Source organism: Ovis canadensis, chromosome 7 (genome assembly GCF_042477335.2).
Source record: "Ovis canadensis isolate MfBH-ARS-UI-01 breed Bighorn chromosome 7, ARS-UI_OviCan_v2, whole genome shotgun sequence".
NCBI lineage: Eukaryota > Metazoa > Chordata > Mammalia > Artiodactyla > Bovidae > Ovis > Ovis canadensis.
The window spans coordinates 52,547,130-52,619,218 of NC_091251.1; positions in this window are offsets into that span (position 1 = coordinate 52,547,130).

Consider the following 72,089-nt stretch of genomic DNA (forward strand, 5'->3'; position numbering starts at 1 on the left):
CATTAGGATGTGTGTATGTGCTCAGTCATGTCCGGCTCTTTGTGACCCCAGGGACTATAGCCTGCCAGGCTCCTCTGTCCATTGAATTTTCCAGGCAAGAACACTGGAGTGGATTGCCATGCCCCCCTCCAGGGAATCTTCCCAACCCAGGGATCAAATCCATGTCTCTTGCATCTCCTGCATTGGCAGGTGGATTCTTTACCACTGCACCACCTGGGAAGCCCTCATTAGGATGCCACTATCGTAAAAGCAGAAAATAAGTACTGGTGAGGATGTGGAGAAATTGGAACCCTTGTGTACTGTTGGTGAGAATGTAAAATGGTGTAGCAACCATGAAAACCAGGATGGAGGGTCCTCAAAAAATTAAAAACAGAATTACCATATGATCTAGCAATCTCACTTTTGGGTATCTATGTCAAAGAACTATAAACAGAATCCCAGTGAGATATTTGCACAGTTACATTCATTGAAGCATTATTCACAATAGCCAACAAGTGAAAAACCTAAATGTTAACTGATGTATGTGTGGGTAAACAAAATGTGGTACATATGTGCAATAGAATATTATTTAGCCTTAAAAAAGGAAGGAAAATTGCTAAATGAAGTCAGTCACCAAAAAAGACAAATATTGCATGATTCATCTCACATGAGGTATCTAAAGTAGTCAAACTCTTAGAAACAGAAAAAAGAATGATGGTTACTAAGTCCTGGGGGGAAGAGAGTAGGCGAACTGTTATTCAATGGGTAGAGAGTTTCTCAAGATGAAAAGTTCTAGAGATCTTTTACACAAAAGGGTGCAATATAGTTAGCACTAAATTAGACTTAGAAATTATTAAGCTAGTATTTTTATGTTTTTGTGCATTTTGCCTCAATTCATTAATAAAAAAATGAAGGCAACTCACTACACTATATTCAAAACAGCGATTTCTTACTGATATGAACATCAGAGGAGCTTAAAGAACATTTAGGTTATTTTTTGCACATGGAAGTGGAAAAGAGCAAGAGAAAGACTACATCCATCACACAGAGCAGCAGTCCCCAACCTTTTTGGCACCGGAAATTGGTTTCACGGAAAACAATTTTTCCATGGACCAGGGTGGGGAAGGATGGTTTGGGGATGATTCAAGCATATAATAATTGTTGTGCACTTTATTTCTGTTATATCAGCTCCACCTTAATTCATCAGGCATTAGATCCTAGAGGTTGGGGACCCCTGACATAAAGTGTTAGAGACTCAAAACTCCAGAATTAGAGGTCCAAACCCAGAAGAACAATTTGCAAAAAGGAGGGAGGGAAGGAAGACAAATAATCCTTCGGTAAAACAACTTAAATCAACCATCATTTTATTTGGAATTTTTAGTAGGGAGGTTTCTTTTTTGTGTAACAAAAAACACTAAGTCTTATACTAATGCAGATTTCAACACTTTACCCCATTGATATAATCAGCATAATGAACAAAATTCATTCACATCCTGACACTCTATCACTTCCTTCTTGAAATCAACCCCTGTTTTCTGAACAAAGCGTCTCTCCTTTAATAAGAGAACTTCTTATCTCCAAATAGTTGCTCAGAATTCTCTAGCTTCTCCCCTCCGGCGGATCTCATATACTACACACCTTCAGCTACAACTTCAATGCAGACAACACAAATCTATGGCTGGGGCATTGCAGGTGATACTCCCCCGAGCCACAAAATCTACCTGTAAGACATGCTCTCTGTGCTGCCCCCGCAACTTAAATTCCATGTATAGGAAATAAACGCATTTCCTACTCTCTTTGATAACTACTTCCTCCCCCAGTTTCCTTGGTCTGTAAGTGACAACATCCATCCAAACATCCTTGCATAAAAACTCAAAATCACATCTTTTACTGTCTTCATATTCTGTAAATTCTCAAGCTTTATAGATTCTTCCTCTGCAATTTTTTCACTTTTCTTACCTTTTTCTTTCTCACCAATGTAATTAATTCAAGAGCTTATCATTTTTGTCTCCTTTTACCAATCTTCCCCATTAGAATTCCACACAATATATAAGATTAACCATTCCAATCCCAAAGCCACATGTTTCTCTATTTGTAGAATTTCATGAAATGTTAAGTTATTTAATTTGTTCCTTTTCATCTTAAAATAACTCTTCACTGAATTTTGCAGTTTCAGACAAGAGAATCTATGTCACTAAAAATAAATTAATTAAAAAAAGAGAGAGAATCTGTGTCTTCTCTCCTATAGAGAAAACTCTAGCAGATCTTTGTCTATGTCATGCTCTACTATGCTAAATCCCTTTAGTCATGCCCAACTCTTCATGACCCTATGGACTATAACCCATCAGGCTCCTCTGTCCGTGGGATTTCCCAGGCAAGAATGCTGAAGTGGGTTGCCGTACCCTCCTCCCAGGGATCTTCCTGACACAGGGATTGAACCCTAGTCTCTTAGATCTCCTGCACTGGCAGACAGGTTCGTTACCACTAGCGCCATTTAGGAAGCCCTATCTAAACCAATGCCCCATGGGAAAGGGATATTAAGGACAGCTGTGGCTGAGTCTCTTTGGGTACAGAATGACATGCCTGGGTTAGACCAAGCAGGGAGGAATTCTGCTGGTGTTTTGAACTGCATGCTTAGACAAATCGTTAAATATTGCTTTTTGGACTTAGTGTCTTTCTCAACCTGGTCCTCACTTTGCTTGTGATGTTCCGTCATGGTCACTGAGGAGCTGCAGTTATTCATCATGGATTATGTGTACACATTTGAGCAAGGCAGTATCCGTCTCTGTCCTCCCTATCAGACATCACAAGGTTAATGTGGAAAACGCTATCTGGATGTTAATCACATATAAAAACTGCTGCTGAGCAGAGGAGGACTGGGAGGACTAGGACTATCTAAAAAATGCATTTCCTTGCTATAATATGCACATGGAGAGATAATGCATAGGCTGTATATATGATCTAGATGCATCTACAGATGGAAACAGGTGACAACACACCTCCTTTCTTGAACACAAACAGCATTCTTAGTATTGGCACCATATACATTATGGTGCTTCACGTGCATTTAACCACTTGTGGCCTGCAAGCTTTTCTGTTCTCAAAAAAACAGCATCTCCCAGGGCAATGTACTTTGGACTTTACCACAAAAAATAAGGGTGAACCGCTGTTAAAAATACTTTTACTATATTATATGTGGAGGATTTGTTTGTTTGGCTTTTTTTTTTTTTTTTTTTTTGAGAGAGAGAGACACTGTGAGGAGATGAGATACTATAAAGGTGAAATGCCAGAACCCTTTTTCTTTTCCATCTTAACCATTTTAAGTGAAGATCGTTTTAAATCTTTTAGAATACATTCTGGATGTACACAAATTTATAACATCCTTTGCTTCTCAATAACTAAATTTACCTTATTCCTTATGAGTCTCTGTTTTCTCATCTTTGCCAGTTAAAGGTAACTCAGTCTTTCCAGTATGAAATTCAGTCTCTTCTGAGCAACTCCTCAGTTCTCCATAACTCTCCCCTCACATCCCTCCCTTCCTTCTCACTGGGTATCTGTTGGGCTTAAGTCAAAGAGGAGGGGGCTGGGGAGAGGTGGGCACCACCACCTTTACTGACTGCCCTTTCCTGAGCCAGCCTCATCTCTCTAGCCTCTCCCTTCAGCAGCCAGGTTTACACACATGACCTCCTGACACAGTGACGTGCACCAGGGGCACAGGCTCATCTCTCTGCCCTCAGGGGATCTCGGGAGGGGACTGGGCCATGAGCTTTTTTGATGGATCCTCACACTGCACTACAGAATTCTGGAAGACTTTGTCCTAAAAAATCCACTGACATACAGCTACTTTATCATACTGGACACATGGTTTAATTTACCTAAATCTCACAGAGTTCCTACTCTACACCCTAAAGCAAAAGACACTGCTCTCAGACCTCCTGCATCTATATGAGATTTTAATCACTACCGCCTTCCCCAAGACTCACCAAAGCAGAACGGGGGCACTGGGCCCTTCTCAGGCACCCAAAGTGTATCTAAGCTGAAGTCACATATTCCGTCCAATTCTCTTATCCTTTCTGGCCAGGAAAATGGTGTTTACCTCATCAAACATGCTTCCCCTTCTAGCAGTTATAGTTCAAATTCTATGCACTGAATCTTCCAAGATTCTGGCCTTACTATTTAAAGCCAAGTTTTCGGAATTCATAAAATTTATTATTCTGACCTGAGTCCATGGCTCTTTCAAGCAAAAGCTGTGACTTTTAAGACTTTTTATCTCTGTTATAGATATATAAAAGTATGCACAAGAGCTCAAAAGCCAGGAATTTGACTCTTCTCTTTCTGCACCATCTCTTGCCTGCACAGCATAGCAACACAGATAACTTTCATGCTATTTCAATGATAAGAATAAGGAAAGAAGTAGAAGGAATTGAAAAATACAATTTCCTATCAAAGTGTTACACAGCTACACATGACTTCTTTACTTCTTAAACAGGGGGTGCTGAACATCATTATGTATTTTCTGGATAATGTACGGTCCTTATTGGTCAGGGTGGCTAATCTCAGCTGTTTCTGCCTTTTAGCTTCAGTCTCTGCCTTTCCTGCCAGACTATGAGTCACCAGGGGCTATTTTGATGGCCACCTCCAATACTTTCTTCTCTACCTCTTTTCTAGTTTGTCATTTCTTGTCTTCTGTGAGCTAGGAAGCCAGATAACCAAGCTTGTTAAAAAACTGTGTGTTAAAGGGAGGCCAATAAGGCCCTGCCCCTAGGAGTGAAGTGTATGCCTTTGTAACCACTATGTCAGCCTTCAAGGCTGATTTTTCTTCCGTCTAAGTTTGGGCTGAGTTCCCAAGGGTAGAGGTTGTCATAAATTCAACCTCTGAATAAGCGGGTCATTACTATAATTTAAAGCATAGTATGTATCATTCTCCTTCATAAAAATGACACAATAAAAGCTTTGTAATTTATACCACGGGCATCATGTTTGAACTTCAAATGGGAGTCAAAGCCCAGCAGGTTGTTTTCAGACATCTCTACAAAAGGCGCACACACACCATTAGGAAGAAATGGGTTTTTTCTCTCTCTCTGTTTTCATGGACTAAAGTGCATTTCTATTTCCCATGAGAGCAACGACTTCAGATATTCAGAGTTCAGACTTTTGACCCTGCTGCCACTGAGGAGGTTTCAGCCTAATGTTTTAGTTGTGAAAGATCAGTACACAAATTGGGCTGTAAACCAAGACATTTCCTTATAATTTCTTGAAAATGTCTCATACTAGAAACAAAGTCAAAGATAACAGTATATAAGGCACTTAGGTTAATCCTCAGGAAATTCTTAATCATCTAAACAAATATATTACATAGCAATTACTTTCATCCAGCCTCTGACCTTTTGAGAGGAGCAAAACTTCCTAACCTCAAAGCTCAGATCTTTCAACTCTGAGGGTGCTCAATTTTTCTCAAGGATCAATAACAAAGATGCTCCTTGTGAATAGATGAACATGGTGCCAAGGATCAATCATATAAGAGCTATTCCACAACTCTCATGAAACCCCAGGAATATGTAAGTTTCAGTTTCTGCAACTAAAGACATCCAAGGGCTTCCCTGGTGGCTCAGAGGTTAAAGCATCTGCCTACAATGCGGGAGACCCGGGTTTGATCCCTGGGTCGGGAAGATCCCCTGGAGAAGGAAATGACAACCCATGCCAGTACTCTCGCCTGGAGAATCCCATGGAGGGAGGAGCCTGGTAGGCTACAGTCCATGGGGTCACAAAGAGTCGGACACTATCCAGTGCCAGATCACTGGAAATAGAGCCCTCTGTCTAGTTGTGTTTCTGTTACTCTGCATCTCACTTGGTAATAAAAACGTGTTACACTATCAAGTGAAACATCCAAACTTACTCCCACTTTACAACAAGCACCTAATTAACTCCAATATTTATACCTGCCTGCTCTACATTTCCCTGTATTCTCATAGCAGCAGCTTCATTGTTGATCTCCTGCACTTATTGGTATACAAGGAGTTTTGTCTTGTTGGACAAAAGGAGTTTTGTTTGTGTTGGACATTCTTAAAGTATTTCTTGATACTTGGTGGTGCATAATAAACATTTGATGAATTCATTTCTGTAGGAAATGTTTATTTGCACACTAAATGCTAGATGAACAAATTAACATAGCCTCTCCCCTCATTCATTATCCAGTGCTGCATTAAAATATTACCACAAATTTAGCAGCTTAAAATAACACACATTTATTATCTCACATTTTCTGTGGGTCATGGATCTGAGCATTGGCCTCATAGGCTTTATAGTCCAGTGAGGCATCCAGTCAAATTTTGTTACACTGTGTTCTGATAGGCAGTACCTACACCTTTAGATGCAAGAAGAGGAAGTTGTTATGAACAGGCTTAGGTGTGTGGACTACACCATTTCACACACACGCCTGGGCAGCCCCCAGGGGGAGAGATGAGGTGAGGGGATGGTGAAAGAAGTGGGGCAGGATAAAAGATAGCTCTCCCCCTGTGCTACCATGTTCCAGTTGGAAACTCTGGAGACATTTGAGAATTGTACATTTGAATCAGCCTTTTCCAGTTATCATGAGCATGCATTTGTCAGCCACCAGTATGATAAGTAGGACACCATCTGTATCTTATAACAGGTTCCTCAAATTTTAGGGGTGGAACACGTGATAGTGCTATGATAAATAGATGTTTTGTTGCCTGATTCAGGTCAGAAAGGAAGAAGACTGGTTCTTATAGCCTTTGGCGTGAATGTGTAAGCAGCAGCAGCAGAGGCAATGTGGGAGGGTCTCCGGAGTCCATGCAGTAGATAAAAGGAATGGGAGAACATGACCAAAACCTAATCTAGAATGGGAAAGACAGAGTCAGGGACCTATGAGTTTATCAGTAAAAAGTGTCAAGTGCCCAGTCACCTGATCTTGGTGCCCCTCAGTACGGAAGAGGAAGAAGGAAAGAATACACACTTTTAGGCAAGGACTGTATTTCAAGCATAAAAAATACCTCTCTCTCTTGGAGGGACTGGCAACAGGACTGGGATTCCCATAATATTTATTCAGGGGGTCAGAGATAGACTGTGACTTGTTACAGTAGTTTTGTCCCTAGGCAAGGCTGGGCTAGGGCTTCCCAGATGCAGTGGTAAAGAACCCACCCGTAATGCAGGATACAGGGATTCAATCCCTGGTCTGGAAAGATCCCCTGGGGAAGGAAATAGTAACCCACTCCAACATTCTTGCCTGGAGAATCCCCATGGACAGAGGAGCCTGGGGGACTACAGTCAATGGGGTTGCAAAGAGTCAGATATGACTGAGTATGCTCACAAAGTTGGGCTGGAGAAACACAGGAGCTTAATCTCACAAATGTCTACATTCTATTTCTACCTGGCCCAAAGTTTTCCTTATGGTCTGAAACACATTTTTGAGAAATGTGCAAAATCATCGTCTGTTTGCTTTCAGGTATGTTCCCAGCCTTTCTCTTACTAATTTCATTGTCAGGCTCTCTTCTCACTTGGGCTAGACTGGAGAGAGAGAAGAAGGGGGAAACAGATAATTTTCTCATTCTTTCTGCCTTAGAAGCATCGCCTGGAATGGCCACATCTCTACAACTCCAAATCCTGCAGAAACAGCTCTGACAACCTTTGTTTTAGCTCCCTCCAAACAACCCATTGTCTGTCCAGCCTTATGAGTTTTAGCATCTTCCTGCTATTGCTAGCCTTTGAGTTATTCCACTGTTCTCTATCAGGTCCAAGCAAATCATTGGGTATCACACATCCCAGTACTAAATCCCCTCTGGCTGAAATGTCCTAAAGTGGTTTCTACTTTCCTAAATCAACCCAGACTGAGAAGCTTGTCTCATCAAGTCTATCAGTACAAGGAAATCTCAGCAACTGACTGCTAGGACTTCCTGCGATATCCTTATATTTATAGGGTTTTACATGGCACACGAATGATGACCAGCCCTTTTAAGGCAATTAACTGTGTGTTTTTCAGCAGCTAATAAAAAGAAACAGGAACACCTCAAGCTTGACCAATCACAAGATTATTCTTTCTTCAGCTTACTATAGGAGCTAGCAGTACTAATAGTAGGAATAACACTACAGTTATATCATTTGAAGCCAGCCAAAGTCTCATCACTGAATCTGTTTCAATTCAGTTTGATGTGCAAAGTGATCTCAAACTTGTAAAGAAAGTTTCAGCAGGTCTGTCACCTTAAATAAATGCATGCCCTCTCTTTCTGTCCTTTATTCTTATGTCTCCAGATGAAATTTTCCCTCTTCTGTGCTTAGCAGAATCTGTTTATTGCCAAGGTAGACATTTCACTTTGGACTGTATCCTCAAGTATTTTCTAAGTTCCTGCTATCTTATGGTTCAGCTTCCTTTTCTTGATCTCTCCTTTCTTCCTCCTACATCCTCCTATCAAATTTGATACAAGATTCTACCTAATCACATGGCAAAATAAGCTGTGGCATGTCTAGTTTGGAGCAACCCCTCACATCACACGTAACCAAGATCTCAACAACACATCACAGAGCAGAGTCCAAAAAGAAGAGAACTAGTAGCCTACAATGGGAGCTGGTGCCACCCAGGGACACGGCAGGAGTTCACATGCTGATATCTCACACACCAGTGAGCTGTCGACCACTGGGAAAATATTCAGCCTTCATACCTAAATTTTCCCAATGCAAAATGCAGGTAACTGTATCTACCTTATAAGGTTGTAGAGAAGATTAAGTGAGCTCATTCCTGTAAACATTTAAGACTAGTGCAAAGCTCCATAGGAAGTATTCAATAAGCACACAACATTCAGAGAATGGAAGGTGGATCTCTAAGTTACATAAATCCTCTTAACAATCTTGAAATTCTGGGCACCTAAGACAAAGCTACATTCCCCTCTAATTTGGTATGGAGAAGTTTTACAGAAATGTGAACAAATGACTACAGGTATTTTATATAAATATTTACATTTTACAATAAAATTTATTTTTAAACTGTACATTTCAGAGAGACCACAATTCTATGGTTACATGTGAAGATTATAAAAATATTGCCACCTGGAAGGTTATAATCATCTTATCTTTTAGGGTTTGTGTGTTTGTGTGTGGTTTTTTGTTGTTTTTTTTTTTGTTGTTGGGTTTTTTTTTTTTTTTGGCAGAAGAACTGTCCTTGAGACAAAGGCATCAGCAGATTCCTTGTTAAATGTCAAAAATTTATAGAAATCATATTATTATAAGGTAGAATGGATGGTGTCAGATACACTGGCTTCCTTAAGCACTTGTTTAATCTACTTCAATAATCTTTTTAAGGATTAAGATGAAAATTGGTATTTTAGTGTAAATCTTAAGTGTCAAGACATTTAGACAGTTTAGAGCTGGCATGTCATTCTGTTAAAGGTTAAATCCCACCAAACATTAGGAAAATTATCATTACAGCCTAATAAATTTTAGTGTCTAAAATCAGACCTAATTTTTCCTCCTGCAACGTTGCCATTCAGAACTGTGCTGTTTCTGAAATGTATCGTCTGATGAAAAAAGTACTGCAGGACCCAGTGAAATGCATCCTTGTGCACAGTCACCCCTGCGACAGGAAAATCTCACTTAGAAGTCTGCTTTAGGTGAGCATCCCAAATTTAACCACTTTCAAAGTTGTCAGTGCCTCTTGCACTTATCAGCAAGTCGCATGCCTTTGATTTCACCTTTATATTAACTAGTAGTTTGATTAGAGAATGATCAGTATAAACAGAAACTGATTTGCTGATGTGATGATCTATGTTAGTCAACTTATAAAGCATCTATTTTACAGCTATCTATGTACACTTACACTCATATTTACATGTTAAATATGTGGTTAATTTGTATTATTTTTAACCATAAACTTGAAAGAATTTTTTTTTAAATGAGCCAGAACCACACAGAACACAGACATTCTTTAAACAATTCTACCCATTTTTTGTTAGACATTATCTGTTACAACCACTTGTGTTTATGATTATTACTTACAATAATTATTTATGGATACGTGTTGTATCTTTCAAATTGCCAGAGGAGAGTCATTATCAAAAGTAAACTATTATTTATCTTTATACAATTTTTAAACATTACACTCCACTTAGAGTTATTACAAAATATTGGCTATTCCCCATGTTGTACAATACATCCTTCTAGCCTATCTTATACTCGACAGACATGTGCCTTCCACTCCTCCACTCCTATTTTGCTCCTTCCCCCTTCCATCTCCCCACGGGTAACCACTAGTTTGTTCTCTTTATCTGTGAGTCTGCTAACTTTTTGTTATGTTCACTAATCTGTAGCATTTTTTGGATTCCACTCTTAAGTGAGATCATACAGTATGGAGGTTTCTCCAAAAACTAAAACTAGAACTATCACAGAACCCAGCAATTCCACTCCTGGGTACATGTCCAAAATAAAAACAAAAACACTAATTACAAAAGATGCATTACCCCAATGTTGGTAGCAGCATTATTTACAAAATCCAAGGTATGGAAGCAACCTAAATGCCCATCAACAGATGAACGGATAAAGAAGACATGGTGTATATACACAATAGAATACTACTCAGCCATAAAAAGGAATAAAATTTTGTCATTTGCACAACATGTGTTGATTCCCTGGTGGCTCAGACGGTAAAGTGTCTGCCTACAATGCAGGAGACCCGGGTTCAATCCCTGGGTTGGGAAGATCTCCTGGAGAAGGAAATGGCAACCCACTCCAGTATTCTTGCCTGGAAAATTCCATGGACAGAGAAGCCTGGTAGTCTACAGTCCATGGGGTCGCAAAGAGTCAGACACAACTGAGCAACTTCACTTCACTCACATTAAGTAAAATCATACAGAGAAAGACAAAAGTAAAATAGTATTTTTAAATGTGCTGTTATTTTTATTGAAAGATAATGTGATATAGGGTTTTGAAATCTAAGAGTCCTGGTTTCAAAACATAGGCCACCCCTTACTAGCTATGTGGCTGTGAATAAATTACTTTATATCTCTGAGCCTTGACTTCCTCATCTGCCAAAGGACAGTGTTGTCAAAATTATGTGAAACATAATATAGAAATCTTTTGGAAGAATGTCTGACTCACAGAGACATTCATCAGATATTAGTTCCCTTCTATTTACCTTCATAAAAAACAAACTTGAAATGGGAAGATTTGTGACTGAGCGATGTGTTTCAGTCAATCCTAAAGAAAATAAACCCTGAATACTCACTGGAATTACTGATGCTAAAACTGAAGCTCTAGTACTTTGACCACCTTATGTGAAGAGCTGAGTCATTGGAAAAATCCCTGATGCTGGCAAAGATTAGCAGGAGGGGAAGAGAGCAACAGAAAATGAATGGTTGGATGGTATCATCAACTCAGTGGACATAAGTTTGAGCAAAGTCAGGGAGATAGTGAAGGACAGGGAAGCCTGACACGCTGCAGTCCATGGAATCACAAAGAATTGGACATGACTGAGCAACTGAACAACAACGTGTTTCATCCACATACAGTAACAAATGAACATTATCCAGTCTTAAAAGCACATATTAGTGGCTTTATAGTTCCTTCATAGACATTCATTTTACTCCCCAATGACTGCAACCCAAGAAAAACACTCCTGAGATAATAATAAACAATTTAATAAAATTTTATCTGCTATAATTATCTTCTGGCATGATCAAACTATAAGTTAATCTACTGAGAATAGTCGCAGGTGTTAGTACCTACACAAAGTTGGAAATATTCTGTTTTGCATGTGTGTGGGGGCCCAGAGAAGAGATCGATGTGGAAAGCAATATACTAAGTAGACATTTTTTACAAGGAAGAGCAGTTTTAAGTTTCTAATAATCTTATCTTGAGAAGTCTTCATTACCCTGCTACTAAACTGACAGTTTAACTCTAGTCCAGGTTGATTGCAAAGTTGGATTTCTACCAAAATTTACATTTTGGTTTTTTTTACACAGACTTCTGAGTGCCTCCCAAATGCTTATCTCCCTCATCCCTATTCTCAGGGCGACCTCTCTGTATTGCCAAACAATTTGGAATCTGTCTCACCTTTCTAACACAAGACCCTTGAGCTTTCTAGAAAAACCCATTGAGATTGGAGTTGAACTAAAAATTGACCAAGTCTTAGTCCTCAGAAGCTCAAGAAGCTACTTGAAGAGGTTCACAGATATTGTAATACTTCTTGCTTGGTTTTGAGAAGCTTCTTGACAATTAGACCACAATGAATAGAAGCATGTTTTTGATAACTCCACTCACATAGACTGGAGATCTAATCACTAGGCTAATTTTTACAACAAAGTTACTTTAAAGTGCTATAGGAGCATAAAAGTAAGTGTGACAAACTCCGGGGGTTGAGGATGGGCAAAAAGAAGCTTCTCAGATGACATTTCAAATAGCCACTGCAAAATACAAGTATGGCCACCAAGATCACCAAGTTAAAGGGATTCTTAGAAGGTGTATTCCAGATAAAGAAAACACCTTGGGGAAAAGCATGAAGATATGAAAGAAAAAAAAAGCATTTGAAGGAGTATCAAGCATAGAGATATCCTATTCAGTGATGGTTCCACAAGTACTGGTTTTTTATAAAGTTATTTGTCCCTTAGTCCCTTAGTATTCTCTATTAAAAGAGGGAAAAATCAAACACACACTCGTGTGTGCAGGTGCTTAATCACTCACTCATGTCCGACTTTTTGCGACCCCATGGATTGTAGCACACCAGGCTCCTTTGTCATGGGGATTCTCCAGGAAAGAATACTGGAGTGGGTTGCCACACCCTCCTCCAGGGGAACTTCCCAACTCAGGGACTGAACCCAGGTCTCCCACATTGCAGGTGGATTCTTTACCATCTGAGCCACCAGGGAAGCCCAAACACATATTTATACACCTGTATGTATTGCTATCTGTATTTTTCACATTTTCAGAGCACTACGACATTCTCTCCCAATGAAAGCGCTTGTAGTTTATACTTTCAATGAGGGTGAACAACCATCATGCAACAACCCTCAGACAATGAGCTCTCTATTGAATAATACTGGGCTGAGTGCATCTGTAACATAAATTATCCACTTTCTGGGCCTCTCTCTTTCTGCAATCAATATTGTATCCTGACCAACAGCATCGACACATCACGTATCAAGAGATAATATGGCTGGACCCTCAGCTAAAAAATAAAGGGAGAACTGGCACAAATATGGAAATGCCAAAGACTGAACCTATGAAGGGAATGGTCAAGGAAATGGGATAAAATTATGAGGGAATATGAAAGAGTATAAGTATCACTCTGAACTGAAACAACTGACCAACAACTATAATAATGGTAAGTGAAAGAAATGACAGAGCTATGGCAAGGAGGTAAAGGGATCTGAATTAAATGGAAGAATGAAGAGCTGCTGCCCGGGTGAAAAGGAACTAGAAAGGAACTCTGGCTCTGACTTAGCACAAAACTTGACTCTTAATCAAGTGTGCTTATGGATCATTGTGGCTGGAGCACAGAGTATGCTGGGAGAAGTAACAGGAAGAAGTTAAGAAGGTAAGTTAGGCCTGATCAGAAGAAAAAAATTAAATAAATCTCATGTTAGAGACCTAAAGAGCTTGAATTTATTCCCTCAGATAGATACTGCTGCTGCTGCTGCTGCTAAGTCGCTTCAGTCATGTCCGACTCTGTGCGACCCCATAGACGGCAGCCCACCAGGCTCCCCCATCCCCAGGATTCTCCAGGTTGCCTTCTCCGCAGATAGATAGTAGGAAGTAGTAAATGGCTTTAACCAAAAAGATAACAGAAAAATGAAGATCTGTGTTTCAGAAATAAAAGTGGTGATGGAGAACCACCATTTTTTAGTACCATAGAATGACATTATCAGGAAAATAAACTAGGAGACTTACACTGCCACAGAATAATAGATTTTTAAAAACCAATGTAATTAATCAGCACAAACACCAAACTCTCCACCCAGTTTTGTCAAATCCGGGGAAAATATTGTAGCAGGTAAGAAAAAGAAAGTCTCCCTGGTCTGTCTCCAGTTGCCACTTGACCCATCTCCTCTTACCTCTTCTTTCCATCCATGTCTAGTCTCCTTTTTTTTTTTTTTCTATCAGATTCTACCTCTACTCTGAAAATAAGGATAGTAACAAAGATTCTACACGTCTGGAGAGAGGATGGAACAAGAAATGCTTAAAATGTCAGGTCATAGGTAAAGGTCACTCAGCAGGGACATATCTTACTCCAGTATGCCCCCCCTAGCTTGATAGAGGAATTGAAAAGGTTGTCAATGCCTGCTAGACAATCTTACTGGAAAGAAAAGGTCCTTTTATTTCTTTTAACCAAAGGATCACAGGAAACTGAAGGTCAGGCCTTTCAATAGAAGATGAAGGTCTACTTCATCTTGAGTTTCAAACACGGATGATCATAGCCCCACAACAGGAACAAGAGAACTGCGGAACAAAGGAAACCATCACATTTCCTGCAGGGAGTTTTTCAAGCATAATTGTTAGTTTCACAGTCCTCGAGGCTTTGAGATGCTCACTCATATATTCATGGGGGCATTTTTTGTTGAAAATGTAACTCCTAGTCCTTTATCATTTAAGGAGAGAAGTGCTGAACACATTTATGTAGCCAAAACAGAGGCATTCAGGAATATCCTGTTAGTGATATGGATAAAATTGGTTGAACTTTCTGCAGTAATAGAGATCAGCCATCATGATTATGGCATTGCGCTGGAAAGATGACACAACTTATGAGATTTTGTTACAGTGAATGCCCTCAAAAAGGGCTCCATGTCATTCATTTTCAACATCCTTGTGGGAAGAGTGACTTCAGTGGTCCTCTGAATGTAACTTCTGTGCTAATGAGACTGGTGAGACTGCCCATTCAGAACAGCCAGTGAATTTATCAAGTTTATCCATCTCTAAGACTTTAGGAGGCCTTGTTACTAATCTGAGTAATGGTTTTAGTATCTATAATGGTCCTTTACATGAACAATCACTTTAGAGAACAAGGAAAAGTTGGTGGTGGTGGGGATCAAAGATTACCTTTCAACCAGGGAGTATCTATAATCTACTCACTTCTCTAATAAAGCAGGAAAATTTTATGTGCTGCAAAAGACTAGAGGGAAGATATCAACTAAGATTTGTGAAAAGTCAGGGCATTTTCTAAATAATGCTTAAGAATAAAGAGTCGCAATAAATATTTTGCTTTTCATCACTTTAAAACTAATGACTCTCTAGCAATCACAAGGATAAAAATAATGAGAAAATTAATTCAGAGATAAAGCTTAAATTAAAACGTCCATGTAGACTTTTGCACCCTAAAATAGATTTTAAGAACTTGGAGCATAACTAGCATAGAGAAATTGAGTATGGAAAGGTATAATTTATATACAGTAAACAACAGTATATCTCATAGCAAATAGTTCCATTTGTCATGTGAGACCTTATTATGAGTCTGTAAACAAAAGTGTCAGCTACCACATGGAAATTAATTAATTAACTTCATAAATGGCATGTTTCTTAGAGTACTCCAAGCAACATAAAAACATAATGGTTTCTGTAGAGATGCTGATTTGCAGCTGACACTAAACTACTTTTTAAGTGTCCTATGGAGGAAGATATGTAAAAGGTTTGTGGGAAAAAAAAGCCTCATTATAGACTGATTTGTTTAATGGCTCTAATGAACTCAGAATTAGCCAAGATGGCCAGTCACATCCAAAGCATTCATAGTGATGAGAGCTACAGATCAGAAAGTGCCTCGACAATAAGAAAACTACTGGACCATGATGTTCACAACAAAAAGAAATAAAAATTAAGGCCGACCCAAACTAATTACACCAATTGGTTCCCTACCTTTTGTGCTCTTTTCAATTAGGTGACACACTGAACCAGCTGAATCTTAAAATCCAAAGCATTCTCTTTGTAAGCATCAGTCCTGAATACTCATTGGAAGGACTGATGCTGAAGCTGAAATTCCAGTACACTGGCCACCTGATGTGAAGAACCAACTCATTTGAAAAGACCCTGATGCTGGGAAAGATTGAAGGCAGGAGGAGAAGGGGACGACAGAGGATGAGACGGTTGGATGGCATCACTGATGCGATGGACATGAGTTTGAGTAGGCTTCAGGAGTTGGTGACGGACATGGAGACCTGGCGTGCTGCAGTCCATGGGATCGCAAAGAATCGGACACAACTGAGTGACTGAACTGAAGTTGTAAGCATCATCCACACCCCAAGAGAAAAACATCTCCACACACAGTTAGGATATATCCTTTTCTTAGTGCAAATACGTACTCATTTTCGGGAAATATTTTATTCTACCACAGGTGAAATACATCCTTCACTTTCCTAGTTTCTACATATGCACCCACAGAAATACGATTGAACTGCTTTTTAAAAGATGTCAAATTCTTCACTCTTTGGCTATTTTCAAATGCTTCATGCAAAAATTAAATTTTTAGTTTTTAAAAAATCTGCCTTACATCATATGGTATTTGTTAGGTTTAGAGACACTTACTGGTGCTACATGAAACAAGAAGTTTAGGTCCCACGCCTTTGAAGTTATATTAGCTTAGACTTGGTATAATTCAATACAAAGATGTAGAAACTAAAGGCTGGTTTTATAGTTAAAATAACCCCTGGCAAGTAAGACACACACAGAGCACTGAGCAGAGCACTTAGTATGATGAACCTTATCAGCAGTAGATGATGACATGGTTCCTGTCCTAGAATGCTTAAAATCTAATGCCCTTATCCAAGGTTGTTTCTACATACAATTTAGAGGAATGAGTGAAAATGGTGAAATCCAGAAACTCATTTTTTAATCAGCTCTATATGTTTACCTGATAATTTATAAACTATACATTATATTAGTTTATTTTCAACCTCTTTTAAATAGTTTCAGTCAGTCAGTTTAGTCACTCAGTCATATCTGACTCTTTGTAGCCCCATGGACTGCAGCATGCCAGGCTTCCCTGTCCATCACCAACTCCCGGAGCCTACTCAAATTCATGTCCATCACGTCAGTGATGCCATCCAACCATCTCATCCTCTGTCATCCCCTTCTTCTCCTGCCTTCAATCTTTCCCAGCATCAGAGTCTTTTCCAGTGAGTCAGTTCTTCACATCAGATGGCCAAAGTATTGGCATTTCAGCTTCAGCAGCAGTCCTTCCGATGAATATTCAGGACTGATTTCCTTTAGGATGGACTGGTTGGATCTTCTCACAGTCCAAGGGACTCTGAAGAGTCTTCTCCAACACCACAGTTCAAAAGCATCAATTCTTCAGCTCTCAGCTTTCTTTATAGTCCAACTCTCACATCTATACACGAGGAAAAAACATAGCTTTGACTATACAGACCTTTGTTGGCAAAGTAATATCTCTGCTTTTTAATATGCTGTCTATGTCAGTCATAGCTTTTCTTCCGAGGAACAAGTGTCTTTTAATTTCATGGCTGCACTCACCATCTACAGTGATTTTGGAGCTCAAAATAATAAAGTCCATCACTGTTTCCATTGTTTCCCCATCTATTTGCCATGAAGTGATGGGACCGGATGCCATGATCTTAGTTTTCTGAATGTTGAGTTTTAAGCCAACTTTTTCACTCTCCTCTTTCACTTTTACCAAGAGGCTCTTTAGTTTTTCACTTTCTGCCATAATCATAAGGGTGGTGTCATCTACATAGCTGAGGTTATTGATATTTCTCCCAGCAATCTTGATTCCAGCTTGTGCTTCATCTAGCCCAGCATTTCACATGATGTACTACTCTGCATGTAGGTTAAATAAGCAGGGTGACAATATACACCTTTGATGTATGCCTTTCCCAATTTGGAACCAGTCTGTTGTTCCATGTTCAGTTCTAACTGCTGCTTCTTGACCTGCATACAGGTTTCTTAGGAGGCAAGTAAACTGATCCAGTACTCTCAACTCTTGAAGAATTTTCCATTTCGCTGTGATCCAGTCAAAGGCATTGGCATAGTCAATAAAGCAGAAGTAGATGTTTTTCTGGAACTCTCTTGCTTTTTCAATGATCCAACGGATGTTTGCAATTTGATCTCTGGTTTCTCTGCCTTGTCTAAAACCAGCTTGAACATCTGGAAGTTCATAGTTCACGTATTGCCGAAGCCTGGCTTGGAGAATTTTGAGCATTACTTTCCTAGCGTGTGAGATGAGTGCAATTGTGCAGTAGTTTGAGCATTCTTTGGCAGTGCCTTTCTTTGGGATTGGAATGAAAACTGACCTTTTCCAGTCCTGTGGCCACTGCTGAGTTTTCCAAATTTGCTGGCACTTTCACAGCATCATCTCTTAGAATTTGAAATAGCTCAACCGGAATTCCATCACCTCCACTAGCTTTGTTCATAGTGATGCTTCCTAAGGCCCACTTGACTTTGCATTCCAAGATGTATGGCTCTAGGTGAGTGATCACACCATCGTGGTTAACTTGGTCATGAAGATCATTTTTCTACAGTTCTTCTGTGTATTCTTGCCAACTTTTCTTAATATCTTCTGCTTCTGTTAGGTCCATACCATTTCTGTCCTTTATTGAGCCCATCTTTGCATGAAATGTTCCCTTGGTATCTCTAATTTTCTTGAAAAGATTTCTAGTCTTAGCTCAGTGTCCACAAAACCTCCTTTGCTTCCACAAAACATCCAGATGCTAGATAAATTATAACAATATACCAGGTCTTCCCTGATAGTTCAGTTGGTAAAAATCCACCTGCAATGTAGGAGACCGTGGTTTGATTCCTGGCTTGGGAAGACTGGCTAGAGAAAGGACAGGCTACCTACCCCAGTATTCTTGGGCTTCCCTTGTGACTCAGCTGGTAAAGAATCTGCCTGCAGTGCAGGAGACTCGGGTTCAACCTCTGGGTTGGGAAGATCCCCTGGAGAAGGGAAATGCTCCCTACTCTAGTATTCTGACCTGGAGAATTCCAAGGACTATATAGTCCATGGGGTCACAAAGATTGGGACACAACTGAGTGCCTTTCACTTTCACTTCATTTTAAAAAAACAGACCTAAGCTCAATCAAAATTACAGAAAATCTCTAAGAGTCAGAAAAAACTAAATTGAAATTATGGACTCAGAACTCTACTGACTTTGTAACAAAGACGGTACCTAATAACTGCTCCAAGAACAAGAAAGTAGGCTTTGGCATCACCAACATGACTTATAGACTAAAACCACTGCAGAAAGAACAGGCACTCAAGTGGGCTTTACCCTCAGTGAAATGTTTAGTGGTAAAAATTTCACTCACATGCAAGGGAACTACAAGGAAACATGTTTATTTATGCTTTTCCTCTTGAGGAGGGTGTGTGAGTGGACAGGGCTTAAGAATGATACTCCTGGGTGGTTTTGGTAGGTATCATTCATTGGATTTATTCATAGTTTCATAAGAGATTTCTATCATTATTGATACCAAATTTTTTCAAACGTGTTTGTTGCATCTATTTATATATATGAATTGTCTCCTTTAATCTATCCTTGATTTAATTGTTCATTAACCTTGAATTCTTAGACTGAACCCAACCTGATGGTTAGATATTATTATTTAACATTCCACTAAAATTGAATTCCAAATGTTTAATTTAGGAATCTTACATTTAGATTAGTATGTTTTGCTTATAAATTAATTGCCTTTTCATTTCTGGACTACATATAATATTGTCATTAAAAACTCACTTTCACATGATTTTTGAAGGTAAGAAATCTTCTAAAGCGATTTATTAGCATACGCTTAAATCTAGAGGGGAAAGAGACAAAAAATTCCTGAACGTACATGTAGAGAATGGAGTTGGATACCCTAGGTTGGATGACATCTTTCACGAGAAATAACTGGTTTATAAGGACTTCATATTAAAGTTTATATTCTTCGAAAGATAACATTATGCCTTGGAAAACAATGATTCACAAAGGACTTTCTATAGATAAGTACACAAGGACAACTAAATGGTTGTATAACAGGATGGCTACCAATATGAATTCTTATACATAGGTTCATTCCAAACAGGTGGTAAATACATATATTTTTGTGTGTGATCTTGCATACACATTCTTATCTAATAGCCTCTTTGAAAATACCTTTAAAATAAAAGTTCTATCTACTTGCATGTCATAAATAGTTCTTAGTTGTCTAGAAATTCTTTTTCTACTAATTGTTAATTAGAACAGCTAAAAGTCTCAGGGTTACATACAGAATTTCAAAGCCTAATATACACCTAAAATTAAATTTAAAAGCATATGTAGTATGATATATATGTATTTTTTAAAGATTAACAACGATCTTCTTCCATAACATTGGACTGAGAGTATCCGTTTCTTGAATGTTTAGCAGAGTTCACCAGTAAAGTCAAGTAGGCTTGGTGTTTGGTGTTTGGGTTTGGAGACAGAAGAGCACATTTTTATTTTTAATATGTCTAATAAGGCTTTCCATTTCTTCTTGAGACAGTTTGGTATGTTTTTCTAGAAAATTGTTTATCCCATCTAAGTTTTCAAATTTATTGTCATAACATTTTCCATAGAATTTTAACTTTTCTCTTTTATTTTACCTAGAATTTGCTTCCCTGATGGCTCAAATGGTAAAGAATCTGCCTGCAATGAGGGAGATCTGGGTTTGATCCCTGAGTTGGGAAGATCCCCTGGAAGAGGGCATGGCAACTCACTCCAGTACTTTTGCTGGAGAATCCCCATGGATAGAGGAGCCTGGCTAAAGGAGAGGGTTACAGTCCATGGGTCACAAAGAGTCAGACATGACTGAGCGACTAAGTACAGCATGGTGTCTTTATAATTTCTACTACTGTTTATGTGTGCCTTCTTCCCTTATCCTTGATCAACCACATCAAATAATTAGATTATTATTATTTCCAGAATACCAGCTCTTAGTCTTATCAACCTTCTCTGCTGTTTCTTTGCTTTCTATTATAATAATTTCTGCTGTTGTGTTTATCAGAGATTGTCTTCTACTTCATTTCCAGAGTTAGATGCTTACCTAATTCTCAGCCTTTCTTCTTCCTAATAATTATAGTCTACACATTTCCATTAAATTCTACTTTTCTACATTTCTCAAATTTGATTTGTAGTATTTTCATCATCTGATAGCAACTGCTATCAAATCATTTGCAATACCTAGTATTTTCTAACATTTATTAACTATAAATGTCACCCCATGAGGTATTTGTTGTTGCTGTTTAGTTGCTAAGTTGTGTCCGACTCTTTTGTGACCCCATGGACTGTAGCCTGCCAGATTCCTCTGTCCATTGGATTTCCCAGGCAAGCATACTGGAGTAGGTTGCCATCTCCTTCTCCAGGGGATCTTTCTGACCCAGGGGTTGAACCCACATCACCTGCATTGGCAAGTGGGTTCTTTACCACTGAGCCACCAGGAAAGCCCTATGAGGTATTTCAGTTCTGTTCAGTTCAGTTGCTCAGTCGTGTCCGACTCTTTGTGACCCCATGAATCGCAGCACACCAGGCCTCCCTGTCCATCACCAACTCCTGGAGTTAACTCAAACTCACATCCACTGAGTCAGTGATGCCATCCAGCCATCTCATCCTCAGTCATCCCCTTCTCCTGCCCCTAATCCTTCCCAGCACCAGAGTCTTTTCCAATGAGTCAACTCTTCGCATGAGGTGGCCAAAGTACTGGAGCTTCAGCTTTAGCATCATTCCTTCCAAAGAAATCCCAGGGCTGATCTCCTTCAGAATGGACTGGTTGGATCTCCTTGCAGTCCAAGAGACTCTCAAGAGTCTTCTCCAACACCATAGTTCAAAAGCATCAATTCTTCGGTGCTCAGCTTTCTTCACAGTCCAACTCTCACATCCATACATGACCACTGGAAAGACCATAGCCTTGACTAGACGGACCTTAGTCGGCAAAGTAATGTCTCTGCTTTTGAATATGCTGTCTAGGTTGGTCATAACTTTTCTTCCAAGGAGTAAGTGTCTTTTAATTTCATGGCTTGTTAATTTCCAAAAATCTGGGGGTTTTAAATTATCCCTTTGTAATTACTAGTTGCACTGTGATCAAAGAACATGACTGGCATAATACCAACGTTTTGGTGTTTTTGAGACTTAGTTTATGGCATAAAAGATCAGTATTGTCCACTGTGATATACAAATCCTTTATAACCTAACCAAATATTTGGTCTGATTCATCTAATTACTGAGAGAAGTTTATTAAATTCTCCATGCTTATTGACTTTTTAGACTTTCTGTATATTTTCATCAATTTTTCTCTGTACATATTTCAAGATTATATTAGCATGAAATGTCATTTTATGTCTTTCTGAGAACCATTCCCTTTATCATTATATACCAACCCTCTTTATCCTTAAAGTGTATTTTTTTCTTTTTTGGTAAAAATAATATAGCTCTACCAATCTTCCTCTGGCTAATATTTACCCAGTATGATTTTTTCATGCTTTTACTTTTCCCCTTTCTGTGTTCTATGTTTTAAGGCTCTCTTAAGAACTTAACAGCAGTTTTGGTTTTTCTGAACAGGCAAGCTCTGTCTTTTAACGGCGAAATTAGTCTCTTTGGATATATTTTGATACTGATACATTTATGGTTTTACCATCATGCTCTGTGCTTTTAATTTAAATTGCACCTTATGTGACTCTGTGATTCTCCAGTTCTCTTTTAATACATTTCATTAAACTTTTTGATACTTTTCCATCAACTTTATTAAAATTCTGTTATATCAAACCACAGGAAGTTGCTAATATTTGACCACTTTTAACTTACAAGAATGGTAACGTCATATAGTTCAGCAGTCAGACAACATTTAACTTAATGATATCTAAAATTAGTCAATCTTTCTACCTCCTCTGAACCATATGGAAACTTCACACCCTCCATCTCTTACCTAGACTATTACAGTAGTGTCCTAACTCTTCCTCCCATCTATCTTTCTTCCCCTGTGTTTGCCTGCCAACACAGATCCAGACAAATCTTTGTAAAATGTAATTCTTGCCCTGTCATTCTTCTCCAAAGCCTGTGTTGTTTTTCATCCCAACACCCAATTTAACTCTCTGCATCTTCTACCCCCCTATTCCTCTTCACCTTCACCTCCCACGACTCCCTAGCTTATTCCGAGTCAGCTTTTCCTCAAACATGCCAGGCAAGCTCCTTCCTTGGGACATTTGCATCTACTCTGTGCCCAGAATCTCTTTCAACCTTCAGATTTGCTCAAGGGTCACCCTCTCAATGAAGTCCACTCTGACCTCCTATTTGAAATTGCAACCCATCCGATTTAGGATTTATTGCTCCTCTGTTTTTTAAATTTTCTTTAACTATATCCTCACCAGGAATACTATATAACTTTACTCTGATAGCTGACTGCCTCTCCCATAGAGAATGAGACCTCCACAAGGGCCATGACTTTTGCCGTTTTGCTCACTGCTGTATCTCTTGCACCCAAAGTGTTTGTCTAACCCATAAATATTCATTAAATGAATGAATTATAGCCTCTTGTAGGTCTTACTTGTTATTTTTCGTAAATATTCTAGTTCCATCTTGATTTATAACCCACAAATAAGCACTTATTACTACTATTGCTTTACACAAATGTAATGCATATTTTGATTTACTATATTTAATAATTTGCTTGCTCAGCACTTCATTTTGCTTCTCATGCCTCCTTTCTGGAGATGACTTTTTTCTTCCTTTACTAAATTCTTTGTTTGTTTTTTAGTGTCTATTAGTAGGAAACTCTCAGTGTTAGCCTGAACATGGTTATTTTGCCTATGTTCTTAAACTGCAGTTTACCTATGTATAGAATTCCAGATTAATAACTTCAAAAATCATTCTACTATTTAAAGATTTCTATTTAAACTGTTGATAAATTAGCTGATTATCTATCACCCTCTTTGTATGTCATCAGCATTTACTCTGGTACTTTTACTGTCTTCTGTTATCTTCAACTTAATTTTAATATTCCAAATGTGAATTTAATTGATACTGTGTTTGGATTCATTGTAATTATTGAATCCATAGGAATCATGTCTGTGAAAAACCCAAGAGAATCTGGAAAATTCTCAACTATTTCCTATTTCAATAAATCCCCCCTATTTTCCCAATTTTCTCTGGGCTTCCCTGGTGGCTCAGATGATAAAGACTATACCGTAATGCAGGAGACCTGGGTTGAATCCCTGTGTTGGGAAGATCGCCTGGAGAAAGGAACAGCAACCCACCCCAGTTTCTTGCATGGAGAATCCCCGTGGACAGAGGAGCCTGGCAGGTTACTGTCCATGGGGTCGCAAAGAGTCAGACACGACTGAGTGACTAACACTTTATTTTCCCAGTTTTCTCAGTCTAGAGCCCATTTGTAGATGTTTATGTTCACCTAACACTTAGTGATCCATGTTTCACAATATTTTCTATCTTTTTACCTCTCAGGCTGCATCCTGGATAACTGCCCCTAATATGCTTTATCGGTCATGAAATTCCTCTTGGGTTGGTTGGTTTTGTCACTAAGTCATGTCTGACTCTTGTGACCCCATCGACTGGGATCCATAGAATTTCTCAAGCAGGCATACTAGAGTGGTTTGCCATTTCCTTCTCCAGGGGATCTTCCTGACGCAGGGATTGAACCCAGGTCTTTTGCATCACAGGCAGATTCTTTACCCACTGAGCCATCAGGGAAGCCCAAAATTCCTCTTAAGCTCTATCTAATTTTATCTTTAAGTTGTTCTATTGAACAATATTTTTAAATTTCTAACAACCAATCATGTCATTTCAAAAAATTAGCCTGGTAATATTTTATCTTGTTTTATACATACAATTTTTTCCTTCATTAATTTGCTAATCTTAATACTTATATTATGGTTTATGATTGATAGCTCTACATTTTTAGGGGTTATTCCCTGTATTTGTTATATCTGCTAAGTTATTATCAATATTTTTCTTGAAATTTTGGATCATTACCAAAATAGCCAGGGCTTTATCTATTTCTGTACAAACAATAGGCATCTCTTTTGCTTACACCAAAGAAAATTTTTGTTAATATCCTGAGGTTACATATTTGGCAAATGTGAAAGGAAGTCCTGACTACAAGCTTTTATGAAACAGGTATATCTTCATGTTCTACCCAGTGTCAAAAACCAAGTTTTACCAACTTGTTTTGTCATATTCCCTAGCCAATTAGCATTTTTCCCCTACTCCATAATATTATGATGTATAAGTTTCTGAAGGTATTGGCTTTTAAAAGTAACTCAGTTCCAATATCCTCTCTTGATCCAAAGCCCCTTGTCCTCTCATCATTTAAGTCTTAAAAGTCTAAGCTCCTCATTAAACTGCTGTTTCAGGCCTTTGCTTCCTGAATTAGTTTCCCCCTTCATTTTTTAGGAGCTGGAAGTGTTCTTCACTTTTTAGGTCCCTGGCTCTGGAACTTAAAAGATATTTTTTATTTTATATACTCATAAATGTTTTATAATGAGAGTATTTTCAGGTTGTCTACTACCATATTCCTGGAGACCAAAGTCCTTTTGGATGGTTTCAAACATGGAGTGGATTTCAAGGAAACCTACATCAAAGACATTTGCCTTAGGCAAGAAGTAGCCATCAGGGCCAAGGCTCCTGTAGCATATGGGAACTAATAAGGAGGAAAAGCCCTGAAATACTTCAGTATCATGTGTTCCAGTGTGAAGAAACCTTGAAGAACAGGCCAGAGGAAAAGCTACTCATTTATAAATCTAAGTTAAGAATTCTACACATTCCATGTTCATTGTCTTTTGCAGAAAGCACTGTCTTTGAAAAGCATTTTCTTACATCTCCAATTCATTTTATCATATATCAAGCTTCTTGAGTATTTGTCCCCTTATCCCTTTCTTTGAGAGTCTTAAATTTTAAGCATTCATAAGGGAACACAGTAAGAATTGAAGGTATTATTACACATGGTCAGAGTGACATTGTTCTGAAACTGTGTCAAGTTCTGACCATATATATTTACTATTAATTAAAATAGACACTAATAATACTTTCACTCTCAGACTGTATATATCCAATTATAGTTTGTAAACATCTTGTGTTATAAATTCTATCCTTTCTACAAGTGTTTTCATTTTGCAGGGTATATTTTCCCTGTTAACTATGAAAATTGGTTCCAACTACTCATTAATTGGGACACTTATTTATATAGTCTGGCATAACGTGGAATGTTAATTAAAGCAGTGTGTGTTTCAAATGTACATGCCCTTTCCAATAATTACTGAACTGACTGGGAGAGGGCTGCTTATCTGTGTGGTATAGTAAAATTTATATACTCTATTGCTTTTTTTTTCTTTTTTTTTTGTGATACAACATGACTCCAGAGACATGGGGCATTATGCTTAGTAAAGGGACATGAATATCTCATCTACAATTTCAAAATTCACAAGGGCTCTAAAATCTGAAAGCCTTGTTTTGTAATTTATTTGGCAACAACACCCAACCTGAATTCTTCTAGGTAAAATATGATCTCAGCTGATATAAGCACATTTAACCCACTTAATGTGACTATTTACATATTTTATTGAATGCAGCACAATGCGCCAGACCTTGACGAGGTATTACACAATACACACATATGCAAAGTTGGCATGACATTGTTGTTGTTGTTTAGTCGCTAAGTTATATCTGACTCTTTTGTGACCCCATGGACTGTAGCCCACAAGGCTCCTTTGTTCATGGAATTTTCCAGGCAAGAATACTGGAGTGGTTGCCATTTCCTCCTTCAGGGGATCTTCCTGACCCAGGGATTGAACCTGTACCTCTGGTGTCTCTGCATTGGCAGGTGGATTCTTTACCACTAAGCCACCTGTCTGAAATCCAAAAAGATCCTGAATGCTGGAACATACTTGGTTTAATATTTTCAAATAATGGATGATGGAGTTATAATAAACTAATATAAAAACTATCAAATATTTTTTAAAAGACTAAAGTATTCGTGAATTTAGGAATCCTACAAATTAACTTCCCTGGTGGCTCAGGGGTTAAAGCATCTGCCTCCAATGCGGGAGACCCAGGTTCAATCCCTGGGTCGGGAAGATTCCCTGGAGAAGGAAATGGCAACCCACTCCAGTATTCTCACCTGGAGAATCCCATGGACTGAGGAGCCTGGTGGGCTGCTGTCCACGGGGTCACAAAGAGTCGGACATGACTGAGTGACTTTACTTACTTACTTACAAATTAACTCAAGAGAACTTTCATAAATATAATTCCTTATATAAAGCTTAACAGAAAGGTGAATATATGTGGTAATATAATAAAAACGTAAGGCAAAATGTGAGTTGTAATGCTGTAGTGAATACTATTATAAGTATATTTGGGATGAAAATGTAAATTAAGTAATCAATATGGCATTTAAAGGATGATTGAAAAACTAGGAGAGTAAGCTCCTTAGAGTTATATACAAGTTTGTGTTTTTAAATTTTAACCCAGCATTTCTCAACAGCCATTACTGATATTTGAGTCCAGAGCATTCTTTGCTGCAGGAGGCTGTCATGTGTAGACTGTAGGATCCCTGGCCTCTGCCCACGAGATGCCAGCAGCACATCTCCTGCCCAAGTTCTGATGAGCAAAACTGTCTCCTCACATTGCCAGGAATGTTGCCTGGTGCAACTCAGTTGAGACACAGTCTTGCCCGAACTTGTGTATAAGACTTCACTGTCTGTAAACGTAGTTTCACACATATGTTGTTATTTTAAACATATCACAAGCAACTCTTGGAAATAGATATTATTATAGCCAATTCAACATGAGGAAACTAAGGTCCACAGAGGTTAAGAACTTTGCCCCAACTACATAGCTACTAAGTGATCAGCTGGGACTCCTCAGTCAGCTCAGCAGTTGCCTCAGCCACGTTCTTTCTCCAGCATCATCTTGAAGAGGCTATTGGGTCAATGAAACTTGATGCAGATTGTTTTTAATTTTTTTCTTTTAAGTAGAACAATGCATCTTGGAACATGCATTAAATCATTTCAGCCCAAATTATTAGAAAAATGTAAATCAAAACTACAATGAAGTATTGCCTCATACCAGTCAGAATGGCCATCTTTTACATGTCTGTAAATAAATGTTGGAGAAGGTATGGAAAAAAAGGGAACCCTCTTATGCCACTGGTGCAGATGAAAATTGATGCAGATATTCTGAAAAACAGTATGAAGGTTTCCCCCCCCAAGAAAAAAAAAACAACAAAAAAAAAAACAAAAAATAGAGTTACCATATGATCCAAAAACCTCATTCCTTGGCATATATCTGGACAAAATAGAATTCAAAAAGATACATGCAAACCTATGTTCACAGCAGCACTATTTACAATAGCCAAAACATAGAATGGTTCAAAAGTGGGAAAGAGTATGTCAAGGTTGTATATTATCACTCTGCTTACTTAACTTATTTACAGAGTACATCTTATGAAATGTCAGGCTGGATGACTCACAAACTGGAATTAAGATTGCCAGGAGAAATATCAACAACCTGAGATATGCGGATGATATCACTAATAGCAGAAAGAAAAGAGGACCTAAAGAGCCTCTTGATGAGGGTGAAAGGGGAGAGTGAAAAAGCTGACTTAAAACTCAGCATTCAAAACACTAAGATCACAGCATCCCATCACTTCATGGCAAATCGATGGGGAACCAGTGAGATACTTTTATTTTCTTGGGCTCCAAAATCACTGCAGATGGTGACTGCAGCCACAAAATTAAAAGATGCTTGTTCCTTGAAAGGAAAGCTATGGCAAACCTAGATAGGGTATTAAAAAGCAGAGATATCACTTTGCTGACAGAGGTTCATATAGTCCAAGCCATGTTTTTTCCAGTAGTCATGTATGGATGTGGGAGTTGGACCATAAAGAAGCCTGAGCACTGAAGAAGTGATGCTTTTGAATTGTGCTGGAGAAGACTCTTTGACAGTCCCTTGGACTGCAAGGAGATCAAAACAGTCAATCCTAAAGGAAAATAACCCTGAATATTTACTAGAAACATTGATGCTGAAGTGGAAGCTTCAATAATTTGGTCACCTGATGTGAAGAGCTGACACACTGGAAAAGACTGTGATGCTGGGAAAGACTGAGGGCAAGAGGAGAAGGGGGTAACAGAGGAGGAAATTATTGGATGGCATGATCAACTCAATGGATGTGAGTTTGAGCAAACTCCGGGAGATAGTGAAGGACAGGGATGCCTGGCATGCTGCAGTCCATGGGGTAGAAAAGAGTCAAATATGATCTAGGGACTGAACAACAACACATGGAAACAACCTAAATGTCCACCGACAGCAGAATGAATAAAGATGTGGACCATGCATGCATGCATACATACATGCATACATACATACATACAATGGAATACTACTCAGCCATAAAAAGAGTGAAAGAATGCCATTTGCAGCAACATAGATTGACCTAGAAATTACCATACTACATGAAGTCAGAAAGGGAAAGACAAATATCATTTCATATCATTTATGTGGAATTTAAAATATGACACAAATGAACATATCTATGAAACAGGACTGATTTACAGACACAGAGAGCTGTCTTGCAGTTACCAAGGGAGGAAGGGATGGGGGAGGAATGGATTAAGAGTTTGGGGTTAGAAGATGCAAGTTATTATACACAGTCATATATAGAATGGTTAAACAACAAGGTCCTACTCTATAGCATAGGAAATTATATTCAATAGCCTGTGATAAACCACAATGGAAAAGAATATGAAAAAGAACGTGTGTGTGTGTGTGTGTGTGTGTATAAAGTTGAATCACATTGCTATACAGCAGAAATTAACACAACATTATAAATCAAATATCAGTTCAGTTCAGTCGCTCAGTCATGTCTGACTCTTTGCAACCCCGTGGACTGCAGCACACCAGGCTTCCCTGTCCATCACCAACTCCTGGAGTTTACTCAAACACGTCCATTGAGTCAGTGATCCCATCCAACTATGCCATCCTCTGTCATCCCCTTCTCCTCCCGCCTTCAGTCTTTCCCAGCATCAGGGTCTTTTCAAATGAGTCATTTCATCACATCAACCGGCCAAAGTATTGGAATTTCAGCTTCAGTATTAGTCCTTCGAATGAATATTCAGGTCTGATTTGCTTTAGGATGAATGGGTTAGATCTCCTTGCAGTCCAGGGGACTCTCAAGAGTTTTCTCCAACACCCCAGTCCAAAAGCATCAATTCTTCGGTGCTCAGCTTTCTTTATAGTCCAACTCTCACATCCACACATGACTACTAGAAAAACCATAGATTTGACTACACGGACCTTTGCTGGCAAAGTAATATCTCTGCTTTTTAATATGCTGTCTAGGTTGGTCATAACTTTTCTTCCAAGGAGCAAATGTCTTTTAATTTCATGGCTGCTGTCACCATCTGCAGTGATTTTGGAGCCCAGAAAAATAAAGTCTGTCACTGTTTCCACTGTTTCCCCATCTATTTGCCATGAAGTGATGGGATCAGATGCCATGATCTTAGTTTTCTGAATGTTCAGTTTTAAGCCAGCTTTTTCACTCCCCTCTTTCACTTTCATCAAGAGACTCTTTAGTTCTTCTTCACTTTCTGCCTTAAGTGTGGTATAATCTCATATCTGAGGTCATTGATATTTCTCCTGGCAATCAACCATACTTCAATGAAATAATTTTTTTTAAATCATCATTTCAGGGCACACAGCAGATGACTGCTTAGAAAAGTCACTTGTCTCTGGGTCTAAGCCATAAGCAGATCACAGGAATGCCAAATGGAATCAGGTATTTTCATACTTATAATTCTTGCTAGGCAACAACTCTTATGGGTAAGGAAAACCAGCAACATAAGCTGGTTTTAATAAGCCTGTGCCATAGAAATTCCTTTGTATCTTCTTACCAATAATCTCAAACTATAAAATCACTTAAAATAATTCTAAATATTTTAAATGGAATATTACAATGACCTGTAATAAAAAAGATCCCTGAAAATCATTCAACCCAGAAAATTAGTTCCCAATGGTTCCAGTCATTTAAAATTCCATTTTGAGACCAGGTAGGATCACACTGCCTTAAATGCATAATAGGAGAGCATTTTCAATTGCATGCTTATCTCTAAGGCTTTAAATCTTCATGAAGTTTATTTGACACTGAGCCTGATAAGGAGCAGCACAGATACTGAAGCGGGTGCACAGTTAGTCCCAGCTCTTTTCCAATTTACTATCGACAATTCCAGTGAAACCTGGCAGAATCACCACCCTATTAATGCAAGTTCATTTTCAAATGTCACCTTTGTGTCAAATAGTTTATTCCCAAGAGATCTTGTAATTCACAGTTCAGAAGCATAATTTTCTTATCCATCAAATGAAAATGATTAAGCACATTTTTTTATGGCAGCTGCATTCTACATGGTTATTTCTTATAACCGGTGCATAAGCACACACACGTCACAATCAGTAAGTCATCAAAATTACAATATGTTATTTAAAAGGCAAAAAGTTCAAGTGATTGGACCCTTGTCTGCCACAAATGAATCCTCAGCTGAAAAATAATGCTTTTCACCTATTTAAAATTTAAATAAACCTGTTTATATAAAAATAAAACTGTATTACTTAAAATACTTTTGCTAGTCACCTGGAATCTGGCATTCCCTGCATTTCTGGGCTAGTTTTACTTGTTCTTTATTAAGACATTATTTTTTAGACTGCTTGCAGGCTTACAGCAAAATTGAAAGCACAGAAATTTCCTATATGCCCCTGTCCCCACAGATACATGGCCTTCCCCATTATCCATATACCCTATCAGAGTGGTACATTTGTTACACTTGAGGAACCAGATTGACACATCATCTCCCAAACCCATAGTTTACATTATGGTTCAACTCATGATATTTTATATTCTATAGGTTTGGAGAAATGAACAATGACATACATCCATCATTATGGTATCATACAGAGTATTTTCACTGCCCTAAATATCCTCTGTGCTTGACCTATCATCCTTTTCACCCTGAAAACCACTGATCTTTTTGCTGTCGCCATGCCTTTTCCTAAGGGCTCAGGTGGTAAAGAATCCTTCTGTGATGTGGGAGACCTGATTTTGATCCCTGGGTTGGGAAGATTCCCTAGAGGAGGGCATGGCAACCGACTCCAGTATTCTTGCCTGAAGAATCCCCATGGACAGAGGAGCCTGGAGGGCTACATACAATCCATGAGGTCCCGAAGAGTCGTACAGAATGTAGCAACTAAGCACAGCACGGCACATGCCTTTTCCAGAATGTAATATATATTGTTGGAATCATATCACATGCAGCTTTTTCAGACTGACTTTCACTTAATCATATTTACATATGGTTCCTTTATGCCTTTTCATGGCTTAGCAGCTCATTTCTTTTTAGCACTAAAATATCATTGTTTGGCTGTACCACAGTTTATTTATTCAGTCACCTACTGAATTACTTTCACCACCAGTACTATGGTGAATGTAAAGTTTGATACTGTAAAGAACAATATTGCATAGGAACCTGGAATGTTTGGCCCATGAATCAAGGTAAATTGGACGTGGTCAAGCAGGAAATGGCAAGATTGATGTCGACTAAACATCAACATCTTAGGAATCAGTGAACTAAAATGAACGGGCTACTATGGGTGAGAATCCCTTAGAAGAAATGGAGTGGCCCTCATAGTTAACAAAAGAGTCCAAAATGCAGTACCTGGGTGCAACCTTAAAAACAACAGAGGTGTCTCAGCTCATTTCCAAGGCAAACCATTCAACACCGTAGTAACCCACATCTATGCCCCCACCACCGATGCCAAAGAAGCTACAGTTCAATGGTTCTGTGATGACCTACAACATCTTTTAGAACTAACACAAACACACACACAAAGACATCCTTTTCATCATAGGGGACTGGAATGCAAAAGCAGGAAGTTAAGAGATACCAGGGATAACAGACAAGTTTGGCCTTGGAGTACAAAATGAAGCAGGGCAAAGGCTCACAGAGTTTTGTGAAGAGAACAAGCTGGTCATAGCAAACACCATTTTTCCAACAACCCAAGAGATAACTCTACACATGGACATCACCCAGATGGTCAATAACAAAATCAGATTGATTATGTTCTTTGCAGCTGAAGATGGAGAAGCTCTATACAGTCAGCAAAAACAAGACCTGGAGCTGACTGAGGCTTAGACAATGAGCTACTTATTGCTCATTATTTCAAAATTCAGGCTTAAAATGAAGAAAGTAGGAAAACCACTAGGCCATTCATGTATAACCTAAAGCAGATCCCCTATGATTATACAGTGGAGGTGATGAATGGATTCAAGGGGTTAGATCTGGTAGAGTGCCTGAAGAACTGTGGAAAGAGGTTCATAACATTGTACAGGAGGCAGTGATGAAAATCATTCCAAAGAAGAAGAAATGCAAGAAAGCAAGGTGGTTGTCTGAGGAGGCTTTACAAACAGTTGAGGGGAGAAGCAAAAGACAAGGAAAAAAGATATACCCAACTGAATGCAGAATTCCAGAAGATAGCAAGGAGAGGTAAGAAGGCCTTCAAGGAACAATGCAAAGAAACAGAGGAAAACAATAGAATGGGAAAGACTAGAAATCTTTTCAAGAAATTGGAGATACAAAGGGAGCATTTCATGCAAGGATGGACATGTTAAGGACAGAAACTGTGAGGACCTAATAGAAGCAGAAGAGACTAAGAAGAGGTGGCAAGAATACCCAGAAGAACTATTCAAAAAGGTTTTAATGCCCTGGATAACCATGATGGTATGGTCACTCACCTCGAACCAATATCCTGGAGTGTGACGTCAAGTGGGCTTTAGGAAGCATTACTATGAGCAAAGCTAGTGGAGGTGATGGGATTTCAGCTAAGCTATTTCAAATCCTAAAAGATGCTGTTAAAGTGCTGCATTCAATATGTCAGCAAATTTGGAAATTATGTGAACAATGGCCACAAGACTGGAAAAGGTCAGTTTTTATTCCAACCCAAAGAAGGGCAATGTCAAAGAATGTTCAAACTACCATCAGTTGCGTTCATTTCACATGCTAGTAATATTATGCTCAAAATTCTCCAAGCTCGGCTTCAGCAGTATATGAACCAAGAACTTCCAGATGTACAAGCTGGGTTTCAAAAAGGCAAAGGAATCAGAGATCAGGTTGTCAACATACATTGGATCATGGAGAAAGCAAAAGAATTCCATAAAAAAATCTACTTCTGCTTCATTGACTACACTAAAGCCTTTGACAGTGTGGATCACAACAAACTGTGGAAAATTCTCAAAAAGATGGAAGTACCAGACCACCTTATCTGTATCCTCAGAAACCTATGTGTGGGTCAAGAAGCAACAGTTAGAACCAGACATGGGACAGCAACCTGGTTCAAAATTGGGGAATGAGTATGACAAGGCTATATATTGCCACTCTGCTTACTTGACTTACAGGTAGAGTACATGTTTAAAATGCTGGGTTGGATAAATCACAAACTGAAATTAAGATTTCCAGAAAAAATATCAACCACCTCAGATATGTAGATGATACCACTCTAATGGCAGAAAGTGAAGAAGAACTAAGGAGCCTCTTGATGAGGGTGAAAAAGAGGAAGTGAAAAAGCTGGCTTGAAACTCACCAATCAAAAAACTAAGATCATGGCATCAAGTCCCATCACTTCATAAAAAATAAAATGGGAAAAAGAGGAAGCAGTGACAGACCATTTCTTGGGCTCCAAAATCACCAGGAATGGTGTCTGAGCCATGAAATTAAAAGACGCCTGCTCCTTGGAAGGAAAGCTATGACAAACCTAGACAGCATATCATTGTATTAAGAAGCAGAGATATGACTTTGCCAACAAAAGTCCACATGGTAAAAGTTTTGGTTTTTCCAGTAGCCATGTACAGATGTCAGAGTTGGACCATCAAGAAAGTTGGACCTTCAAGAACTAAAGAACTGATGTTTTAGAACTGTGATGCTGGAGAAGACTCTTGAGAGTCCCTTGAACAGCAAGGAGATCAAACCAGTCAATCCTAAAGGAAATCAACCCTGAATATTTACTGGAAGGACTGATGCTGAAACTGAAGCTCCAGTACTTCAGCCACTTAATGCAAAGAGTCAACTCATCAGAAGAGACCCTGATGCTGATAAAGATTGAAGTCAAAAGAGATGGGGGTGGCAGAGGATGAGATCATTCAATAGCATCACCCACTCAGTAGATATGAATTTGAGCAAGTTCCAGGAGATAGTAGAAGACAGGAGCCTGGTGTTCTGCATTCCATGGAGTCACAAAGAGTTGGAAAATGCTTAGCAACTGAACAACAACAAAGCTGAAGTGCACTGTGGCTGACTTCATGTTTTGGCAATTATAAATACAGCTGCAATAAACACTTATGTACAGGTTTCTGCATGGACATAAATCTTCAACTACTTTGGGCAATTACCAAGGAACACAACTGCCAGATCTTATGGCAACATTAGGTTTGGTTTTGTAAGAAGCTGTCTTCCAAAGTGGCTGTATTATTTTACATTCCCAAAAGTAACGAATGAGAATTTTCTGACCACTTGCTCTTCCTGAACCAGGGGGAAAGGGATATGGCAACTTCCAATCCAAATCTCCAGCTCCGTTCTCTCTGATCCCCAGGGAGCTAGGTTATGCCAGGTGCCATCAGCACTCTGGGATAGGAAAGTCAGAAGTATAGCCCTTGACCAGCTCCCAGAAGAGTTGTAACATTGGATGCCTGAATAAACACTTTCCTTCCCCAGGGAGAAGTAGGCAGCCATGGTTTTTGTCCACTTGCTCTTTACTGAGCCAAGAGGAGGTGCTATGTCTTCTATCAACCCAAGCTGCCTTCTCCATTCTCCCTAAAGCAACTAGCCTGTGCCATATCCCTGAAATCTACAAGACTAGGGAGACAGCAGCCTGTCCTCTGGGGAATACCCTTAGAAAAGTTAAGATACTGGATATGTGAACCAACTCTTTCACTTCCTTGTGGAAGCTAGGAGCTGATACCTATAATTCCCAGTTTCTGATAATACTTTCAACATTTCTTCTGTTATCAAGATAACAGACAGATGTCTCAATACAACAAAATGTAATGTCATTTAACATTATTCAACATTCTTCTCCTGTCACTTGAGCCATTGAAACTATCCAATCAGTTTCAGTGGCATAGCTTGTATGTAACTGGTAAGAATTCAGTAAGGAAAAGAGAAAAACCTATCAAGTCTAATGTTTCAAATAAACGTTTGCTGGAAGCCGATAAAATCATCTAAAGATGCCAGTTCTCAAATTTTAAGGTCTATAGTCCTCTTTAATATGTTTATATGATTATTTTTTTCTAATTTCCCATCACTGTCTGCATACTGCTTAATTTTTAAAATTTCTTTTTCTGTAATAAAACTTACTGATATTCTAATGTACCTCTCTTCTTCATTCCATTCTGAAGAATTACATTCTTGTGCTCTCTGTTCCTCTGTATGCCATGTGAGCCCCAACAGTCTGTCACTGAAAAGTGAAAATGAAAGTGGAGAGTTGTGTCTGATTCTTCACAACCCCCTGCCAGGCTCCTCTGTCCATGGAATTTCCAGGCAAGATTACTGGAGTGTGTAGCCATTCCCTTCTCCAGGGGATCTTCTCAATTCAGGGATCAAACCTGGGTCTCTCACATTGCAGGCAGATTCTTTACCATCTGAGTCACCAGGGAAGTCCCCTGTCTGTCATACAACCCCACAACTTCCCTCACAACTTCCAGTTACAAGGACCCTCAATCACTTCTGAGGTGGTCCTGCTCTTGCCCTGCTCCCCCAGCAAAGGAAACAGAGCTTCCAGTTTGGCCAAATCACTTCCAACCATTGTCTAAATTGTGCTCAGCTTCTGGATCAAATTAACTTATTTCACTTCTATAGTCTGTTAGATGGTTATTTTTCTGTTACAGTAAAAATATTTTCAAAAAAGTGTTATAAACTTCAGTTCCTAAATGAAAGGATTTTCTAGGCTATTTTAATTCATTGTGAATTGATAATATTTAACAATACAAACAAAAAGTAAGAGGGGTCTGATTTCCTCACTTCTCAGGGTTTTTCTTACTCATGTGAGTACCCTCCTGGAATACCTTCAGAAATGTATTCTTACAAGCATAAAAAATAAAATTTCCATTCTTTTACATAATAACATTCTCAGATCTCTACTTACAACCAAGAATGTTTTCAATATTCACTGGTGTTTTTAACTAAACATGAGTTTTCTGCAATACTTGTATCTCAAAACTTATTTGGAAATAAATGTGCTAAATTTGAATAATTTTATGTGAACAGGGAGTCTTACAATATAGAAATTGGTAAAAACTTTCTATGTTACTTAGAAAAGATGAGAAAAGGGACACAGTGAGTACAGAAAACAAACAAACAAAAAACTGAACCATTCTTTGGGACTCCAGCTTCCCTCAGATTACGCATTAAGTAACTCACACACTGATCGGAGACTAGTATACAGTCGCCCCCTTGTCCACGGGTTCACTTTCTGCAGTTTCAGCTAAACTCTCAACCAAATTAAGAAAATATTAAATGGAAAATCTCAGAAATAAGCAATTCATATATTTAAATTGTGTCCCATTCTGAGGAATGTGATGAAATCTCTGTGGTTCTGCCCCATCCTGCCAGGAATGTCAATCAACCCTTTATTGCCCAATAGAAAATGACTAGCTGTTTGGGGTTTCACAGGCGGCTCAGTGTTAAAGAATCCACCCGCAGGGCAGGAGACGCAGGTTCGATCTCTGGGTCAGGAAGATCCCCTGGAGGAGGAAATGGCAACCCACCCCAGTATTCTTGCCTGGAAAATCTCATGGGCAGAGAGGAACCTGGCAGGCTATAGTGCATCGGGTTGCAAAAGAGTCAGACGTGACTGAGCGACTGAACAACAAGAAGCTGTGTAGCTTATCCAATGACAGGCAAGGTACCAACAGTGCTTATGTTCAAGTTTTCCTTATTTTACTTAATAATGGCCTCAAAGTGAAAGAGTAGTAATCCTGGCAATTCAGCCAAAGAGAAGCTGTTACTTCAGTAGAAAGAAAGAAAGAGAGAAGACATAACGCACTTCCTTTAAGTGAAAAGGTAAAAGTTCTCGACTTAATAAGGAAAAAAATACCATATGGTGAGATTGCTAATATCTACAGCAAGAATGAATCTTCAGTCCATAAAGTTGTGAAAAGGAAAAAGAAATTCGTGATTGTTTTACTGTTGTACCTCAGACTTCAAAAGTCATGGCCATAGGACATAAGCGCTTAGTTCAGATGGAAAAGGCATTAAATGAGCACAATAAGACATTTTGAGAGAGACACCACATTCACGCAACTTCTATTACAGTGTATTGCTAAAATTGTTCCGTTTTATTATTGGCTACTCTCTTATTGTGTCTAATTTATTTATTTAATAATTATTTATTATTACTGTTAATCTCTTACTGTGTCTAATTTATAAATTAAACTATCATGAATATGTATGTATAGGAGACAAACACAGTATATATAGGGTTAGATACTATCTCGGCATGCATTGGGGGTCTTGGAATATACCCACTGTGGATAAGGGAGACTACTGTACAGGATGTTTTCAAACTAAGAGTTTACCAAGCTGAGGCAAAGATTCCTACTTGCCTACATCCCCAGATGTTGTAGGATATAAAAATATGTAAACTTCAGATCTTTGAACCTAGGTTCAGACCCCTGACCTATCACTTAGAGTCTTATGGCCTTTGGCTAATCACTAAACATCCCTGAAGTTCAGCTCCCAGTTATAAAATGGAAAGAATAACTACCTTCACTGCAGACATAAGAAAATAAGTTAAATTTATGTAACAATCTAAGCACACAGTACACCTGAAAAAGCATTAGCTCTTTTCAACTAGAAAAAGAATTCCCCAAGTTGTACCCTGAAGGTACTAATGTACTTCACTTGGTTTATATATTACTTGAAAAATGCTATTTCTCTTGAATAATCAGATCAAGTATATCAATTTGATAGGTCCTACACTAATCAACAATAATTATTCAACATTTTTTTAACAAAAAAGCCAGCATCCCTAATAATAAATGACTTTTTAAAAAACACTGGATTATCCAACAAGTACTTAGTAAGCACTTTTTAATGTCTCTATTCAGGTTATCATCCTCTCCATCCTTTGAGAAGGGCTCAGTCTTGCCAGAACAGGCCTCTGGGCTTTTTCGGTACAAAAGAATGAGGGAAGGAAAAAGGATCAGAATCAGTCTCAGGTTGAGGAAAGTGTAAGAGAAGAAAGGTATGTGAGCAGACTTTAAGAAATATGAGGGAAGTGAATGGGGGAGAAAATGGTGAATTAGTAATTAACATGTTGATTATGTAGACCCTAGCATAGAGTTCAAGAAAAGCAAGTAAAGCTCATAAATTGGTATTCATTTCAGTCTTAGGACTGTGTTTTTTCAACTACAAAATGGCGCACGTATGCACACACACAAACACACACACATACTTATACATGCCAATTTAAGTGTTATGAAGCAGAAGTAGTAATTAGGGCATGTGAGAAAGGACTTACTCTGATGTGGGTGGCGCTAATGAAGAACACATAATACTTCCCTGAGGGAGGTAAAAAGCTAAAGGTAAGAACAAAAATGTTTGTTCTCACTCTGCTTAACAATAGCAAGCATGTTTATAAGGCTTACAATGCACCATGTTCTGCTCCAAGCAGTTCTTATGTATGTCTTAACTGTCTTTATCCTCCCAACCACCCTATGAAGTAGGTAAAATTATTTTACTACTATTATTTACTATTATCACTGTGGACCGGGACTGGGGCCATGAAATTCAAAGACGCTTGCTCCTTGGAAGAAAAGCTATGACAAATCTAGATAGTGTGTTAATAGGCAGAGACGTTACTTTGCCAACAAAGGTCTGTATAGTCAAGGATATAGTTTTTCCAGTAGTCATGTATGGATCTGAGAGTTGGATCATAAAGAAGGCTGAGCACTGAAGAATTGATGTTTTTGAATTGTGGTGCTGGAGAAGACTCGAGAGTCCCTTGGACCGCAAGGAGAGTCAGTCCTAAAGGAAATCAACTCTAAATGTTCACTGGAATGCCTGATGCTGAAGCTGCAATACTTCAATACCACCTGATGCAAAGAGCTGACTCACTGGGAAAGACCTGATGCTGGGAAAGATTGAGGGCAGGAGGAGAAGGGGACAACAGAGGATGAGATGGTTGGATTGCATCAGTGACTCAATGGACATGAGTTTGAGCAAACTCTGGGAGATTGTGGAAGGGAAGCCCGGCATGCTGCAGTTCATGGGGTCACAAAGAGCTGGACATGACTGAGCAAACTGAACAATAAATTTCCTTTAACAAATGAAGAAACTGAGTCAAAAGGTGGTGAAGTAAATTGTACAAAACCAATACCCTCGAAATTTGAATCCATACAGTCTGACTCCTTATTTTTAACAACGGTTTCATTAACACAAATCAAGCAAATTAAACTCTCCTAAGCAATCTGTGGTCTTCCCTAGTGGCTCCGCCTGCAATTCGGGAGACCCGAGTTTGACCCCTGGGTTGGGAAGATGCCCTGGAGGAGGGCATGGCAACGCACTCCTGGAGAATCCCCATGGACAGAGGAACCTGGTGGGCTACAGTCCATAGGGTCACAAAGAGTCAGACACCACTGAGCGACTAAGCACACACACACAAGCAATCTATCCCTAACTTAGATTAATTCAACATTTCAAGCTGGATTTATACATTTAATATATTTGATTTGTGAGTACTTCACCTCCCTGATAAGTACTTACTTAAGTGCATAATGTATAATCCTTTATTAAATCTAATGAATTAAATACTATGTATGTACTTTGATATGACATTACCTTATGTATTACAAACATTAAAAATACAAATAATCATCCTGAAGTCAACATAAAAGCATCCAGATGAGTTTTTTTGTTCTTTTTTGTGCTCAATTTATTTTTTATTTTTCTAGGATTGCATAGTCCAACTATAGGTCACTGGGAAAGGTACAATACCAGATTAGGAGGACTAATATTTCTGGGCCAAAAATTCTGTCAAACTGTAGTATTACTCAGTGGTTAAAGATTTAAGACTGGACAAAGCTTCCAAGGGCTAGCAGCTCCCAGCACAATTCTACTGAAGCCCTTCTGTACAACTGCTATATTAATAGGGCCCTTGGGTCAATGGTTATCAGAGGAGATGGGTCTGATTCCCTGCATACCCTGAATTCAATCGTTACCTCCGTAAGCAAGTCTTTTTTAGCTTCTATTTGTATTGTCTAATTTGCATAGGCAGAATTCTCACCCACCACATAGGTTGCTTCTAATTTCCTTCATGTCAACATTCTTCTCATATTTTTTTTCTTCTTGGAATTCCAACCACAACTCAATAGATGATTACAAGACATATTTGTTGAAATTTTCACTTTTTATTCCATTATAAATAGGGGGTACTGGTGTGCTTCCAGGTGGTATTGACAAGAGGACCTGAAATCTGCCCCCAGATCACAGCCATTCTTCCCTAGGTGGATCCCAGGGAAGGTAGGTTTACAGAATAATGATAAGTAAATGGAACTGAGGTCCTACTTTATTAATCAGCTGGAAAACACTCTAAAGCCACCTCCTACCTAAGGGCATAAAAGCAAGAAGTGGAAAAATGTGTAAACCATGCCCACATATGCCACACTTCCACCCCTTTGAAAGCCCCTCTTCCAGAAATTGAGCTGAACCAGTAAATTGAGCTGAACTATGATGACAAGACAGATCACTGTTTCTCATTTTATGGCAGAACCAGAAAGAGGTATAAAAAATGGCAGAGAGAGATTCTCTTGAAATGATTCCCCTTGAGGGCTTAACTATCCTTGGTTGTATTCTTTTCACAGATCAACTTAAAAGAACACAATGAACATTGTCATCTTTTTCATAAACATTCACATATACCTCATCATTCATGAAAGGCACCAACACATTTCAGAGACCAACGGACTAGTATTTGAATCCCTCTTTTGACTAGCTCTTGCTTCTGTGAACTTGGGCAAATGGTTTAAACTTTCCAGGCCTCAGGTTCACACATTTGCAAAATGTATTCAATTCCAACTACTTACTGAAGCTATGATGATGATAAAGTGAGATTACAGATTTAAAATAGAGGACAGATAGCACTCACAGATATTAGTTCCCTCATTCAGAAACTACCTCATCTCTTCAACTGAAATAAATTGCTCTCCTTTGCTGAAGAATACAGCTTACTTCAGTTTGGTTCATCCAAGTTTATAATATAAAACAATATATCATTGGCCTACGAATAGTGACTATGTCACTATCACTTGCTCCTTTGAATTTCAAAGTTATAACAATTACCCAAGGCTAGTTCATTACTCTCATTTTAAAATAAATAAGACTATTTACGTTCAAGGAGAAATGATATGTCCTCAGAATTGTAGGTATAATTCATGTTAGCTATGGTAGGCCGTGGTCGTTAGTACTCTAGATCTTTGCCAAATGTGATTCCATATTGACTAATCACAACTCACTGAATGGAATAGCTTCATAATGTCCTACTGCAGCTAGATGACCTACTTGTAGACAGCATTTTTCTTAGGCTCTTTGCTGATTTTTCTCAAAATTAAACTAAAGGTTTAGGTTCATGAGAAAATAAAAGATATCCACCCGTTTTATGTTACAGGAGTTTTTAAAAAACAAAATTATATCAGACCAAAAGAGGGTTTATTTATGACAGAATCATTGGAAGTAGGGCATGAATTGCTCGTAATTTTAAATTACAGCCCCATTTCAATTTACTTCCATGTCTTACCACAGGAGTACTCAATTACCATTGAGCAGGATCGTGCTTAAGCCACAATTTGCTGCAAGCATGCATTCCTATGGCTTCACTTCTTGGCTGGATGCCTTTGGAAAGGAACAAAACTTAACCACACCACCTTCATCTTTTAAGCCAAAAGCCAGTTGCTACAGGAGAGCAAAAAACATCAATAAGATAAATAGAAAATGTTCTATTTTACTTTGAAGACTTGAATTCAGTTCTGCACTCCCATGTATAATTAATAATTATTCTTAAATGCAAATGTCCATAAATATAAAATGGTCAGTCCATATTTCTGGGTGCCTTACTTTTGCTGCTTAAAAGGTTGAGCATAAGTGCAATTCTTTCTACTTGGAAAGAAAGAAAAAAGCAAGCACACAATTAGCTACAGAAAGCCAGGTTACCATAGCAACATGGCAAGGCTAAAATGATCTTTCAAACTTTTGCAGCACTGTGTGTCAAAGGAAAGTTTGAGCTCTTTCATCCTTCTTCCTGGGATGGAAAAGGCACACTTTGTTTTCATCCAAAAGGAGCATCTGCTTCTTTATGATCTTCTCCAAGTATCTTGTAGCTGCTGAAATGAAGGTATATAGGACTAAAAAGACTGGACTATTCTGAGTACTGTGGGTACCAAGCTTACGTTTTAAACAGCCTATCCTGACCCAGCCTCAACCAGAATGACCTCCCTATTCCCACAGACCCCCAAATCCTGCTCTGATGCAACACTATCAGAATTGAGACAGAAAAGTCCAGTGCTTTATGAACTTTTTCAGAGAACAAAACACATAAAGCCCCCAAAATGGTATTTACAAAACTAGCATAACCATGATATTAAAGTTAAAAAAACATAGTTCAAGAAAAAAGAAAAAACACTAGGTCAATCTCACCTATTGATTACAGATGTAATATATTAATACTAGCTAAAATGCTCACAAATCAACCTGCACATGTTAAAAAAATACACAAACCAGGAAAATCAATGATTCTTTAATATTATGAGTCCATGAGTGGAGAATACAACATTGATTCAAATTAGAAATTATTAGAAACATTGACCTATAGTGAATAATTATTCAAATTAAAAAGCAGTGGTCCTCTCAATAAGTCCTGGAAAATTATTTGACAAGTTTGGTACCATATCTCAATACAAATGTAAAAAATTCTTTGAAACCAGGAAAAGAAGAGCTACTCTATAAACACAATGTTAAACAGAACTTTGCTGCAGTTTCATAGCTATTTCTGAAGTCAAAATCTGAAAAAGAATGTTATGGTCACACATTTCTAAAGAGGGGTGCCAGGATTCCTCTCTCCTCCCCATGTGCCCTTCAAACTCAAGCCTGGTGAGGGTGGAGAGGGCTTCAGATCATATGACTAGTTACCAGAGTCTGATTCAGGGGGTCTAAGGTTAAAGTCCAGAGAACTGAATTTTTAATACCACTCCAAAGTATGGGGAATATTGTACTAAAGAAATAGAAAGATAACAATGGGTTCCAGAATTTTAGCAGTTATTTCTGAATAATGAATGAGGAAATGCAGGCTGGAGAACAGAACAAAAATAGTCCATAAATTACATCACATCTGAAATGCTTATTTCCAGAGGCCAGAGGACTTCCCAAGCCCAATGCCTCACAATAGTGGGCAAAAGCACATGATTATAAGTCACACAGATGATGCCACCACATTAGTAGATCATGCTGTGACACCAAGTGACATCAGAATAGCTCTTGGAAACAAAAGTTCTGAGTACAATCATATCAAGGTCAGCTCATAACAGAAACCTCATAGCCAAACAAAATTCAAAATAAACTCTGATAAGGAACGCTTGTGTTCTTGTCTGTCTAATCCATCTTTGAGCCTCCTTCAGGTCTTAAGACCAGAAACAATTAAATAGCGAGAACAAGTAGAAATAGGTTTGCACTTGTAGAGTTACAAAGTGTGTGCCCATACCTGACAGAAACTCATGACTTGCTGCTTTAATTCTAAAAGTTCAGCTTTGTAAAAGATGTCCAAAATTTCATCTACAAGAATAAAAGAAACATACACTTTTTCCTTTTGCCCATGAATTTTTCACGTTTTCCTCCAAAACAGGAATAGTAACCTTCTAAGAAGTGGCCATTACAGCTTTCTGACCAGGATGCCTTCAGACAGGCTGCTCTCATGGGATCTACATTTCTAAAAAGCTATTGACCTTGGACTGCTTGATACAAATAAAATTAAGAGCCTGCTTATATTCCATCATCTACCTTCTAGAGGAAGGGGAGAGATTGGTAGAAAATAATAAAACCATCTTAATCATTATTCTTCTTATGAAAGGGGTATTAGTAGGGGAAAGTACTATTTTTGGATCACAATTTCTGGTAGTTCTTTCCAAAGGAAGTCTTTTTGTTTTGAATACCTTAATGAGTTTTGTGATTAGAAGCTGAGAAAAAGTACTTTGCTTCACACACAAAAAAAAATAAACAAACAGTAAGAAGAGTTTCGAGTTACCTGTGCTATCCAGGGGCAAAAAGAATTGGAGAGAAGAACTGGAAAGGGGAAAAGAGAGAGGCAGTCAAGATGGTGTATGGCCAGAATCTATGAGTGGTGATACCACTGATGAAAAAACCTCAGGTTACAGAGGATGAAAAAAAAAAAAATTCCTAATTTGAAATGGCACGTCTGTAGAATAAATCTGTCCATAACCCACTGTAGTTTATCAGTAGAGTCTATCACATACATCTGCCCTAAGACAATAGCTTTTATGAATACTGTGCTGAAGGTTCATATTTGGGATTCCACATGGTAGAGTAAAAGAAGCAAGCAAAGAAGGGTGATTCAATTCCTGAATTAATTCTGAGGAAATAGTTTCGCATCCGATGTGAGCATAATATAAACCCCTGAAGAGATCTTTGAAATACGCATTGTATGGAATGGGAAGCTCTAAGCAATCTTATCCAGATATTAGTAGAAGGAAGACATGCCACCATCTCATTTCTAGGAAATACAATTATAACAAATAGGGAAGAAAAATATTTAAAATTTCTCACACTCAGAATAAGGCCATATCCAGAGAAACAAGCCTTTACATTTGAGTATCTATCCTTTAAGCAATAATTTTTCCTCTTCTCTGTATCTCTATGCACAGACACATACCCACTGGTTTTATTTAAATAGACTCAGGCAATTCTTTAATCATACATTTTAAACTTCCATTCCCCACAAAATCCATTCTGAGTTTTTCTCCAAATGCCACAGAATTTCACAACAGATTAAAAATTCACTACAATGTCAGAAATAGAGAGTAACATTATCATTACCACAATCTGGGAGTACAGTAAGTTGAAGTTTTTTGGAACTGGATTTAGATAAAACTATTTGGATGCCAACATATGGTATAATCTGAGTTTTTGCTTCACAAATTAAGAGATACCTAAAAGAGATACAAAGATGACCCCCCACCAGCTGCCCTCAAAACCAAGAATGAAGAGCCTAGCCCCATCAGCCAACACTCTGTAACCCTTTGACTCTGCCATTTATTTGTAAGTTTTCCATCCTCTTTATTGTACATAATTGTTAAAAAAAAAAAAACCTTGCAATATAAAAGTGTATACAATGTGATGAGTTAACCTTGTGAAAAGATTTCCCCCCATCACTTATACCTAAAAAGGAATGAAATTGCGTCATCCAGTTACTTTTCTTGAGACTGATTAGCAAATTTCAACTATACAATAGTATTATCAACTACAGTCATTATGCTATACATCAAATCCTGAGAACTTAATCATCTTATAAGTGAAAAATTTATACGCTTTTACCAATCTCTCCCCATTTCTTCTAACTCCTAGCCCCTGACAGCCACTATTCTACATTGTTTCTAGAAATTGAATTTTTTCCCTAAGAATTCATATACAAGTGATACCATTTGTCTTTCTCTATATGGCTCACATAATGCCCTCAAGGTCTATTATCTCAGATGGCAGGATTTCCTTTTTTATCACGGCTGAATATCTCATCGTGTGTGTGCGTGTGCAATGCATCACATCTCCTTTGTCCACTTTTCCATGGATGGACACTTAGATGGTTTCCATATCTTGGCTACTATGAATAATACTACACTGAATTTAATGAATGTATGGATAACTCTTTGGTAGCATGCTTTCATTTTCTTTGAATATACATCCAGAAGTGGGATTGCTAGACCATATGGTAGTTCTATCCTTAATTTCTTGAGGAACATACATATTGCTTTCCCTAGAGATTGTACCAGTTTACACTTCCACCAACAGTGTAGGAGGGATCCCTCCTCTCCACATTTTCACCAGCATTTGCTATCTCTTGTTTTTTTTGATAATAGATGTCCCAACAGGTGTGAAGTGATAAATTATTATAGTCTAATTTGTATTTCCTTGGTTAGTGATGTTGAACACCTTTTCCTGTACCTATTGGCCATTTATATGTTTTCTTTGGGAAAAATGCCTATTCAGATCCTTAGCCCAGTTTTTAAACTTAGTGTTTATTTTGCTGTTGAGTTGTACCAATTTATTTTGTTATCAACCCCTGATCTCATGTATGGTTTGCAAGTATTTTCTTCCATTCCATAGATTGTCTTTTCATTTTGTTGGTTCTTTGGCTATGCAGAAGTTTTAGTCTGATTCAGTCCCATGTGTTTATTCTTTTTTTTTTTTAATATTTTATTTTATTTTATTTTATTTTTCTTTAATTTTTTTTTTAATTTTAGTTTTTTATTTTTTAAATTTTAAAATCTTTAATTCTTACATGCATTCCCAAACATGAACCCCCCTCCCTCCTCCCTCCCCATAACAACTTTCTGGGTCATCCCCATGCACCAGCCCCAAGCATGCTGCATCCTGCGTCAGACATAGACTGGCGATTCAATTCACATGATAGTATACATGTTGATTTTACTGCCTTTGCTCTCAGTGTCAAATCCAAAAAATGACTGCTAAAATCAATATCAAGGAACTAAATCTCCTGTTTTTCTCCTAGGAATTTTACAGTTTCAGGTCTTACTTTCAAGTCACTAATCTGTTATAAGTTGGTTTTGTGTGTGGTATAAAACAGGGACTCCATTTTATTCTTTTCCATGTGGCTGTCCAGTTTTCCCAATACCACTTGCTAAAGAAACTACAATTTCTCCATCATCTACTCTTGGTGTCTTTGTAAAAAATTAATTGACCATATATGCATGGTCATATATGTGTCATTATTTCTGGGCTCTCTATTTCTCTCCATTGATCTATGAGTCTGTATTATGCCAATATTATATCACTTGACTACCATCTTGAGCCAGCATTTGATTATTCCCTCCCCTCCTGGCACATGAGTGTGGTTTCCCATTTGACACTTAGGATTTCAGAGGGTCATTCTCTTCCCCAAGCTTCTTAGGGAACTCTGTTCTCAAGCAGGGACAGTTCTCTCCTTAAGAGGAATATCTGAGTCAGATGTACAGACAGTAAATTGCTCATTATATTACCAATATCTAACAGCAAGAACTCTAAGGAAAAAAGTAAGAAGAATTCTGAGATGGTAATGATGAGAAATATTTTCTGAAGTATGTGTTAATGCTAATTATTCTACTGGGCAAAGGGGGAAATGCATAATAAACTGTCTTGATTCTTCCAAGCGGAAGGTTAATCCTAGTGTTTGAAAAGTTATCTAACCTGTTAATGAATTTTAAGTAGCATAAATATCTAAGCACTTTGGAAAACAAAGTACTCTACAAAGAGTTTCATTTTGGAGAACAGAAGGAATCTGGTTTAGGTAGAAATTTTTTTTAAAGATTTACCAAATGTGTATTAATCATCTTCTATGGGATTTTTTAAGAAATCAGAATAAGAAAAACATACCTTTCCTCTGACTTTTAGGATTTTGTTTCTTAAAGGGACAGGTCACTAAGAGTCGAACACAACTTCATGACTAAACAACAACAACAGAAATACAGATACATTAACTTATAGTTAGAAATTCAAATATCATATACATAAAAATTAATAGTAAGAAAAAGTGAGTGGAAGTCAAAGGAGCAGACTAAAGTTCAATGACAATTAAAATCAGGTAACTGATTTAAGCAACAGTAAGAACTGGACATGGAACAATAGACTGGTTCAAATTGGGAAAGGAATATATCAGGCTTGGATGACTCACAAGCTGGAATTAGATATGCAGATAACACCACTTTAATGGCAGAAAGTGAAGAGGAACTAAAGAGCCTCTTGATGAAGGTAAAAGAGGAGAGTGAAAAAACTGAAATCTCAACATTCAAAAAATGACATCATGGTGTCAGGTCCCATCACTTCATGGCACATAGAAGGGGGAAAAGTGGAAACAGTGTCAGATTTCATTTTCTTGGACTTCAAAATCACTGCAGATGATGACTGCAGCCACAAAATTAAAAGACTTTTGCTCCTTGGAAGAAAAGCTATGACAAATCTAAACAGTGCATAAAAAAGCAGAGACATTACTTTGCCAACAAAAGTCTGTATAGTCAAAGCTATGTTCTTTCCAGTAGTCACGTACCGATGTGAGAGTTGGACCATAAAGAAGGCTGAGCACTGAAGAAGTGATGCTTTCAAACTGTGGTGTTGGAGAAGACTCTTGAGAGTCCCTTAGATAGCAAGGAGATCAAAGCAATAAATCCTAAAGGAAATCAACCCTGAATATTCATTGGAAGGACTGGTGCTGAAGATGAAGTCCCAATACTTTGACCACCTGATGCAAAGAGCCGACTCATTAGAAAAGACCCTGATGCTGGGAAAGATTGAGGACAAGAGAAGAGGGCGACAGAGGATGAGCTGGTTGGATGGCATCATTGACTCAGTGGGCATAAGTTTGAGCAAACTCAGGGGGACAGTGAAGGACAGGGAAACCTGGCATGCTGTAGTTCATGAGGTTGCAAAGAGTCAGACACAACTTAGCAACTGAACAACAACAACTGGATGATAAAGACCATTAGCAAACCAAACCCAACCCTGTACCATCTCATATTCCTGTTTCTTTCGGAAAGGCAGGTAATACCAGATTTTATTAATGTTCGGTCAAATCTCAAGTGTTATACTTCAGGGTTATCTTCATTCAATTCATCTTTCCTTTCTTCCTCTTCTCTTCACTGGTACCCAACATGGGTTCAAAAACAGTTGCAAAAACGAAACCCATAAATCAGCATCCAATGTTAATATGGAGAATCTGAAGCTCAACACATTTTTAGTGCCTCACTGCAGCTTTGTAAAATACCTTAAAACAAATTATATACTCCAAGGACATGAGTTTAACTGCAAGAGACATCCATCCCCTATATTTTTACTGTATGCATCGGACTGGGTTTGGGTTTTGGTTGTTCTGTTTTAGTTTGGCTTTTTTAGATATTTTTCTCTAGAATCAAAAGACATACATATTATACAGCTTTCAGATAAGAATTAACTGATATCACACATTCTCTTTTTAACACGTACATTTTCACAGCATTTTCTTCTCATATCACTCTAAGTTGCTTTGTTAATTACACACACTTAGTCATTATGATCACAAAATCATAATTATATCTAAGTGATTTGACAATGGCACATCCCCATTATGAGAGTGTGAATTCTGAGCTTGTTTTCTGAGCTATTAAACATCATTAGATATGAGAAATTGCAGTCAATTTTCACTGTGTTATCCAATGTGTCACTCAAGGATTTAACAAATGCTTAGAAATGTGCTTAGATTATAATCTGAACACCAATTTCTCTGTGAAATTTCATTATATCAAAACAAATACAAGCCTGTGAGTAAAATACTTACGTTTCTAAGTATGCAAGGTTTTGACGCTGTAATTAAAGTCTCTTTCATTGCACATTTAACACACAATCTGTGTTTACGTAAAGTTAAGGTCTTGCAAAGAATTACTGGTTTATTCACTAAGGAAATGAAATATGCCAGCTGGCTTGTGAGATTAGACTATTTTGTTTATACCTTGGTAATCTCCCAAACCAGAAAAATACAGAACATATACTTCTGTGGAGTAAAGGTTTCTTTATATATGCAAGCTTTATCAGAGTATCAAAAACACATCATACACAGGTGTGTACTGTTTTAAGAAAAACAATAAACCAATATTTACTGAAAAATTAAGCATGGCAGCTAGCATTTTAAAGACATTCTGTGCTATTCCAACAGATTGTGCTGTGATATTAAGTTAAAAAAGTAGATAGGACTAGCAGCACAATGTGATCTCGGTATTTTTTGATAAAGGTTATTACTCAGGTCAACTCTTGAGTGCAATAATACTTTGTTCAAATGAAAGCACTTATAGATGTCTAATATTTCAAAGACAGGTGAGTAAATAGTGGGCAAGAAACTCATTTTGCCTTCTCCATCCCTACTCTCCTCTCTGAACTCAGCCCAAGATAATTTCCAAAACCATATTCAGAAAAACTATAGTAAAAAGTACTTAATATTTTACATCATGTTGAGGTGGGAGGGCATCACTTTAAATAGCACACTTGTTAACTATAAAGAGGGGCAGGCTTTCAGTGCCGCAAATCCAGGATGACTTTCAGAAATTGGGTATGTGGCACCATTTGCCATTTATTTTTTGTCTGGATGGGCAATAGTCCTATTCTCAGACTATGCTGTAATAGTTAACATTATCTCCAATGAATCTTTGTATGCTGGGTTAGTGATATAGCTCTCTATCACTAACTAAGAAATTATCTGTCGCTCCTCCATGGACAGCACATAAAAATTAATAGCAGCTCACAAGTTTATTTATCTGAGTAGTTGAGTTTTTGTTTCATTTTGTGTTTCATGTCACAGTTTGAAAAAACTGAAGCAATACATTTCCATCAGACTTGAGAGTGAGTAGGTTGGTTTCAAACTCAAAATGAAACCACTTTATTGCTCTCTGACATGGCTATAAAGTCCATAGAAAAAATAGAACACTATACTGCTGTCCATTATGGGATATATAATAAAAGAACCCCAAATCCAATTTAAGACTGCACCAACATCAGTAAATTTGTGGAGTCAAATAAAGTTATTTTAGTGGGTAAAAAAAAAAAAAATCAGCCAAAGTACTTGTTTTCTGAGTGGACCAGATGTTTGTATTATGGGCCTGGAAATAGACCTCCTGTCAGTACCTCCCTGAGAGAGTAAGGGCAAACTGGACAATGAAAGGACTCACATAACTTTCAGATTTCATTGAACAAAGCTCAACTCTCATAACTAGTGGGAAAAATAATAAACTGTCCTTTATTCAAGAAATATATATTGAGACTTAATACAATGTCATTGTTCTAGACACCTGGGACCAAACAAAGAACCAGAAAGAAATACTTTCCCTTGTAGAGTCTACATTCTTAGATTTGGTCTGCGAGGAAAGTAGACATTCTAGAAGCTAATTTCTATAATACATAGGGGTTAAATGCCACAGGAACAGAAAACAAAGCAGTATAGGAATGAGATGTGTGTGAGACGGGGCAGGCTTTGCAGTTTTAAATAAGGTGGTCAAGGTGGCACTGATCCAAGACTTAGGAGAAGGTTGGAAAGCAAACCAGACAGACACCTGGGAAAAGAACATTCCAGGCAGAATGAACGGCCAGTGCAGAGACCCTATGACGGCAACCTCATTTGCCTGTTCATAGAGAAATGAAGAAGCTCTAGAGGCAGGAGCAGCAGTGACAAGAGAACAGCAGAAAATAAGATCTGAGGCCTGGCTTTATATGAGGTCGTCTCCCAACCAACTTCCTGCTCCAGGCAGAGCCAAGTCTTGGTCCACAGTTGCCTCCCGTGACCCCTAGCATCACTTAGGTATGAAAGATCTAAATCTCACCTTTGGACACCTTCAGGGGACATAGCAGTTTCAAGTCTCCTTTACTTCAAATATGCATATTCTCACTTCTTTACTGCCCATTTAGTATTTTTTTTTAGGATAATGAAATTCTAAGTACAAAAGTTTTTGTTTGTTCGCTTATTTTTAAGTTATTTCTTCTAGTACTTTATATGTTTTGTAGCCAGTTTAGAGAACTTAGGCCTGCCAACTTACCAGAAATATTTAGCATTTAGCCATATAAACCATATAAAATTGTCACATTTATAAGTTAAAAATCATCAAATATTAGAACTTCCAAATAGCCCTATCACACCTCTTGTGGTATTTTTTCATTACTTTCAATACCTTAGTAGCCAGAAATACATGTGGCATATATTTTGAAATACATGCGGCAAAGACTGTTGGCTGCCTACACAGTGGCCACTTCCTCCATCTTTTTGGTAGCAGAACTTGATTTTTATTCAAGATGACACTGACCCCGGGGAACAGCACCTATTCCCAATCTCCTTTGCAGGTAGGCATGGTCTTTGTCTAAGACCTGTCTAGTGACATATAAGCAGATGTATTATTAATATGTAGAACTTTCAGGAAATTTTCTTAGAGAGGAATTTACTTGACAGGGAGGTTCTTGGTGCATTTTCTCTTTCCTCCCTTTTTCTCCTTCCTGCTTCCTTGAATGTTATTGTGATGGCAGGAGCTCCAGCAGTCGTAATAAACCATGAGCTATCACTGAATATAGTAGCCACAAGCAAAAGTGACAGAAAAAAGGTAACAGGATATCAGAGTCACTTATGACTTTGTGAAGCTTTCAATAGTAGCCCTGAAGTAACAATATGCAGACATTTTTAATGAAATAGATTAAACCTTATATTTAGGCCTCATTTCTATGGGTTTTTTTTTTTTACTATGTGATTTATTTAAAACCTAACTTTAGATAAATAAATACAATAGAAATTATTTTCAAAAATTAATCTATCTAAAAGTGGTAAGAGAAATCATTTTAGGTTTTTTCGCCCACTGATTAAACAACCAGTTATATATGTAGGAAAAACACCATCTAATCATCTAGACATGTATAGACCAAATGAGTTTTTAAATTTTTGTTTTCCTTTGGAAAATAATTTGTGGTCATGGTATATTAAGTTTGTGATTGCACTGCTGATCACCATCTTAATGTTAAAGCAGGTATGACAATTTATGAGTACATAGATGAAAATCTTTAGGAGTTCAACTTATTCCACGTGAAACTATTTGAATTTTATTTTTTTCTCTCTGAGAAATGAATCTGCTATTTCCTTTTCATTTGCTTCACCAGATTTAATTTTTATTAAGTTTTACAGCATTGCATCTTAACACTAGTTTCTGAGTAAAATTAATATAAAGCATGTGGTTATTAAAAGTAGAAAAACCACTACTGCAAAATTCTAATATTCTGAGAACTGTTTACTATTAAGATAGTCTAATCTTTAGTTAAACTATTCTTGAGTGTAAGCTGATGTGGAGAAAGTTAATGTACATTTTAGTGCTTCTAATGAATATTTTAAAAGTCAGTAAAGGAGTAATAAAAATACAGATTTGAGAACACTTATCAACATTTATACCTCAATAAGCCAAAGAATAATTATAATATTTGAAATAATTTTGAAATATATATTATGCTTGTAAGTTTTAAAGTATAAAAGTAAAATGGTCCTCATGAATTAAACTAATGAGATTTTTAAATCTCACATTAAGTTGGTTATTGTCTAACTATTTGAATCAGTGGCTCTTAATTCTATCCTGGGAAACAATGCCATTCATTGCAGTTTCCACTGGTCGATAGTCAAATAATAAGAATAAAGACAATGCAGTAAGTGTTTAATAAAGCTGACCTAATTCAATTTATAAGCACTGGAATGTTCTTCATAGAGAATAGACTGGTGGTGGCCAAGGGGAAAGGAAATGAGAGAGAGATGGACTGGGAGTTTGGGTTTAGCAGATGGAAACTAGTATATATAGCATGGATAAATGACAAGGTCCTCCTGTATAGCACAGCGAACTATACTCAATATCCTATGATAAACCATAATGGAGAAGAATATAAAAAGAATATATGTATGCGTGTGTGTGTGTCCTAACTGAGTCACTTTACTGTACAGATATTTAATAGACATGTTTCTCGCTGTGTCATTGGGGTGACCCAAGGCACAGTGCTGCAGGCCTAGCATTGTCATCCACAAGAGATAGCTCTCTATACTCAACAAATTCTAAAAAACAAGACACAAGCTTCCCATATATAGCTAATTAATTGGGGAAAAAATTTAATAACTATTCAGTGAATAAGCCAAACAAAAATTGGATCAGGTAATCACATTAATATCCCCCTTGAGGGACAGAAGGGACCATTTCAAATGTGGTACCTGAGAAGGACATGTTACCACTTTTGTGCTATTCAGAGCAGGAATGCATATCCTCCATATAATCACAAGGAAACATTATACAAAAATTAAGAACATTTGACAAAGAAACTGACTGTATTCTTCAAAACTATCAATGCCATGAAAGACAAAACACAGTTAAGGAACTGTCCTAAATGAAAGGAGACCGGACACAATGTGTAATCTCAGACTGGAAGGGGGAAATTTCAGTGAAGGGTATTATAAGCACAAGTAACAGAGTTGGAATATGAATGATATATTAAAGTATTGCATCATGTTAAATTCTGTGAATTTGATAACCTTAAACGATTATGTAAAAATATTCTTGATTTAAGAAAACTAGAATATTAAGAGGTAAAGAAGTATGATGTATGTAATATACTTTTTCTGGGGGGAAAAAACAGAAAAACTGTGTGTGTGTGTGTGTGTGTGTGTGTGTGTGTCTGTGTCTGTCTGTGTGTGTGTCTGTGTGTGCATGTCTGTGTGTCCTGCTGCTTCTGCTTAGTTGCTTCAGTCATGTCCAACTCTATAAGACCCTATAGACTGCAGCCTGCCAGGCTCCTCTCTCCACGGGATTCTCTAGGCAGGAGTACTGGAGTGGGTTGCCATAACCTCCTCCAGGGCATCTTCCTGACCCAGGAATCGAACCCTGGTCTCCTGCATTGCAGGCAGATTCTTTACAGCTGAGGCACCAGAGAAGCCCATATATATATATACACACACATATATACACACATATGTGTATTATATACGGAGAGAGAGAAAGAGAACAATGGAACAAATGCAGTGAACTGTTCAAACTTGGTGAGTCTGGATAAATGTCACACAGAAATTTCTGTTACCTCTGTTTCTCTGGAAAACCCTGATATAGAACGTAGACAGGAAACCATTCTGGTCATAACTCTTGGTGGAACAAATCATTTGTAACAGACCAATGTCTCCACACAAGAGCTCATGATCTTTCAGCTGTTGTGCCCAGGGAAAGAATTAAACTAGAGAATCAAAGAAATTACTGAAAAAATATCCTAAAATTCTGCTTGCAAAGGAAATATCAAGTTCTGGGGTTTTTTGTTTGGTTTGCTTTAATTTTTTTTAGGGTTTTTTTTTTCTTTCTTCTTTTGAGTTTCCTTGCCCTTTTCTATTCTTGGATGAAGAATGGCCCTACTGAGAACAAATAGGAATGAAAGACACCCACTCCTTTTCTCTAGTAGCTATTCTTCCTTTTGGTAATGAAAACCCCAGTGTTATATCTGGGCACATGGCTCCCCAGCTCCAGATTCTATCTCTGAGAGAGTTTGGCGTTGCTAACAGCAAAGTATGGGCCAATGGGATGTGAAGGAAGTGATGTACTTGACTTCTAGATTGTCTTCTTAAAAAGATACTTGTCCTAGATATGGTCTGCCCTGAATCCCACCCACTATACAGGATGTGACAATGACGGGGACAACCACGGAACTCATACATGTTGAGGACAGTAAAGACGCCCCCCAGTTCAGGGACCACTCAGCTCCAAACTGTCATGTGAGAGAAATAAACTTCTATCTTATTTACGCCACTGCATTTTCTGGTCTCTATGGTATAACACCACCCTAATGAACATACAAATTATTACTGAGAGTAGACTTACGTAACAAAAACATTATATGCAGCGCCCAGGAAAACACGCTGTCCAATACCTTCTTTAAAGTTGGCCAAAGAAGGGAAGAACTCTCCAGAGGTCATAGCCAAAAGGAACAACTCTATGGGCAGAGGCAGCAAGATGGGTCCCCCAAGGAACTCACTCTCCTACTAGAGGAGAGACCTCACAATTTCTACTCAATAGGATTTGATAACTATGCTACTACTAACTGCTGTATATTTCCGCTCTCCCTCTAGAATACAAAATGTATTTTCCTATTGCTACTTCACCATTGTACATCAGGTATGGTTACAGGATGGATGATATCTTGCCTTTTATTTTATATATTAGTTAACCAAGAAGAGCTGCAACAAAGCCCAGCAAAGAGGACAGGCACCACTCAGAGATCCTAGACTTTGATGTAGATGTAGTATTGGTGCCTCTCTCTCATAGAAAGGGTAGCTGTTCTATGTAGGGGAGAAGAGCCACCAAGGGTACACACTGAGACAGGTATGTATGAATGAGCAGAGAAACATGGGAGGTCAGAGAGGTAGACCATGGAGAAGTCACCAAACTGTGCTCCCTTCTTCCTCAGAGTGAGCGAGTCCCTAGATTTTCAGCTGCTCATATATGGCCATACATCTGGAGACTGTAATTTCTATTCTTTCTTGCACTAAAGTATGGTGATGCATGGGGATGACCCACAGAGATGTTATGGGGAGGGAGGTGGGAGGGGGGTTCATGTTTGGGAACACATGTAAGAATTAAAGATTTTAAAATTAAAAAAATTAAAAACTAAAAAAAAAATCAATAGGCTAAGAAAAGAAGTGTTAGATATAATTTCCAGTCATGCCCTTAATAATTTCTGCCAAAACTTTCTTTTCCCTCCTTCCCAAGAGCTGGGAGACGCCACCACAGAGGTCACCACTGCAGTTTTATGTAAGGGTGACACAGCTGCCGCTCCAGCCCGAATTCCCCAGCTCTGGGCTAGTATGTGAAATGGAAATGATCTACCTATCTCTAGTCTCTTTGTTGTAACATCTCAGCCAATCATTAGATAATATAAGTTTCATTTAGCTTTGGGGAGCTTGATCCTAAAATAATACTTGACATTCCAAGAAAAGCAATAGGAAAATGCATATATTAGAAGAATATGAAAACTGAATATTCATAGCTACTTTAAGAACTAGAAGTTGTAAAAATAGAAAAAGAAGAAAGCATACCCCAAAGCATACCTGATCATTCATTTTTTTATTCTCAGGAAAATAAAATTTGGCTTGTTAAGCTGAAGTTGTATTTAAGACAAAATACATATGTATAATGTTGAATGCCTGCCAGACAAGAGAACATAGCTGCTTAAAATGAATAAACTTTGTTAACAGATAAAAGATCAGATTTTCATGGTGGAAGAATTTAAAATGATATGAATTTCAGAAGATAAGAATTTCACTATGTAATATATATACAATATTGCAGCTATACTTCAGTTTCCTAAATATGACGGTATGCCACGTGGAATTGCTATTCTGGGTGTGACAGATCACTGTGATACAATGTTACTCTAATCCCGCTTAACAAAGCACACCAAACTAATGATAAAAGTAGTAAGTAATATATTTGAAGAATAAAATTTACTTTGCTCAGTTTATACAGTGAGAAGTAAGGCTGTAATCAACCTCTTACATATATCACCCTAAATTCCTGGAGATAAAAGATTATGCTTAAAGCACCTCTGTACCTTAACAGAGTTTCTTTGAAGATGCTAGAAAACCTTTTAACAAATTAATTTTTCTTATTCACTTTTACGATGGCACACAAATCTACCATCATAAAATCAGTGAATATACTATTCTTCTCTCGTAATACTCTGCATAAAGCAAAGAAATCCAGTAATAATAAAAAAAACATTTGAGGTTATATAAGTGTGTGTGTGTGTCATGAGTGTGTACCCTGTCACAAGACAAAGAAGCTGATGAGATTTGAGGGTTTAGACTTAGACAACCAAAGGATATACGGGAACATTACTGAGGGAATATGACAAGGTTATTTTTCACAGAAATGTCAATAGATTAAATTTGGAGTCACTCTGCCCTTAATATAATAGTTGTCATAAACAAGGAGGCTTGAGTTATCAGCTGTTCACATAAGCAGCTTTAGAGAATCAGGGAAAACAGATTAAATGGATATAATTTATAATCCGAGCTCTCTATAATCCTAGGGCTTTCAGTACCGGACTTTCTCTGAGCCTCTGGTTGGGTCTCGTTCCTGACCTTCATCACGACACTGGTTGACATTGGACTGTGTTGGTGTCAGCCTATCATTCCTCGGAATAATAATACCGATAATGCAAATACAACAATTGGACTTTCAAACCCTAAGATTTTCACAACAACAATCAATTTTTTTTAAAGTACCCAATTTCCTACTTAATTCTGTAGGCAGACAAAACACAAACCCACCAGACTTGGACACTGCACTGACCTTTTTAATATTCAGTATCCAATTTCTATTGTGTGTATGTACTATATATAAATATACACAAAAATACAAAAACATTTATTTATAACAGGTTCTCTTTCTTGTCTGAAGTGAAGTGAACTGAACGTTGCTCAGTCGTGTCCTACTCTTTGCAACCCCATGGACTATATGGTCCATGGAATTCTCCAGGCCAGAATACTGGAGAATTCTTTCCCTTCTCCAGGGGATCTTACCAACCCAGGGATCGAACTCAGGTCTCCCACATTGTGGGCAGATTCTTTACCAGCTGAGCCACAAGGGAAGTCCATTTAAACCATAAGTGAATCCCAAATTAGTCTGACACTAAATGGAATGTCTTTTTGTGGTATCACCTATTTCTTGTCTGCTATATAACAAACCAAGCTTTATAAACAACTCCATGGAAAATACTAGCATCAAAGTTTAGAAATAATCTTCTCAGTTCAGTTCAGTTCAGTTCACTCAGTCATATCCGACTCTTTGCGACCCCATGAATCGCTGCACACCAGGCCTCCCTGTCCATCACCAACTCCTGGAGTTCACTCAGACTCACGTCCATCGAGTCTGTGATGCCATCCAGCCATCTCATCCTCTGTCGTCCCCTTCTCCTCCTGCCCCCAATCCCTCCCAGCATCAGAGTCTTTTCCAATGAGTCAATTCTTCACATGAGGTGGCCAAAGTACTGGAGCTTCAGCTTTAGCATCATTTCTTCCAAAGAAATCCCAGGGCTGATCTCCTTCAGAATGGACTGGTTGGATCTCCTTGCAGTCCAAGGGACTCTCAAGAGTCTTCTCCAACACCACACTTCAAAAGCATCAATTCTTCGGCACTCAGCCTTCTTCACAGTCCAACTCTCACATCCATACATGACCACAGGAAAAACCATAACCTTGACTAGATGGACCTTAGTCGGCAAAGTAATGTCTCTGCTTTTGAATATACTATCTAGGTTGGTCATAACTTTTCTTCCAAGGAGTAAGCGTCTTTTAATTTCATGGCTGCAATCACCATCTGCAGTGACTTTGGAGCCCAAAAAAATAAAGTCTGACACTGTTTCTACTGTTTCCCCATCTATTTCCCATGAAGTGATGGGACCAGATGCCATGATCTTAGTTTTCTGAACGTTGAGCTTTAAGCCAACTTTTTCACTCTCCTCTTTCACTTTCATCAAGAGGCTTTTTAGTTCCTCTTCACTTTCTGCCATAAGGGTGGTGTCATCTGCATATCTGAGGTTATTGATATTTCTCCTGGCAATCTTGATTCCACCTTGTGTTTCTTCCAGTCCAGCATTTCTCATGATGTACTCGGCATAGAAGTTAAATAAGCAGGGTGACATTATACAGCCTTGGCGTACTCCTTTTCCTATTTGGAACCAGTCTGTTGTTCCGTGTCCAGTACTAACTGTTGCTTCCTGGCCTGCATACAGATTTCTCAAGAGGCAGGTCAGGTGGTCTGGTATTCCCATCTCTTTCAGAATTTCCACAGTTTATTGTGATCCACACAGTCAAAGGCTTTGGCATAGTCAATGAAGCAGAAATAGATGTTTTTCTGGAACTCTCTTGCTTTTTCCATGATCCAGCGGATGTTGGCAATTTGATCTCTGGTTCCTCTGCCTTTTCTAAAACCAGCTTGAACATCAGGGAGTTCACGGTTCACGTATTGCTGAAGCCTGGCTTGGAGAATTTTGAGCATTACTTTACTAGCATGTGAGATGAGTGCAATTGTGCGGTAGTTTGAACATTCTTTTGCATTGCCTTTCTTTGGGATTGGAATGAAAACTGACCTTTTCCAGTCCTGTGGCCACTGCTGAGTTTTCCAAATTTGCTGGCATATTGAGTGCAGCAGTTTCACAGCATCATCTTTCAAGACAACTTATTAAATCAAATTACAGATGATGAGCTTTTCATTAAAGTTGTCTCTTCTAGAATATGGTATACTATTTTAATTTCCTAAGGGTGAATTTCTTTACTTACTTTATGAAATAAGTTTACTTATATATGTGAACAGTGCATGAATAGTAGAAACTGTATTAGTACAAATATAAATTCCTACTCTCTGAAACAGTTATCTTAAAGAACATAATAACAAAGACTAACAGTTTTAAAGGTAGGCTTCCTGGATATGAATCCCAACTCTCCCATATACTAGTTGCTTAACTCTGGTCAAGATTAAGAAACCAAGTTTTATATTCCTTATCTTATTATTTCTACACATAAAAATGAAAGTCTACTGTTAGAGTCAGTCAAAAAGTGTTATGTACGTATCTACAACGGACTAAAAGTGTCTCTTCAAAATTCATTAGGCTTCCCTGGTGGCTCAGTCAGTAAAGAATCTGCCTGCAATGAAGGAGACCCTGGTTTGATCCTTGGGTTGGGAAGATCCCCTGGAGAAGAGGATGGCACCCACTCTAGTATTCTTGCCTAGAGAATTCCATGGACAGAGGAGCCTGGTGGGCTACAGTCCATGGGATCGCAAAGAGTCGGACACAACTGAGTGACTAACATTTTCAAAATTCATGTTGAGATCCTAATCCCAATGTTGATGGTATCAGGAGGTGGAGCTTTACAGAGCTAATTAGGTCATGAAGGTGGAGAACTCACGAATGAGATTAGTTTAAAAGAAGAGGCCAGAGAACTAGTTAGGTCTCTAATCTGCTATGTGAGCTTACAATGAGAAGAGAGCTATCTAAAGCCAGGAAGCAAGCCTTCACCAGACACTAGACATGCCAGCCCCTTGATCTTAGATTTCTCAGCCTCCAGAACCATGAGAAATAAATGTTGTTTAAACCACAGAGCCTATAGTAATTTGCTATAGCAGCCCAAACAGACTAAGACACCATCCCACAAAGTGATGAACAGAGGGATTTCTCCTTCTTTATCACCACTGAGCAGAACCAAAAGAAGTCAATTAATATAAGTGTAATTACTGCGTAAGATAAAATATATTTTAAAACATCCAATTTGTCCTCAAGGTGTTATGCAATTTAAAATGTGCATATTAACGTATACCTTTCTTTGGGGACCATTTTAAGCATAACCCTGGATCAGTGTTCCCTAGAGAGCAAAATAAAACCCCCTTTCTGTGGCTGTACATGACCACACTTTGTCCCTTCTAAAAGCCTTTGCATTTGGGATATTCTCTGTACCTACCATACCCTTTCTTTAATATTCTACTTTAAAATCACTCTAAAATAGTCTTTCAAAAATAACGTCATTTGACTTCTATCACTGTGCAAACCTTACCCGCCTACACTCAGGACAACTCCTCAACTCTCTTTTCATGTCTTTTCACAGAAGGATCATCTTCTTACTCACCCAAATTGCAAAATTTAGAGTCTTTTTTTTATTTTTCCTTCTCCCTCACCTCACCACACTCACTCCACAAGCTCATTCTAGTCCATTATCAAAGTATTTGCTAGTGTAAGCAACATCCACTCCCTCAACCTCACCCCCAGGCAAACTATTACTAACTAATGGACTTTAAGTGGCTATTCTTTCTTCCTTGAAATAATGTAATATTTTCTCATTTTCCTATCTTTCAACATATGCCCCATTTCTTTTATGTCTTTCCCACTGTTTCCAAATATTCGATATTAAGTATATACATCCACAGTCTCAAGTATAGGATTGAATTTAGATTCTAATTTGTATTTCAATCACATCACTTAAGATGCTTGAGGAAAATGATTAAAATTATGTATTTAATAACACTAGCCTCTGATGCTTAATCCTTCTTATATACAAGAGCTGTTATGGGTCAGCTCTCAAATGTACATTAGTAAGGAATGAGCTTGCCCTCAAAGCACATTACAATATGCCCTTTCTTAATAACTCACTAGTGATACCACACACAAAACTGCTTAATAGTCAACTTTCCATTTGGACTTTGATTTTTAAAAGAGATCGGATACTCAATACATCTCATGCTTTAGAAAATGCAGAATTTAATGGCCAAGAATATTTCTGTTTATGTATAGACAGAGCCTGTTAACACAATATGAGAGTAAAATAATCGAAAACTACCTAAAGGTCAACCTCCTGTTAAAAAATACTGAGAGCTATTTTTAAAAATCAAACAGTTTATCCCGCATGAAGGTGGTATATTTTTTTGGTGAAACTTCTGCTTCAAAGAGGTGATTAATTCTCAACTGGATGCAGAAATTCAGCAAAGTTAACATTTTATAAATGACGTGAAAAGTGGTAGTGGTGTTTTACCCCAAGTTGATCATCTTAGAGCTATTCTCCTGAATATAGTCCTTCTTCTCTCACATTAGTATCATTTATAGCATCCAAATGCATTTGAATTCAGCAGACTTCCTGGGCCCCAGAAAGGATTCACTACAGATCTTTTCCAAAGTTAATGTCTTTTTATTTGCATAAAAATACAATCCCATCATGGCTTCCAATCAGAGGCAATAGGAGAGCGTTGTAAATGTCTAGTCTAAAGACATTCATATCTGATAGACTGTGAGGATGAAGCTTCACATTCATTGTTGACCTTTTGCCTTTTATCACTGAATTATATATACTACAAAAAAATACACAAGCTTAGAAAAATCATCTCTCACAAAGATGCAGGAGCTTATCTGAAGGATAGACCTTGCCATGTGTTTCATAGCAAAATGCCATCAACCTTTTCTTCAAAGTCATGGAGGAACCTCTACACAGAGTCCAAGGATAGAAAGTGTTTGAAACCATGATCTTTTAAATCTGTGTCCTACGTAAGTACTAGAATCCCCCGTTTTAGGAAACTGTATAAGGTTGGAGCCATAACACTTTGATCTTGCCATTGTTCCCTACTTGGAAGAAGATGCAAAGTGTTTAAACTGATGAGATTCTGGATGGGCCAAACATTCTCAGGATCCAGAGCTAGACTTGTTTGAACTTCTTGAGCTTCAACATAGGACATTAACAGGGAATGAAGGAAGGGCATTTTAGTCATTTATTCACTCAGCAGTCCTTCATTAATGGGGTGCACTCGTTGGCTTGTAATAGTGCCTGCTTACACCTATTGTCCTGGTATAATTATTAATAGTGTCCCCTCAAAAGGGCCCTTTGGACTACAGCTTATGTGCTAAGCCTATGAACTTAAGGTGACATGTATGCCAGATCTATCTCAGGTTTCAGGTAATGAACAAAGTCCTCTGGTCAAGGAATGAAATCCTTTCCTTACCTAACATCACAGTCAATTACATAGGAGTATTATACTGAGAGGTAGAATCTGACATGCCAAGGCCTTGTCAGTAATGAAAAAACCTCTGAGCACCAGGACAGAAAAACAGCTAGGCTAATATAGTTTAAGAAACCAGAGGATTTGGAGGCAAACTTGGATGGCAAGATTGAGATTATGTAGGAAATTTTACTTATCTAGTTACTCAGAGATCAAAGGGTGTTATCTTGCAAATACCCCTAGAGATCATGGGTTAGCAGTTAAGAAAAGAATCACACTGTGATTATACCAACATATTATTAACACTTCATATAGTGTGTTTATGCACCTCAATGAAATATTAGCCAATGTACACCTAATCTGGTTCATTTATGATGTTTAATTAGTTCATCCCAAATCTTCTTTCCCCACTAAAGTTATTAAGCTCTTAAATCTTTAAATGTAAATCCATATTTAAGCTCAAATCAGTAAAATAATCACAACTGCCACAACAGCAAGCCAAGTATGCAGCCCACTAAAGGCAAAAATTATCATGAAATCTGAGAACATGTGAGTTCCAGAATCATGGGAAGAGGGGCTAATCTCTTAGGGGATCTAAAATTATGATATTACCCCCACATGCTTGAAATGAGGAGCTATTGCACAATAGAGCAGAAAACACATGGGCTTTGCAATCCAAAAATTTGGACTTGGGTCATACATTCTAACTACATGAGTTTACTTCAATTTCTTACTTCTCTGAGCACCCCATTCTCATATAGAAAATGCAGAGGATAATCACACTGATTTCACAGGGTTATTTTTAAGATCAAAGGAGTTAAAATATAAGCATGGGTAAAAGATGCTGGCAATAAACTTAGGATGTCTAGAACACCCTCATTTTCTTCGTCCCTTTTCTAAGAGTTATTTCAAAGTGGCAAGACTTCAACTGTATCAAATATATTTCTTTCTTTCCTTGCTCATTTATTTTCTATATCATTACTGGCATATGGGCAAAAAGAAAAGTGAGCATGTCAGTACACACAATTTTTTTTTTACCACATTCAATTCTTTTTCTGTTGAATCCAGTTAACTCTGTCCTCCAGTTTATTAATAATATAATTAATGACACTTGTCTAAATACTTCATTGCTTAGCTATTTGTTTTATTGCCATGAAGAAAGAACCATAGTTTATTTTTATCTCCTTCCAAAAAGCAAAGATTTTTCAAATAATCAAACAAGCTAGTACAACTCTGCAGTCTAAGGAAATCACATATTTTCCCTGAGAAATAGTGTGTAATTAATGAGTGCTTTTAGAGTTCCTGGGAGTGAGTGCATTGGTTCATATTTTTCATGATTATCTGGCCAATATTTCATTTAAAACAACATCTTTAACAGCAAATAAATAGCCCTAGGATCCTTTGATGCTCTATTCTAGAAGCCTTTTTTCACTCAGTACTTCAAAGTATTCACAGTTGCCAATGTGAATTCTTTAAATACAAAATTAGAAATGAGAATTGGAATTAGAATTAAAACCTCAGTTCAATATCTGAGAAGGAGAAAAGAATTCCAAGTCACTGATCTTCAGAAGGCAAAACTAAAACTCCATTTCACAAGCATTCTTCTTACATTGTTATCTAACCAACCATTAGTACTCACTGCCTACATTTTTACGGTGGTTGACAATCTGTGCTCAGCCACTGTAATGCCAATCTTTCAGAATTAGTTCTTGATTATGTTCCTGAAAGGCTCAAGCTTTTAATACATACTGTCTGGTTCATCTTCAGCATTTCTGTAGATAATTGGTGACAGATGTCAATGTTAACATTTCACAAATTTTATAAAATCGTTAGGATGATGACACAATTAACATAATCACTAGTGATTACATCCTAACCAGACCATGGGAAATTCCCCATGTTGCTTTATGCCTCAGTAACCTTTAATATAATAAATTATGTTTAAAGTTATCAATTATAATTAATAAAAGGATTGTAGAATAGGCTACCAGGGCATAAATGACCATAAGGAGATTCTGAGATAAATTTTAAATCAGAGTTAACAAAGAAACACTCGTCCTATATACTCTGGTTTTATTCATTTATGTATCAGTCACTCATTTATTCAACAAATATTTATTAAGGAGCTTCTCTATGCCAAGCATCATTTTATTAATTTTTTTCCAAGTATCATTTTAAATTATCTGTATATATTAGTTAACAAAATTCCTACCTTCAAAGAGCTCACATTCCACTAGATAGAGACAGACAATAAATCATACATATAAGTAAAGTATATAGTACTTCTTAAGTCTCTAAGTGCAATGAAAATAAAAATGAAGAGGATCAAGACTGCAGAACAGTAAGAAGGAAGAATATCTGTATATTTTATTACATAATTTTTTACCAGAAAATAGCTAATGCTTGAAAATCACTAGTACAAAAGTGTTTGCTTCTCTTAAATGAGATTTTCCAATACAGTATTTTCCATTTTTCTTCACATCTCTTAAATGTGTTCATAACTAGAGTTAATAAAATATGCAGCTAAAACAGAAGAGAGATAAATATGTGGTCATCTTAAATCTGAGATTATCTATTTAGTTCCAAAGGTGATGTCATGTCAGTTATATCAATCAAATCGTGTTCTCACACTGTACACTAAAATCAGTATCTGTAATTACGCCAGCTATCTCTAGGAAAAAAAAGATGCTGCCTGAGAATAGGTGTCAATCAAGTATAGAACTAATTTATTCCAGTGGATGTCATAACTATGATAGGTCCAATAACTTTGCAATACAGCTATATGATCATGTTTATTTTGTAAGTCACTGTTACTCTCACTGTAGAATTACATTTTGTTTTCTGTGTCTCTAATGACTTCACCGTTATCAAAAACTGGGTATTAGTAACATCAAGATGTCAGCCACTAATGCAATAATCAAAACAACATGTATATTCTCAATCTCTCTGCAAAACTGCCTTTATTTCTCCTTTAGAACTCAATTCAAGAAACATTAATTGAATGCTAGCCAATTTCAGGATTCTTGCAAAGTATTGTAAGGAATATGATGTTGAACAAATCATGTGCCTCATCCTCCAACAGCCATCTCTTAAAAGGGTTTGCAAAGTGCATAAAGAGCTATAAAGTTTAAGGAGGTCAGGAATTTAATACACATGAGGTATTTTGAACTGTATTCTGATTTAGCCATTGTTATTAATATTTAGCATTTTCTAGCTCTTGGAGATTATATCACACCAATGTATTGGACCTATATTTTGAATTTTTTTAATTTTTCCTATTTCAAATAACACTTGCAAATTTGAAATTTACAAAGTGAATCATAACTTGAGGGGAGGTGAGCTCTCATGCAGGGCAGGAAGGCAAGGCACATCTTTGAAAAAACATTCTTGATAGTACTGAAGAGTAAGGAAAAGAAAGAGATTAGAAAAAAGAAGCTGTTTGTGGTCTGGCTACAACCAGGGCATCTATCAAAGGAGAGATATGCTTTAAATGCATGAAATAAAATAGAAAAGAAAAACCAGTGAAATAGAAATATCACAGTTTTTATTGTCATACAGTAATACATGTGCTTCTTTATTAGCACATTAAATTACAAGGGGTAGCAGTGTATCTAATAACACCAATAATTTCAAAGTAGTGTTGAGTGTAAATGATTTTGAAGTATCTGCCACAGTATGGCATAAAAACACCCGTGATTTCTATCAATGACAAAGTCGCAGGTGCTGCTAATAGAGTGTCTGTTGTCTTCAACATATAATTGAAGGACATACCAACTTTCACAGGTTATATTTTACTGATCATAAAATATACTGCTCTTCCTCCTACCCTCTGTCACTGGCCTGTGGTACAGACCTAAGTCCTACCAATGCTCAGCATCATTCAACAATTTAATTTCCCAATGCCTCACAGAAGCAACATCTTATCAACCTCACACATTTTGCACAGAAGCCTAAACCTCATTATGCCCTTCAAACTTCCCTGTCACTGGTACAACTGGGCTCATAATAATCTGAACTTGGGTAAATAGTTCTATTTACCCACTCTTGGATCTGATAAAAGGACCACCATTACCCGTCAAAAAAACAACAACAACAACAAAAATCCTACAATACTAAATGTTATTGCAGTCTGTAGGAACACACAAAATACAGGACCGAGCACCTAGACAACTCTATAAAGACACACAATCAAGCTTAGATGTTTGCAGTCAAGACATTATCAAGGAATCAATTGCTTAACAACTGACAGCCACAAGAAAAACAAGTTGAGGAAACTCCCTGAGTTCTGTTATTCTAGGAGTAGGCTGTCAAAGCTGGTGCGAAAAGGAAAAGAATCTTGAAAACTGTGTCAACAAAGGCAGAACATCTGTTGGGATGCAGGTAGAGGCCTGGATTCATGAGGGTTCAAATAAAAGCAAGGCATGCCATTTGATTCACGTGCTAGTGTAGAATCACGTGCCATTCAATTTCTGGAGCAGTTTCATCTATGACACCTACAAGATATATCTATCAAATGACAAAGCAGAACCATTCACTCATTGAAAGGAGAAGAACCAAATATACAATTCACCTTGGAGACATGCGCCCATCCACTCGGGAATGTTAGCACCTCCAGACCCTGGAACACAGCAGCTTCAATGCCAACTGCTTTGCTGCTGTGCAGAAAATAGCGCCCTTGAGGGCAAAAAAAAAAGACAGTCTCTTTTAAGCAACTAGAAGAAACAGCAATTTCCACGAAACTGAGCAAAGGTGTGGGAGAAAAGAGTAGGAAAGGCAAGAAAGAGAGTTGGTCCCAAACACTAGGGAAAGTGCCCTCAGGAAGGGGACAGCAAGACAGCAGAAGGTACTCAAGGGCATGGCATCCTTCACTGGGTGGTTCTAGATATTGCAAAGCTCCCTGTACCCTATGTGTTGCTTACAAACAAAAAGCTATCAAACTACAAAACCTCACTATGGGCTTGGAAAATGTGAACTTCATCTCCCCCAGCAACACACACCTTTTTTTTTTTTTTTTCTTTTTACTAACTTAGCCTCTCAGATTCTCAGATTCTGGTACTACCTCATAAGGCAGGAAGCTCTGACCAAATTTTCTACTTAAAGAAAATAAATAACATCAAACATTTCCTGTTCATCCAATTTTGATAGATATTTTTGCATGGAATTTTTTGAAGTTCACTACACTGATGTCTGCCTTTTGAAACTGTTTGAACAATTTAGTCAGTCATTTCAATGAAAACAAATGTCAGAAGTCACATGAAATGTGTGTGACAAGACTTGCATACTCGAATAGAGACTATGTACAGTAAACAGACTTTGAATAAACTTCAAATAAAACCTTCAAGTTTTCTATCTGGTGATTTTTGATAAATAATATATACAAAGTTCTTCTGCCTCTAAAATTATGTGATTGGCTCCTTTTTTTTTTTTTTTTAATTTCAAATCTGTATGTTTCCTGTGGCTCTTCATATCCATTCTCTGAACATCTCAGAGCTGTAATAACTCTTTTCCAAGCTCAACTTCCCCTCAGACATGTGAATTTATTGTGTATTTTGAGATTTCTGAGTTGAAATTAATTTTTAATGCATGTGCAATTATGTGAATCATTAAGATTGCTGAGATACTATAAACAAAGTAAAACAAAAAGAATGATGAAGTTATGAGATCATTAACCCCAACAGGGACCAATGATGTCTGTCTTATCTCCTTATCTCGCAGAGCCCCTGTTCATGCTGGTTACTTAATAAGCTGTGAACAGAGACAGACATGAAGAGCTGCCAGCTACTGTAGTCTTTGGCTCATCACCAGCATCCTGGTCCAGACAACATCAGGATAATTGATATCTTCCAGAAATATCCAAGAAAGTCAGAGAAAAAGAAACTAGCATAGCCCAGAAACACTTCGTTATGTTTTTAAATCCATCCAGCTAGTAAAGACAGACAAATTTCTAACATAATATCTGATATAAGTTAGGGGAAAAAACTTGAGAAAATAGAAAGTGCGAGATAATGGTTTTGTTTTGAAGGAAGCTTGTGGTAGATCCTATTATGTTTTTCAAAATAAATATTCTTCTTCATGTGATAGGATTATATATTACTACCCTTTGGATGTCAGCCTTAATTCTGTATCTTATATGGCCAATGATATGGAATCAATGAGATGGACCCCTTTTAAAAAGAAACTTCAAAAATCTTGTTCTCTTGGGATCCTGCCATGAGGTCAGCATCCCAGATAGAAGTTGCTTCTTCAGTCTGTATCCCACAATAAAGCTGGCACAGAGTCACAATGATTCAGGATAAACAGATAGTAGGGACAAGAAATATAAACTTTATAATTTTTTAAACAAGCTTTTTTATAAGCCATCAATATCTGGGGGCAGTTTGTTACTGTAGCATAACTTAGCCTACTCTATTATAGGACTGACAAGATTCCACAGGCAAGAGTAGGACTGGTGAGCATATTTCAGTAAATACATATATACAGCATATGTTTGTTTGTTATCTCTAGCCCATAATCCCAGTACGTATAGGCACCCCGTGCTCATCTTTGATCATCTAATAGTTTCATTCTCCTGGAGGTAGTGCTAGTGTTTACAAACACGCGATTCCACTTTCTGTGTCACCAAGATTAGGAGAAGGTGAAGGGGAAAACTATGAAAAGAGGAGCAAGGTAGTAAGAATCACAACCCAAATACCCAGGAACATGAGAAGAACAACCTTATTCTCTGAAGCAATTTAATTTACCATTATTGGTCAGTCGCTCAGTCATGTCCGACTGTGCAACCCCATAGACTGAAGCACGCCAGGCTTCCCTGTCCTTCACTATCTCCTGGAGCTTGCTCAAACTCATGTCTATTGCGTTGATGATGCCATCCAATTATTTCATCCTTTGTTTGCCCCCTTCTGTCCCTCAATCTTTCCCAGAATCAGGGTCTTTTCCCATGAGTCAGCTCTTTGCATCAGGTGGCCAAAGTACTGGAGTTTCAGCTTTAGCATTAGTCCTTCCAGTGAATATTCAAGGTTGATTTCCTTTAGGACTGACTGGTTTGATCTCCTTGCTGTCCAAGAGACTCTCAAGAGTTTTCTCCAACACGACAGTTAAAAAGCATCAATTCTTTGGTGCTCAGCTTTATTTATGGTCCAACTCTCACATTTGTACATGACTACTGGAAAAGCCATAGCTTTGACTATATGGACCTTGGCTGGCAAAGTGATGTCTCTGGTGTTTAATATGCTATCTATGCTTGCCATAGCTTTTCTTCCAAGGAGCCTCTATATCAAACCTGTATTTCTGAGCTTCTCTGGTGACTCAGTGGTAAAGAATCCACCTGCAAGGCAGGAAACTAGGGTTCAATCCCTGAGTCAGGAAGATCCCCTAGAGGAGGAAATGGCAATCCACTCCAGTATTCTTGCCTGGGAAATCCCATAGACTGAGGAGCCTGGTAGGCTACAGTCCATGCAGTCAAAAAATAGTCAGACATGACTTAGTCACTAAACAGCAACAAATCACTGGGTCAAGTCACAGTTCTGGAATCTGATATAGGTGAAGGAGGGGAGTTTCTAAGGAAAATAGGATAGGATGCCCTATATCATCTCAGTAGTCCACACAAATTGTTGCTGAGATATTTACCATACTACCTTTAAAGCTCCTTGCCATTGGTGACTAGCAGATGCTCCTGGCACACCTGGGATATTCCTTCATGAGGCTGACTATAAACCTCTTTGTTTAGTTAGTTAGTTCTTACAGCAGTTTTAGCTGCAGGATCTGCCTCCCAACTGCTCTGCCTGGGAAACTCCTCTCTGCTTTGAACAAGCCTGCCTCTTCCTCAACTG